The sequence below is a fragment of the Bacillus rossius genome, chromosome 1, assembly GCF_032445375.1.
Source record: "Bacillus rossius redtenbacheri isolate Brsri chromosome 1, Brsri_v3, whole genome shotgun sequence".
Taxonomy (NCBI): Eukaryota; Metazoa; Arthropoda; class Insecta; order Phasmatodea; family Bacillidae; genus Bacillus; species Bacillus rossius.
In genome coordinates, this window is record NC_086330.1 from 229,450,947 (window position 1) to 229,523,035 (window position 72,089).

Consider the following 72,089-nt stretch of genomic DNA (forward strand, 5'->3'; position numbering starts at 1 on the left):
CCAACTGTAAACAAAACAACTCCAATACTAGATACAAAGTACAGTATTGCAACAAATCAGAAGACATGAATATCTTGTGGGTTGTAATGCATCCAAACTAGTGGATTTATTAGAACCATCTGACAAAGCAAAGTTTTACACATCAGTGAGAAGTTTTTTTTACATTATCATGTGATTACATTGTACTGAAGTTTCCCTTAAAAAATGACATTTTAAAGCATGCAGAAGTGGCTAATTTAAAGAACATTGAGAGTTCTTCATTTTCGTCACTAAAATTTTTTGTCAACAAGTTTCCGACATTTCTCCTTGTTAAGGATAGTGAAACCCCTGAAGAAGCATTGGACTTACTTCAAGAACAGTTTTCTGTGTTGCAGGCAGATAATGGCATTCCTTTTGAATCCACGGAGGGTATGGATTATCTGTGGTGTTCAGTTGGAAATATGAAGAGGGTTGATGGTAGTTTAAATTATGATAGAGTTGCACATGTAATGCTTTCAATATTGGTCATACCACACAGCAATGCTGAGTGTGAGAGGGTTTTCAGCAGTGTTAAAAAGAACAGAACAATATTTAGAGCATCGATGTCACACCAAGTGCTGAACAATATATTGTTGGCAAAATCTGATAAGAAGTGTTATGAGCAAGAATTTCAACAACAGTTCCTGAAGAAAGCTAAAGCTGCCACGTACAAAACGCTGCAGAAGGCAGAATAATTAATACCTACTTTTCTTTAAAAACCACCCAGATGAACAAGGTTAGTTTAACTGAAAACAATATTTTTAGTAAATATTTTTCTATTTTGTTTAGTGTTAAACAAAACAATATTTAAAAAATTGTACTATTTTTCATTTTCACAAGTTGGCAGCTATGTGTATTTTTTAGCCAAAAATAATATACAAACAATTTAATTTAAAATAGGTAGGTTTTATAACATAGGTACCCACTTCATATGTAGGAGTGCTAGTTTTAGCAGGTGATGAAATCAGTGCGGGATGTAAGGACGGGAGAGTTGCATCAACCCAGAACCTTCACTCATGTCTTGAAGCTAGCTCTAGGAACCTGTGATTGCATCAACATTTAATATTGTCAATTATTAACATTTCTTAAGGCTACCGAACCAAAGTGAACTTCATAAGATGCATTTAATTGGCAGATACTGAGATGCTTCTTTCTTTGATTAGCTGTGGTATTTTTTATGATAATTGACAAAGGCAGTTTGAGAAAGTTGTGCATTATCTCTCCTTGTTTGTTTATTTGTACACAAGGTGAGAAAAGAATGTTGCAAAACGCTGGAGAGTGACGACCATGGAATTTCACACTTGTGCCCATGTTAAAATGGTGTAAAATACACGGAAGTGTAAAAAGTTGTAGTAAGAAAGTTAATAAAATGAGAGTTCTTTTTTTAAAAAAAAATTTTGAGAAGAGATATTTTTGAGTGTGGGACAATTAATAAAATTGATGTTGGTTTGTATATTTCCTGCTGAAAGTCTTATTTTAAATAAGGCCAGAAAAGTGTGCAAGTCATCTTGTTCTACATAACTGTGTGGTTCATTTAACTTGGACCTTCTTAATAGCATTGCATTCAAGCGAGAATGTACATTATAGCAGAGATGACTGTTCCCCAAATAAGTTAAATGCAAGTTGTACCATTTTTACACCTTGTGACTTTTCAACTTGTGTGTGTTGATAAATGCAGCCTCTGCACTTGCTTGTTAAGTTTTGTAGCCTGATTAGAGAGCAGGTCACTTCGTAAAGTTGCAGGAGAGTCAAAATTACACCATTGGTAGGCTTTAATGTAGCCTACAGCAAAATGATTTACAATTTATATGTTGGTAAGTTTCTTGTGTTGAAAAAAAATCAAACGGTTGCTCATCATGAGCTCCATTCCATGTGTGCATTCGTTTTGTGTTGGAATGTTCAAAACCAAAGAAATAATAAATTATAAGCTTAGGAAATTTTTTTAACTAATCTGTCTGCCAATGAAGTGTAGCTGAGCCAATTTTTGCAAATTCTTGCATAACAATTGATTGAATAAATAACTAGGCTGATGAACTGTTACTACTGTTACATTGTGTATTAGATAGACAATGCTCCTAAACATTTATGAAGTAAAAATAAAACTTTGTAATTTAGCTTTGGAATCTGTATTAACCTTTGTGCTTCTCTGGTCAAATTAATTCATATTTTATAATAAAAACTGAATATAGAAGCTTTTTTTTTTTAAAAATCCTAATTCATTTGTACTCTGAACATGTATGACTGGCATGTCACAGGTGGAAAAAAAAAAAACTACATTACAAACTTCTAAGTTTCCGAGATTTCAAAAAAGTGTGCGTAGTAGGTACCGTAAGTACCTAATCTATTTAGTTAAGATTCGTTGTTGATAATTGTGTTGTTGAACATTGTATGCCATGTCATTTGACTGTCCTCAATAACCATGATAGCTCACCTGTTGTTGACCTCCCTTTCAAGCAGATGACAGTGTCTGAAGATGAAGGAAGAAGTGTGTCTCACTCAACTACCATTTTTCAAGACATTTACACTACATAAGTGTTTACATATTCAAGCAGAAGAATCCGTTTATCCTGTCTGGAGTATTTCCATGACTGAGGGGTTAATAGAAACAGTCTCCTCAAGGAATCTTTACGTATGAAATTCTGAGATGCCTTCCCTGACACTCGCCCCTCTACTCAGAGCTTGCTGCCTTAGGATGGGGGTGACAATATGTTGATATGTTTGTCAGGGTACCATTGGCAGTCTTGCTACAAGGTAGCTTATTTGCACGAGGTGTAGATGCCGAGAACACTTTGTCATCTTAACAAGACCGCCAGAGTTGCACAAGGACAAGTCCAGACAGTTTCTAGTGCGAGACTGAATCTTGCCCCCTTGACACACCGACTGATAGCTCTATAGCTTCAGCAGAGTTGAGGAAAAACAAAACTGCATGCAACGATCTTGCAATCTAATTGCGGTCGAGATGGCCGCACAATACCTCACAAAAAGTTATTTGTAAACAGCCAGAAGGAAAGAATAGTTTAAAGCAATTAACATTTCAAAATAGAATGCCTTTGGAAACATTAAACCAGAAGTGTATGTTTGGTTTATTGAGAGGAAGGCAGAGGTGTGTGATGACTGAGTCATGACTGGCATATCTGTTAGGCAGGAGGGTAGCCAGCATCAAGGTGCCATGGTGCTGCCTCCCTCCCCTTGTGCAGCAAGTGAGACTGTCCTTGAAGGCCACTGGAGCACATCCAGTCAGGAGTGTTGTGATATCAGTGACCACAGCTGCACCCACCCAGTTACCATTCATGGCATTCAGAATTGCAGTACTTCTTAACACCTGTGATGATGGACTCAGGAATTAACCCTCACAAGTAGGCCTGTGCAAATATTCAGATTTTTGGATATGAATACGAATTATAAACTATTCGTATTCAATTCAACATCGAATACTAACACTTCGAAAAAATAAATATTCTTTTGCTTACGAATACTTGACATAGTATACCTCATGAATTTGTCATATAGGTACATGTCTGAAGCACTGCCGTGACAGTGCAGTCCACAAACAAAAGAAGACAGCTGCCTTATCCCAAGCAAGCACAAGCAAACGTCAGATCAGTGTTGGGGATAGCTTCAAGACCTTCAAGAAGACGAAAGACGATAAAGATGTTTTTGTGACATCACTGACCAAAGCATTTATGGATACAAACATTCCACTGGAAAAACTCTGCAACTCATCTTTAAGAAACTTTGTGGAAACGTTTGTTCCAGGTGGGGGACAGTTGCCATGTGTGAAAACCATTTGAGTAAAATACATGCCTAAGATTCAATAATCTGCTGAAAAGCAGTGGAAGAAATCAGTTGCAGGGCAAGACATTGCAATTTTATGAGATGAAAAAACTACTGATAAGAAAGGGCAGTGTGTGTTTGTTGTGCTAATGAAAACTTTACAAGCTACAGACAAGCAAATTCTTCTAGTGGGTGGTGTTAAGGTTTTGGAAAACTCCAATGCAAGCGAGTGTTCACAAGCAATTTTGGAGGTACTATCAAAGTATGAGATTGAGCACACAAGGGTAACTACAATTGTGTGTGACAATGCACGCTACATGACTTAGGGCGCGGTTACACGGGAGTCTGAACTACTTCAGGTGAACATGTTCAGCTGTTGAGTGCGGTTACACACAGTCTGAACATATTTCGTTCGAGGCCATTTCTCATTTAACTTAAACAGGTTGGCAAAGTAGTTCAGATCGACATATCTTCTACATTAGCCTCTGATTGGCTGGTTAGAATATAAACAGTCTTTTGCAGAAATTCTAAATGGAAAGTGTTTCTGGCACAAGTTCGAGTAATATTTTACCGAATGCAACAAAAAAACCAACAGATAATTATACATATTTTTTAATTTATCCTGACCTTAATTTTCTTAAAACTGAGATAGGTACTCTCGCTCAAAAAATAATAAAAAATAAGTTTAAAAATTTTACTGTGCATGTTTGAATTCCCGATTTGTAAAAAAATATTGAGTAATATGTAAACACATTTCATTTCTGCTGATAATGCTGTATAAACAAGTGAGAAAATCCCGCGTTTTCTGGATGCAATTAAAAAATAGAGATCAACAACACAGTCATTCGTTGACAGTAGACAATCGGTTTTAGAGCTAAACACACTTTTCAGCAACTACCGTGTAACCGCACACTTTCGCGTTTGTAAACGTGTTTACTTAAACATGTTCACCTGAAGTAGTTCAGGGTCCCTTGTAACCGCGCCCTTAATTCGTAAATTCTCTCCAAGTAGTACTTTCATCTAAAGGCAAGGATGTCATTCATGTGCAGTGTTGGAGCCATAAACTAAACCTCATGTAAAACATTTGGCCCTAAACTCTCCCACAACTGAACGATTTCATCACAAAAACCAAAAGTGCATTCCAAAACACTAGAAAACATAAATACAAATACTTGTTTTTTCTCAAAGAACGTTATCCTAGTGAAGAAAAATGCCATGTGTTGTTTCCCTCACCAGGCAATTCCATGCATAAGTCTACCATAAATGAAAAAAATAAATATCTGCTTTTGGTAGTAAAAATACTTTAATATGGTGGCAACATTATATTATTTTTAAGTTTTTATAATGGCAGCAATTTTTTGATATTTGTTTTCTGGCAACATTGTCATTTACGAAATGGCGTTGTGAGCTCAGCTGATAGTGGTTTTTGTGGTGGAGTTTTGATTAAATTTTCACTGTAAGTATTTTGAATTATTGTTATATTTTATTATATACTGACTGTTCAAATGATGAGAGTGCATTATTCATGTTAATTTAATTTTTTTTTGAGAGATATTAGGTTTATAAGATCACAGTGTCAAGGTGTAGTGTCGGTCACAGAATAGACATCCTTTTCTCTCTAACTATAGTAAAATTACTTTATTATCATGAAAATAAGTATTTTTTTCTACTTGATGGCATTACTCAAATGATGCCGACAGTAAAAATTTATTATTTTTTTTTTATAATGCCTAAACTCTAAGAAACATTGTTGTAGTGTCAGTCACATTGTAGAGTCGGTCACATAGTAAGTCGAGTCAATCACAGCCTGTGTCATAATTAAATGTAGCTTTTTGTTTGTTTCTTTTTCTCATAGATGGGGAAAACAGCTGCATAAATAAAGCGTAAGCAGAAAGAGAAGCTGAAAGTTAAAGGATTATTTGAAGAATTTAAGAAAAAAGAATCTCAAAACAGGAAACGGCAACGACACTTAATAAAACAAACAGCATCGGTTGACATGCTTAAAGCCTTAGGTGAAAAAAAAATCAGAAGAAATGAGAAGATACAGAAGTAAGATTAAAGAAAAAAAAAACAAATGTTAGAATCCACTGATACATCTGCCAAAGATGAGACTCCTACTAAAGCATTTGCCTCAAAAAGCTCATATGGAAAAGCGGTCGCAAAAGTCAAACGGAATCTGCTGTTGAGTCCTTCGAAGTGTAGAGCAGTTGTGCATACATTAGCAAGACAAATAACTCCTGAAATAATAACACCTAAATGCAACAAATCTAAGAAAACAATCTCTGCTGACATAGTTGCAAAAATCAAAAAATTTTATGTCCGTGACGATATTAGTCGCCAAAATCCTGGCATTAAAGACACAACAATAGTTCGTCTCGAAGATGGAAAAAAAGTTAAAATGCAAAACAGGCATTTGTTCAGCAATGTTCTTAAAACATATGCTCTGTTTTGTGATGAATTTGGAACATGTAATAGATAAAAGTAAATTTGCTGAACTACGACCAAAACATGTTTCGCTAAGTTGCCAAACACCTGAAAATGTTTGCCTTTGCAAGTATCATGAAAATTACATGTTAGCTGTAAACGCACTGTCCAAAAATTGCTATGACATCCCTGGTTACGACAAAAACTGTTTGACAAAAATTGCTCTATGTGAAGCACCAACAACATCCTGTTGGAATGATTAATGTACAAAATGTAAAAATATGATGCAGTCTAAATTAGAAAAAGCAACTTGTTCCATTAATGTTAAAGAAGTTAGCTGGTGTGAATGGAAAGAGGAAAATGGACTACTTAGAAAGGTTTTACTGCAAGGTACAGTGTCGATGCTCTGTGAACATATTTCGAAAATGACTCCACAGTTTAAGGAACACAGTTACATAAAAAGGGAATAAGCACAGTGTTACAATCAAGATCGCATTGCTGCGTTGTCTGCGAACAAGGTCACGGCAAGGTGGGGGACTGTCTACAACTACATACACCAACACAGGATCAAATTCTCGTATGGCCTTGCTTGCTTTTTGACAGTGTTTATTAATTTGAAAAATAAGATTAGTTTTGCTCTCCAGACTATATCCATAAATTGCAAACAACTTTAATTATATTTAAAAGTTTTTTTTATTCACATACTGTACTACATAAATTAATAAGAGATTTACATTTATTACAAAAAATTATATATCACCAAAAATCAACTAATGGCTCGTGGTTTCAAAACATCGAAGGCTACTTATTAAAGTTTATCAAAGAAAAAAAAGTCTCAAACATTTTTACTTTCGAAATAATATTTAAGTGATGAATGGTTTTTCACGAACAGTCACACATTTATAAAAAATCTTCTGGATTGCGACGAAAAAATTAAATATTTTTACTCTTATACATAAAAAAAATAAAACTGCAGTAACTAAACTAAAAACAAATTTTTAACCTACTTCCTGAAGAAAAAGTGCAAGCCAAACTCACTTCCCAATTCTGTAAAGAACAAATGATGCCGGCAAGAAAATATGCCCACAGACAACAAACACAATATACTCCCGTTCCAAGCTTTAATAGAGACTGTTTATGTACGGTATTGATTTTTTAGATGTAAAAGTGGACTACAGGTGGTTCAGACAACATGCTTATTCAATCACGTTGAAGTCCACCTGAGTTCACGTGTGATTGAAGGAGTTTGGGTGTTATGGAAGAACTCAGTGTGTACTGACTGTTGTGCTCAAGGTGTCGGTGAATGTATGACTGGAATTAATTTTTAACGTAAGTATGTTATTTGGTGCAATATTTAAACTGCCAAAGAAGGTTGGAAAGATGTCTGCATTAATGTTTGATGAGAAATACTTTTTTGTCTGAAAAAATATCTCCAGCAACCCCTAAATATACCCTTGCTATTGTTGGATTTTCTATACAAATTATCAAAACAAATTTTTCATTCGTCAGTGTCACTAGCTTGTATCATACGAAAAATGGTATGTTTTGTGTATTTATTTATGGAATACAGCTCAGTGTCAAAACGTTAGTCATACATTGGTGAAAAAAATGAGAATTTTATTTAGAATATAGTATATGCAAGGTAGAATACAGTGGCTAATTACATCTAAAACTGGATAAAGATTTTTTGTGGCTCACAGAAGTTAAGATTATTGAATTCATTTAATTAAGATTATTTTTAAAAACCTGCTAAAATTTAAGAAACTACTTTCTAAAAAGTTAAATAGCGCGTTATAAGATCATGCATACCTTTTCAGAAATATTTGAACGCCAACATTTCAAATGTATGTTTCACTGATAAAATATAATTTAAACACCCAACACGCCTACTGGAAATAATACACTAAAATTCATTATTTATGATTTGTTTTTTATGCTGTTAATAACTACAATACACACAAGCAAATTCCAATAGACATAACACTAAGAAATGTTGCATAATATTTGAAAAGTGTGTGCGACACTAACAGAAATTTAAATAAAAAAGTATAATTTTTAGTCAATAGGTATTTCACTTGTTCAAACAATGTGAACTATGCTTTCATGTCAAGCCACATTAGTTAGCAAAGTCATTTTTAACCACAGACCCTCCGGATCACAGATAGATGAAACAAATGAACAGCATTCATACCATTACATTTAGATCATTTATAAGGTGAAGTGAATGTAATACAAATCACAAGACGGTTACTTAAAACTATACACAGTTATCCAAACATTTTTGCATGAAAAACCTATAGTATTTCATGTTAACTTAAAAATTGTCAATATTCACCTAGTTGCATGCGGGAACAGCAAAAATACATGATATTGATTACTTTAGTTAACTTTTGCAAAATTGAAAAAAACCTAGCATAAGGAAAGTAACCAAATTCACTCTAGGATTTTGCGTTAGAATATACCTCGGTTAGCAATTAATTTATAGTTTGCTTCGCTTGGTAGAATACACCTCCAAGTATTAATGGTAGCAAATTTAAAATGAATTTTGAAGAGGGGATCAAAGTATCTGAACAAGTTGTTGACTTTCCTGATAATCCGTCAACATTTCGTAAGCAGTCTATCCAACTGCTGATCTTCAATGTAGCTGACACTCGGTATCAGGATGTTGAGCTTGGGACAAATTTCTAGCTTACCCAGAATACTTTTATTTTGTTTTAACCTATAAATATTGAACTTTATTTACAATGTCACGAGTTTGAAATTATTTATTTCATACTGCTCCGGCTTGCAGCTACAGCAACAAACGAGAAACTTGACCACAAAAGCGTTTAATTTATACAGGCCATTTAATCGGAAGTAGCGGACCATACAGCAAATATGCAAGAATAATTATAAGTAGAGGAAGTATTGAAAAATTAAAAGTTGAATGCAGAATAATGCATTTATTAAAATTATTTGGATGGTTATTTCCTGCATGTTCTGTTATATTGGCAATATTGATTTAATTTTGGATTTTGAATAAATAAATTTTAGTTAGTAACATTTCCAACTTTTTATTACTTAATCGAGTTGTAGGAAGAAGTCTCTGAAAGTATACATAATCTTTAGTGAACACTACGACTGTTTATACAGCTAATTTTAAAATGTTTAGTAATTATTGTAATAAATGACATTTGTCAATAATTACATATGTTAAAAATAAGTCTGTAACATTATTTTTATAAAAATACATAAAGAATTCTTGTGAAACCATGGCTGGATGATCAAATATTTTATTACAAAATTAAAAATATATAGAAAAAATTTTTTTTTTGTGTTTTTAATAGGTACAAATGCCATGCACGAAATGCTATGGAAACCCATTTGAGTTACGTTCATTTGTGCATGTATCAGCAGTGTTTTTCCTTTAGCATCATGCGCACGGCAGCCTGCGATGAATGCTGTGTGACGGTAGTGAGCAGTATAGTTACAAACTGGTTCCCCCAACAAGCACGTGGTGCTATGGATAGGCATACTGAAAATTTATTTCTGTCACGAGGGTATCGTTTTTGTTGCCGTTATCTTCCTCCCCATGCATGCACACACAACCTGCCCCCCCTCCGCCCTAGGATCCCCCCCCCTCAAGGGGAGCGACAGGCTCCAGGTTGGTTTCGCCGAGCCGCAGCACAAGACGGGTGGAAAACTACTAATATTTCAGATTAGTGGTGTCGATAAATACAGTGCTATCATGTTCCAAAAAATATAGTGTTCACTAACTTTTGATGCTATTAGGGAGGCCCTTGTCATCCGGGCTGCTAACAATGTCTTTAGACTTGCAAAAGATCAGATTGGTCCCTGAGAAAAGGTGCTTCGGTCCACTGCCGCAAAGTTTAACTAAGTAGAGTACACCAGCCTAACAAAGTGTAAATCACTCTTGTGTACACAATAAATATGAAAAACAAGATTTCCAAAAATAATTTAAAATTATAATAAAATTTTTAAAAAATAGTGCCAAAATACCTAATTTCGGGCACAAGGTTGATTAATTATAGTACATAAATCAATATGCATTAAATGATAATGCACAGAACATGTGAAACTCTCTAACTGTATGAGTAAATGTAACCAAGATTACTAATTTTTTATATTTTTTCTTAATTATGTTCTGCCACTTAAACAGGCAAATATTATAAACGGTCTGAAAAGGTTTATTTTATAAATTGCTATAAAATGTTTGAAATGCAAGGAAAATATTAACTTGCTATGGTTTTATCATAGTTATCAGCAAATATATGCATTCAAAGTAGGTAAATGCTTTTTAATGTCCTGCATTTCTTATCTTTATCAAACAGAATTTTTTAGTTTGGCTTTTTATTTACTTAGTGTTGAATCATCTGAGAGATTTATCACTAGCTCACCCTCATGAAATGTTATTTATTTCTATTTATAATTTTTACCTCAAGGCTCATTAAAAAAAACTTACATTTACCTACACCTAAACCTCTCGCACTGAAATTTGGTGTGCAAACCACTATGCTATAAATGATTACACACAACTGTGAATAATTCATCCACAGGATACAAATGTCATGGGGTGCTAGTTGCTCTACTGTTATAACTTCCGAAGATGTGGACAGCGTTTCAGTCTTGTCAGCCATACCAGTTGATGTTTTCTTGCTAGAAATATACTCAGCTTGTATAGTATAGACGAGTTCATTTTCATTTACCATATAAAGTCAAAGTAAGGAAAGGCAGGAATGACGTTACATGATTGATTAGAAAAAAAAATGAAAAAGAAGGCATTCTAACTTGGTACACACTATTGAACCAACAAATCAAGTTTTATAGTTCACTGTGTTAAATTATTTCACAATTGTTAAATATCTTGGCTGTTAAGCTATTATGGTGCCCATTTTCTTTTAATGAGCGTAGCTAAATACAATCTTGCCGTGCTGACTTCCGATAGTTCTGCAACATGTTGTTAACAAATTGTGGTGCAGAACTGGAATTTTTAATGAGTCACATGAATATTTACGAGGCTGGCAATACTGCCTCGCCTATCACGGCGATGCCCAGCCAGATAGTGTGATCCTATTTGTCTTCTCCTTGACGCTTCTTTGCATTCCAAGCTGGTTCCCGCGAGTCCCTCACAAGACTCGACAGTCCCGCGCGCCCAGCTGTATGCTAGAAATGTGTGCAGTGCCTTAATTATAGTTAGTTTACTCAACATTTTCCACCGTGAAAATGGGAGAAAAAGGCAACAACAATTAACTACACTATGTTTTTATAAAAACAGAATGGACATTCGTTTATAGCTCTTGTCCACAAAGCTGTTTAAAAATGGCCAAAAATGGTATTTTCAGTACATTTTTAAAGAGACTCAATGGATATTTTAAAAACTTTATAATATCAAAGCATTCACTAACATTTTAATTCTTTTAATGCTTCAACAGAAATGTCAAAAGTGTAAAATTGTCAGAAAAATCTTCCAAGTCTTAGAGGTCTGAATCAGAAAGTTGAACACCATGTAATTCACGCTCTGAAGTTTTTAATGCCGGTCAAAAGTATGGCAACATTGCTTTCCCTCTGTCATTAAAGGAAACTGGTAAAACCAGTAAAACCTCATGACTTCATGTGTATGAAAATCACACGATTTGTGTGCATGCCTCTCTCTCTATTCGTACACCATCCTCAAGTGTGAATCAATGAATGCTATCTAGATCCATTTGGGTCTACTATTCGTGTGTCTGCTGGTTGAAGCCACTTCAGGACTTGGTATCATCAGTGCTTTTCGAGCCTGCTTCAAAGTCAAGTTCCCTGCCTTCCAGCCCATCCAGGGCAACAACATGGTAAAGTATCTCACAAAACTATCCACCTTTCACGTTTAGATTGTATCATAATGAGATGTAACTCTGAAAAAATATTGCGTACATTGCTATTGATTGATATTGCCAGTCCTCCTCAAACACAACATTCAATATTAAATTACCCCATTCAAACTTTTCCCCAAACATACAAATGAACTAAAAATGTTGCCAGAGGTTGAGATCTGACCAGGGGTATCAATACGGGAGGGATGTCACCACTTAACAGTCTTAGCTTTTGTATCTACGTTAAACTATTTTTCTTTCATAAATTTTGTTGCTTGTTCTAGAATATTACTGAAATTGCACATTTAGGCTACCATATAAAAAAAATGGTCTGAAAACCATTAAGTGCTGTTGTAAATTTTTGCCAGATCAGTGGTGGACACTGGAGGAGTAGATGGAGGGATATATCCCCTCCCCACCTGCTAAATCTTGAAAAGTTTTTCAAAATATTAGTGGACAATGTGACAGAAGCCACGTTGCCTACAGCTACTACTGAAGACCCATAGTTTAGTTTCAATAGTAATGTAAGGGTTTTTTAATGCATATGGTTCAAAATTAATCTTTTTTCGTTTTTTCTGTATTTTTTTCCCAAAAATCCTCTGAAAACATATATCTTATATATAAAATTCTCGTGTCACAGTTTTCGTTGCCATACTCCTCCGAAACGGCTTGACCGATTTTGATGAAATTTTTTGTGCTTATCCGGTATCTATGAGAATCGGCCAACATCTATTTTTCATCCCCCTAAATGTTAGGGGTAGTCCACCCCTAAATTTTTTTTTTTTATTTCCAGTTTTTGGTAGGAAATCACCATGGCAATGGCTATTTCATTGTTAGTGCAGTCCTCATCACCGTTGAAATTTTGCAAGTACTTTAAATATCAAAAATTGCCATACTCCTCCTAAACCACTTAACCGATTTCGATGAAAATTGGCATTTATGTGTAATTTTTTCCAACTTGAGAGATAGGATAGTTTTTATTTCGATTAATGGTCTTAATCTGATAATTTTAGAGTTTTCTAATGTGATGTATGTATGAGTTGGCAGAAAATCACCACGGCAACGGCTGTAGCATTGTTGATGCTTCATTCGTCTCCATGGCAACGACTATTTCATTGTTAGTGTAGTCCTCATCACTCATTAAATACAGACCACCAATTTTTAGATATATACAGGTAAATAACTATACACTGGTAGAACAAAGTCGGTCGGGATTTGAAAGTGATATAAATTATTCAAATTAAGAAGACAATTACTAACTACATCTGATTTCTAAAAAGGTCCAGTGAACTCTTTACCAAGTCAACCGATTTCGATGAAAATTGGCATTTATGTGTAATTGATTCCAACTTGAGAGATAGGGTAGTTTTTATTTCGATTAATAGTCTTAATAATTTATAATTAATAATAAACTGATTATCAATGTTGATTGGTGTTTAAGCCCGGGAAACAGTGGGTACTTCGTTTCCATGACAACGTTGCGTGCTTGAGAGTCGGGAAACCATCGGTGCTATTCGTTTTTTCTTCGGTACATTACAAAGCATTGTATTAAGTTTTTGTCAAAATTAATTAATTTTCATTTTATTTCATTTATTATAACTGTAAATAGGAGATTTGGTCTCATTTTCCCCCCCATAAATACAACCGTGCGAAGCCGGGTCGGGCAGCTAGTAAAAATATATCTTTCCCTGAAATAAAATCATAGCTAACATAAATGGGTCTAACCACAAGCTTTTACTATGTGATCTAGATTCTATGTAGAAATCCATCTCAATTGAACAAGTATTTGGTTGATTTATTCTTAAACAAAAACTTTACAAATTATGTACAGTATGAATGTTGGTACATGCATACATCATAAATAAATCTTATTTTATGAACACAATGACTTACATTAACTAATTAAATTATCTATAAATTTTTCAAAAAAACTAGCTTTAAGACATATAAAAAGCTCTAGAAATATAAATTAAATTGTTTACTCTGAATATGACAATCACGGCAGTCCCAAAAAAAGGCAAAAATCAAGCTATCAACAATTTGGTGATAGGAAATCAATATCAATGTAAAATTGCACATACCTACAAATATTTGCACACACTGCTTCATTGAGAAAATATAAGTTGAAGTGATGGGCAGAGAGAGTAAATGAACATGTGTGGGTCTTCATTTAAGTTTACAGACAATGTGATGAATTACCTCCATATGAAATGAATTATAATGAATGTGTTACATTTTGCAACATAGTCAACACTCATAAGGAACAACATGACAACACAAGTGAAAAAAAAAAAAAAAAACAGCAGAAACCCAATCTAACACAGACACCAACAAGAAAAAGGTTTTTTCACAGATTATTGTGTGCTGATTATCTGACAATTTCATGGCAGTCAGGAGTAAGGGACATGTTAATATGAAGGTAATAGTTGTAGAATTTAGTGTGTGATTGTTACAATTTTGACATTGCATTTGGATTCTGAGAAACGATTTTTTTCATATTGTGTCTAGGAATAGTGGAAAATCTGATATCAGACTTACTAGCTTTGTTTCATTACACCTATTAATAAATAATGCCTTTATTAAATAAAAAGATATGTCCCTTTAGTTTTGTTGTATAGAGGTTTTACTGTACTTGTACAGTAAATACAGATTTGGACAACAGATTCTTAAAAAAAAATTACAAAAGATATGCTGATCTTGATCAAAAACTAGGACAAAAAATTAGGAAACAGGAAAAAAATAAACCAACAACAGCAACACAATGCAAACACAAAGAAAATAAAATTAAAATAAACAATGAAGACAAAACGGAAGGCCACACAAAACCTCATGCTGTTTCTTAGTCCTGGAGGGTTTTAGACACTTGGTCTCATTACTTTTGTTGACTCTACTAGGCAACAACAAGCATCCATTAAAATTCATTCAGCGGAGAAATTTGGCTGTCTGGACATGCCTAACTGTCTAGATTGATGTAAATTGTGAATCAAATAGATGGATACCAACCAATAGCATTAAAATATTAAAAGTAAAACACATTATAAACATGTATGTACTATTAAATACACAGTAATATAACCACTTTAAGTAAAAATATCAAAAGTTGAACAAAACCAAACTATATGTTGGTTATATAAAAATATATATTGCACTCTCTTTTGTAAATAATATGCAGGAAACGTTTCTTTAGTTTTAATGCCAGATTTTCTTATGAAAGTTGATATAATGATGTGTCATGAACAAAAGGGTTTAATACTGTGTGACCTCAGAGATTGTGGTATTCACTGAGCCACCTGGTACCTCCAACTTGTAACAAATTATATAGGTACAGTATTTACCTGAAAATAATGCTAATATGAATATAATGCGACCCCAAACTATTTGATTACAAGTTCAAAAAAAAACTGTAGGAATTGAAAATCACAATTGAAGTACATAACACTTGAAAATTATTTAAATTATTAAATTTATTCAATATTCTCTACTAGACCCTTTCTGATGCCACTTTCATCAGTAGAGTGATTTACAAGGTCTTTTTTGAAACACCATTTAGAAACAAAGTTGTGTTTTACGACTGTAGTTCCAAAGCAGCTGTTCAGAAAGCAAAGCATGTGGAGATACACAGTTTGGGAGAGTGGAAGTCATCCTGCATCTCTCATCTCTCACACCTGTGCTGAGGTTCAGGAAGCTCTGACTAAAGTGACACAAGTGATGCAGTTTACAGGCAGAGCGTGTAGTTTTTCAATTAAGTGGTAGTTCAGGAGGTGGTGAGTAACAGCGGTTTATATACCGTATTTACCCACGTATGGGTTACAGATTTTATGCCAATTTTTGTTTAATAAAATGTACTGCTATCTCTATGCAAATTTTCCATTTTGGGTAAAATAAAATTAACACTGCATTGTTTTGGTTGACTATGTGATTAAATAACTAGACTGTGTTGCTGGTTTTTAGTAAATTTTTAATAAAATAGCTCAGCAGTACGCGTAAGGCAACATGAACTGCGCTGTTAAGTTACGTCTGCCGCCTGTCGGACGGCTACCCAGCGGTGCTGGTAAGGAACTTCCGTCTGCCACTTTCTGCAAGAGGGAGTATCTAAAAATAAACCATCCAGTGAAAAAGAGGGGAGGGGGTGCACGTGCGTGGCCATGCGCAGTATTTATTGTTCTCCCTCCCTCTCTCTTCGTTGCAAATGTCCGTGAACTGGCCCCTTAATCCATCATCAAGTTTCTATCTCGACAGGTTTTTGTGACGCAACTGTGTTCAAACATTGTTTGCGTGAGATTTCCTATCCTTTCTACTGAACATTTCATTCATGACAAAACTGCAGTAAAGGGCATGCCTGTGTAACTGACAAAAATATTGACAAGGAAATAGCCTGTAGTCTTTTCTCTCTTAAAGGGTAAAAAAAAATAGCCTGGGAGGGGGGGGGGGGGAGAGGAAACACTTTTCCTTTGTATTTATTGTTGGATAGTGCTAAGGCATTGGGGAAGGAAAAGGAGGAAGGGCCATAAAGGATGATAAGGGGAAAGATGAAGGACATGTGTATGGTGTTTCTTACTGTGCAATAAGCTGAGACACCCGTAGAGACTTCACTTGTATTCTACTGGAGAGAGAGAGATATATGACACGACCCATATTCAAGGGAACCTTTACAGTAAAAATGTTAGATTTTTTGGCCCAAAAAATCTGTAAGTTAATACAGTAACTATAAGGAACCAAACATTAAGCAGTACCTAGATAGTTTCTTAAATGTTAAAAATTTTTTGTCAATGCTAAATATTGCTAAATTTAAAAAAAAAATACCCAAAAAAAAAACATTACAATTTTTTTTAGTGGTACAGTGAACTTTTTTAAAGTGAAACAATAGTTTTTTGTAAATTTAATGTTAAGTTCTACAAAAACCAAAATTGTAAAAAGCTTTAAGACTTTTTACTTGCAGATAAGGCAAGGGTTGCATTTTTTATGGTATTCATATAACTAAGGAAAATTCATGCTGGAATCATAGTTATTTATTTTGTCAATATAATTTGATATGTAATTTTTATATGAAACCACAATAGTTATGCAAAAATTAGAGCTAGCGTGGTCCATTTTGCAGATCACGCAGATGCAAACCATGCAGATTTTTTGAGTGGATTAGAGCTTTCGGTAATACTATAAAACTGTCGGCTGCCTTAAGTTTGTCTACCTACAAACCCAGTACAAATCAAAAAAGAAAATTATAAAAAAATTTTTAATAACTATTAAATATTAATTTTTGTTATAAAAGAAAATGTTTGGTGTGTCCAAGCTGTTGACTCAACTATGAAATTTCCATCTATTACATCGTTATGATTCTCTCCATAAACCACACAAAACAAGCAATGTTTAAATCCTTGAAACTTTATTGTAAAATTTACCACGTAGACTTCTCACACTTATTAATATCATTAATATTAGTTTAGCTAAAAATAATTCAATATATACAGGAACAGCATGTTCTAAAACATATTGGCAGTAAAAAGTAGTAACTCACGCACACATTACCATAATTGAACATATTAAAATAAATTATAAAAAATGTGGCATAAAAGATTGATTGCAGTAGGTATTTTAACTATTAGAATTACAGTATTGCATGAAACTATAATTTGCAATCCACATACATATGAATGAAATAATAGCAATAAATTAACTCAGCATAGATTGTGCCCTAATTGTCTTTCATATAATTTATTCTCTTATATATGTGTAGCGCAGACTGCGGTGAGAATGCTGGTAGTTATGAAAAACAGGACATTTTCATAGAGGATGATAGACCTAGGTTGTCGGAATCATTATTTTTTTTTCTACAATAAGTCTGGCGAACACTACCTGGGAGCCATAATTGCAGTTGGTGTGGGAGGCATGTTAACAGTGCGTTTGGCATGTTTCATTCAAAACTGCACAACTGGTTGCAGTTTGGCATAATCGAGAAAGAGGAAAAAAAAGCTTAATTACTTATTGCATTGTTAAACTGCATCCTTGAATGACATGATACAAGGTTCTCCCTTCTGCAGCTGAGTTATAATCCAGTCAATTTGTTCTCAAAAGGGTCCCTAGCAGGAAAGTTTTGGGGTAGTTTTGATTTCTTCCATGCTTATGTTTTTTGGGGTGCTGAATCCGAATTTGAGGTTTGCTAACAACATATTGTGATGCAACATTAAAAAAATTAAAAAAAAAAAGGTAAAAATTCTCAATTGTTGGCAGTTTTTTGCTAATGCCTCGAAAACTATCAACTTTTTGTAGATAACATTTCTATTCAAAATGAAAGTATCTAAAATTTCCTAAAATTTTTCTTTTTTATGTTTTTTTCTCCGACCAACCGTGTGGGCTCAAGCTCTAGTTGAACATTGTTGTATATTGGCTCTCTCCGAGAAAACCCCACTTTTTCCACTCCAAAACTCTAAATTATTATTAACGGCTGTCATTAAGTGAATCCCTCCTATTTTAAAGTTAAATACAATGAAGCCGGGTTTAAATTGTTATGCCATCTCCAGTACTAAAAAGCACTTTTATAATAATATTGTATTTAAATTCTGTGCAAATGTAATTCCATCTTGTACATCTTTTTTTTATTTTTATTTATTCTCTCCCAACCCCCACAAAAGATTTTATAACTGCCCCGTCTAGTAAGTGCTCTTATTTTATAACGTTATTTTATTATAATTTATTATATTATTTCTCTCTCGTTGCTTATTTCTTTTACACTTTACATTCGGATCCATTACTCGTCTTTACTGTGAATATACTTCACACAGTTAGTAATGCAGGAAGGGAGATGGAATGTCTCCACTGCAATACACTCCTTTCCATGCTAGTGGCCATAATCTGTATGCCAAATGCAGCCATATTTACCTCCAGGACATGCATGCCTTGAAAACTGCAATGCCATCTGCAGAATACGAGTGTTTCACCACCCAAGGATGTTTCACCATTCGTAGGAGTGAGAAATTGTGGTGTGGCACCTGGAGTGATATGGTGATTGAACAAACTCTAATGAAGTCAATGAAGACAAGTGGTGGTCTCACTCATGGCCGTGAAGTAACTGACGGTGTTGTGACAAGGTGGACACAAGGGATGACAGTACTGCATAATGTGTGCCAAGAGATTGAGCACTTTACGGGAGTGGAACTCACAACGTCAGAACAACATGTTGACAGCAGAGATACTATGCAAAAGCGAGACAATATTGATGCACACAAGTTGCTGAATTGGTTCCACGAGCATCCTCCTTTCCCAGAGACCACTGACCTAATATCACTAAGTACAGGTGTTGTCGCAGATGAGAGAATCAACTGCCACTTATCCAAGGAGGTGGGCATGAATGGTATACAGCGCATTGTTGGTGGTGATTTTCAATCTGTAAAATTCAAACGAAGTGGCTGTAGTCATCAATCCAATCACATTTTTTCAACGAATGACCATCTTGATACATTCAGATGAAGATCTGCGAGAATTTTTGCATTACGAACTTAGCCCCTACCCTCTCTCTCTTTTCGATGAGCATGGGATGAGAAAAGGAACAAAATCGAGTTTGTATAGGGCTTTTGCACCGATTGAACAGGCAGATTTGAATAATACAAAATATGTCATCGATGGAGGGTTTTTGTTACAACGGGTCAAATGGCACCATGGCCAGACATATGCAGAAATTTGCAGCAGTTATGTATCATATGTCAAGTCAAACTACAACTCAAATACCATTGTCATTTTCGATGGCTACCCTAACGAATCGTGTGAAAGCATTAACCACATAGAACGATTAAGAAGAGCACAAAGAAAACAATCTGCTGCAATATCATTTACAGAATCGATGGTGCCCACTGTCTCACAGGAGTGTTTCCTTGCAAATTGCGAAAACAGAAACCGGTTGATTTCAATGTTGATGGAAACATTTCATGATGCAAAAATGTATTCACAGCAAGCTGTAGAGGATGCTGACATCCTAATTATCAAAACAGCTCTTAAGTTGACCCCGTCAAATGAATATATAACAGTGGTGGGGGAAGATATAGACCTTTTGGTGATTTTTATTGGCCTGTGTAGCCCAGACATAAAACATGTCTTCTTTTTGAAACCAGGAAAAGGAAAGGCGTTGAAAGCGCTCTACAATCCTCATCTTGCCACTCACAAAATCCTATCAGACCATATATTGTTCCTGAAAACATCTTTGGATAATGAATGTAGTCAGAAGAATTTATATCTTTATCTGTTATGACTGCCAAACTTTCAAGTGTCTTAGCACAGAGCAACTTAAATGGCCACATATTTATGACGAAAAATTAAACATGGCAAATACTGCAACATCTTGACATCATGCAATCAAATGAACATGCTCGTATAAACTATAAAACATATTCATTCCTAAGAGGTTTTAAACTAATAAACTTAGATAAACCAGTACAAGCATCACATACAGTACGTAGTAGGCAAGACAATGCATTACCTAGTAAACGTGTAATCACGAAACACTAAAACATGCCTGCACACATACTAAGAAATGATACACATGATACCAAAATATAATTACAATCCATGCTAATTATACAAAAGTGCATATCTCTGCTAGATACAAAGATTAGTAATTGTGACTTACAAAACTACCAAATTTACTAATGTCATCTAAATTTCATGAAATTACTATATAATATTTTTAATCAAATATATACTATCTTGTTCCTGTAAATTAATTTGTAGACATGTTTCACACAGAGTATCTATAATTTACTATCCCACTTACTTTGTACTAGTGATGGCCCGGTACTGAAAACACATATTCCGATACAGCTTCCGAAAATTAATATTTTACTGATCCAATACATTAAAACCAATAATTTTAATGGTTTTAAAATATATTCAGATACTAGGTGCAATGAATAGAGAGGAGAAAAATAGCTGTGTGTCTAGTTGGAACAGCTGTTTGTTTACAGAATAAGCAGCTGGCTGTAATTTATTTCTAGCTGTTCCAGTTGCTGAGCCGCAAAAATGTACAACTTATTCTGTGGTGCAAACAATAAATAAAATATAAATCAAATTATATCATGCAAGTAGCCTATAATATTCATAATTTAAGTGTTTTATATTTTTTAATTTAAGAGTAGGAAAATAGCAGATAGTAAAATCTTGCCTTTTTATGTTCTTTTTCTCTTCAATATATGCATGATTGTGTAAAGGCGCCAATGTTGTTTTTTTTTTCTCTTGACAGGAGACAATCTATTTTCTGTTAGTCATTAGAAAAAATATAATTGTCCGATCTGTTGTATTAACATCGCGGGCACTGTTACTATGCTGCGAGTATCTAGCCGAATGTCATAACATCTCAGGATATTGGAGTTCTTATTCCTATGTTGTAAATAAATGTTTTCCACCAGATATATCGAATTTCCTTTTCTTAGTCACATTTTGAATACTGTTTGGGATTGAGTCTGCATGCCGTATTTCTTCTATCTCAAATTTTGAGTAAACAAAAGATAAACTGAAATTAATTTGCTAAAAATGATGATAAAAATATATTTCATAAAACCTTTTATTTACCAACCATCTGGATTCAGGACCCTAAAATACTATCAACTTTTAAACCCACGGTGTGCTGTTTTAAAGACATGTATTTATCCGTATATGTGTGCTGACAGTTTTGATATATTTTTAATGACTGTACATGGGTATCGTCCTATAAAAAGCAAACTTGTTTGCAGATAGCATGGGTATTAGTTATTTTCCTCGGCCAACCGCTTATGTTTGTAATGCCAAAATAAGAGAGATTCTAAGAAGGAGGTGAGGAGGGGGTATGGAACTGCAACAAAAATAATAAAGAAGGGCAGAAGTAGAGATAAACAGCACCGCGATACCAGTGCTGTGTTGCTTATACACCAATAACCTGAGACGCAGTAGACAAACACTACATTTGTAATCTTCCAAGCGGCTTCAAAATTATGTAACCGATTATCAGTTTTGTTTCACCAATAACCGGCATAGGAAAAGTACTGATAATCCCGATAACTGTAAATATGTAGTGTACGGATTATCGTCAAAAAAAATTTTAAAAATCTGAAATAACTTTTATTATATGCTCTTTTACGTCCTCTTTTCATTACAGCCTGCAGAGATAAGAAATTCTAATTACTTTTGGAGATATTGTCGTTCTTATTTTGCAATACAAGACCTATGTAATCATTCGACCGCTGCAATTTAATATTTTGCCGTGTGTGCGTGAATGCCTAAATAACAGATATTTTCCATTAGGTAAGGTTAGTTACATTATAAATACTTCAAAATAAATGGAAATTAAAAATAAAATCAATTAATTTTACTTGTTGTATAGTTTTAAGTATTTATAATGTAACTGACCTGACCTAACAAAACGGGAAAAAGGTAGATTAGGTCAGGTCAGCTACATTATAAATACTTTGAAACTGAACAGACATTAAAAATAATAAAATTAATTTTAATGGTTGTTTAGTTTTAAAGTATTTATAATGTAGCTGACCTAACCTAACAAACCGGAACAAAGGATTAACAGTAGGAACGAACGTAATTTTTTTTACGTGCAACAATATCCAATAAGTGACCGTTGTAATTACACATCGTTTTGAACAATAAATGTTAAATCATCACCTATTGGTTCATTTGAATATTGGCCTATCACGAACTATCGCGTGACAACATTATCCAATAAAAAACAATTGATACTTGTAAACACAAAACAATGGTTAATGTCGTGTGAATGTACAGGTATAGTGATTAAAATTTAAAAATTCGATATCTCCTAAATTAATTGGAATTTCTTATCTCCGCAGGCTGTAATGAAAAGAGGACGTAAAAGAGCATATAATGAAAGTTACTTCAGATTTTTTAAAAAATTTTTGACGATAATCCGTACACTACATATTTACCTCGATAACCATAACTATTATCGTACATCAGGCCATCACTACGTTTGAACATCAGATTCAACTTGTATGAGAAGTAACTGTTTCTATGAAAGCAGTAACAAACTAAGCTTTATACAACTCGCCACTGTCCTCAGTGCAGTAACTCCCACTCGACCTCGGCACGGCAGCTCACCACAAAGTGGTGATGACCGTGCCATGCGTGCTCGCAGCCACGTCCAATGTGGGCGGCTCGCTCGAGGCGAGTGGGAAACTGTCTCATCGGGTGTGCGTTTTGCGATGCCGCACCAGCGGGGAGTGCTGGGAGAACGCCTTGCCACACACCTCGCAAGCAAACGGCTTCTCTCCGGTGTGCAGCCGTCTGTGACAGCGCAGGTTGGACGAGTTGGCAAACTTCTTGCCGCACAACTCGCAGCCGTATGGTTTCTCCAGGGTGTGCACTCGCCGGTGGCTGTTGAGGTAGGTGGACTGGGCGAATGCCTTCCCACACAGCTCGCACGCATACGGCTTCTCGCCCGTGTGAGTTAGTCGGTGCTTCTTGAGTGAGTCGGAGTGCGTGAAGCGCTTGCAGCACTCGTTGCAGCCATACGGTTTCTCACCCAAGTGCATGCGTATGTGGTGGTTCAGGTTGGCCGCTTGCGCGAACCGCTTGCCGCACTGTTCGCAGATGAATGGTTTCTCCCCGGTGTGCTTGCGCTTGTGCATCATGAGATTCGCAGACTGAGAGAACGCCTTGCCACACAGCTCACAGCTGAATGGTTTTTCACCTGTATGCACACGTTCGTGAACCTATAAACAAAGTGAACACTATAATACCCTGCACAGTCAGTAACACTACACATGGATGGCACACCTATGAATCAACTATTTTTTTCTTTGCCATCCTTCAAGTTTACTATCACTGATTCCATTTTACTGTAAATGTTATCTGCACAATTCCTAGTAGAATAATAAGTACATAGTCTCTTTTTCCTCCTATCTATCAAAATGTTTACTTTATTAGCATAATTCTCCAACAAAGACGAAATAACTTAATAGTCAAAACCATAAAAAATTTTAACAGAATAATTCCTATTAGATAAATGAAATGTATCAATAACAGCAATACTAGTGTGATGTTATAAACCATAAGGGAATCCGAAATACATTTGTAAGAAAGTTAATCTTGCCACAATAATAGAAGTCACTTTAATTTTAATCACTGCATTAACACCAAATTCTTAAAAAAAAAAATGCATTTAACTGTTTTAAAATATATGTAAGTACATAATATTGTCATAATACATTAAAAGACCAAGGTGGTTTACTAAATAATGGGAATATTTACCATAGCTCCTGGCAAATAAAACTTGCTCAACCTTGGAAAGTAAATTTGCACCATCCCTTGCTTATCTACATGCACTACAGAAATATTTTGTTGGCATTTTTAATGGAAATGAAATCTGTGAAGAGGTAGTTTAGTCTATGTGTGTACTAATATAGTGTCTGTGTGTGTGTGCATGTGTGTGTATGAGTATGTGCGTATGTGCCCATCTACTAGAGTAATTCTAAAATATGCCCATGGTCAGAGCAAACACAAGTTGATAAAAAGTTTTTTTTTCTTAGTACATCCTACCCTACTCATGTTATTTTACCACTATCTGTTTTGTCATGGTTATCTAGCATTCAACATACAGTGTTACGAGCATGTAGACACAAGACCGCGATGCGCGCCATGTTAAGAGTGGGCTGGCGGCCACGCACAGCAACTGACATCATGCGCCGTCCATTGATGTAAAGCATGCCATGCGTGCCTGGCCAGATTACAAGGGTCCTCGCTACACACCCCCTCCGCTCCCCGCGCAACGTCCCGCTTCTGTTCATTGTCACCTTTAGTGGTATGGGAATTCTGGGCTTACAAAGGCCACCGGGAAGAGTGACATGAATAAGCATCGATGTTCTGGGTGTTTCGGGCGTCGGATCGACCCAGGATGATGCGAAACGTCACAGCCGCTCTCGTCCCTTTGAGGACACCACGGGTATATAAGCGACAACGCCGGAGTCAACGGGAGTTTAGAGGGTTTGGAGGGTTCTGAGAGGTACTTAAATGACATACATAAAATTAATTGTTGTTATATATTCCAGAGAATAAGGAAATTTTTTTTAATCTTGAGATATCGCCTATTATTTTACGAAAAAAGGAATAATTTCATTTATATTCACATCTAATTTAAAGTCAATGCCTTTCAATTTCAATACAGTTTTCATGATTTAATACAATATAAATCTTAAAAATATTTTATTGCCTAGTACAGTATAATGTTGTGATTTCACAGGAACTTGATCATTAGCATTAATAAAACTAACCAGAGTATAATATTTCTAAAAATACCATCAAAATTTAGACGCATGGATGAATTATACATTTACCATATTTACCTGCTGAAGGGTCGCCACTGTTTATAAGCCGTATCTATAATTTTGGTCCAAAAAATCTATCATTTTCACAGTAAGGGTCGCCCTCAAATAGGGATTGAACCATAAATATGTCTCTTGTAGAATACAAGTGAAGTCTTTATGGTCCGTGCTTCAGCTTTTTACTGCTTAAGAAACAAGGCACCGTTCTTCTCTTCGTCTCTCCCCTTTTTATCCTGTATGACCCAAGAAATAATTTTTTTTATACTTGTGTTTCCCTTCCTCGTATACTGTAATTTTTTTTACCAGTCTCATTCCCAAAGATGGAGAAGATGGCATGCTGCTCAATTTTTTGTCAGTTTCTCCTATAAAAAAAGAATGCCCTTTTCACCAGTTTTGTCATGGAATGTTGCAACAGAAAGTGTGGGAAATCTCACGCCAAAAACAATGTTTGAATACAGTTGAGTCACAAAAACCTGTCGAGACAGACGTGATGATTGTGCTTGGTGCCAGTTTATGAACATTTACGACAGAAGGAGGAAGAACCATAAACACTGCTGCGTGCATACACACACACACATGCACACCTTCCCTCTTTCTCAGTCACTGGATGGTTAATTTTTAGATTTTCCCCTGTTGCCAAGCATCAGCCGGCAGCAGACAGCCAAGTCACTTGCCGGTGACAGCTGGGGTAATTGCCCGACAGGCAGCAGACACAGCTTAACGGCGCAGTTCATTATGCTTTACACACACTACTGAGCTATTTTTATTAAACAAATTATACTTATTTGTATATTTTTATCTAAAACCAACAAAGACTGGTTATTTTCACACAAATTCACCCATACAGTGCCACATTAATTTTTTTTTTATCATAATGAAAAGAAAAAAAATTGCATACAGTTCATGTTATCAAACAAAAATTCAGCATAAAATGTGCAATCCATATGCGGATAAATACGATACTCAAGTTTCGAATTCCATTCATTAAATGCTGCAGTACCTTTTCTGTTCTTAGATTGTGCCAAAAATTAAAAGACTATATTTGTTTACATATTTCTCTGTGAATGAAAAATGCCAAAATTAAACATTTGAATGAACCACCGCTAAGAAAGGCCCTATAACAGGTGTCTTATTCAAGAACATTCAGGACCACGGACATGCTGTGTTAGTGATTTTGCTAGATTACTCAACGTCAATATAGTTTTAACGGGAACACCAAACGTACAAATGTGAGATAAAAGTAACCCGCTGAGGAAACGGGAAACGCTATTGAAATGAACCCAACAATAAGAATAAACTCTGAGAGAACTACGAACGCCATCAGCGCAGTAATGCAACCTAGTAACCAAGGTCAACCGCAGTAATCCACTCAGAAAAAACATAATGCAAGCAACTCTATTGGTGTCAGGTTACAAAATTAACTAATAATAGCTGAATTTAAGACCTTCAGTATGTACACATTTTTTGAGCGAGGTAATTAATAAGTAAACACATCTGCTACTGAGCTGAGGGGTCAGAGGCCAGATCACAAAGATTATTCGACAAACATTATTGTATTATACTGAAGCAAAATATCAATTTATTTTTTCAACATTAAAACAGTAAAAAGAAAATAAAATGTGGGAAAGTCTCTAAACGCTATTATTCCCGAAGAGCTACCCAACTAATATCTTATGTACGACCTAAAATTTTCCACAGTAAATATGGAGGGCTGTTACCTTGAGGCTGGACGACTGCGCGAAGGTCTTGCCGCAGTCCTTGCAGCAGAAAGGCTTCTCGCCCGAGTGGAGGCGGCGGTGGTGGATGAGCAGCGAACACTGCGAGAAGCAGGCACCGCACACGTGGCACACATATGGCTTCTCTCCCGTGTGCAGCCGGCGGTGGCACTTCAGGGTGGACGCGCGGATGAACCGACGACCGCAGTCGTCGCAACCGAACGGCCGCTCGCCAGTGTGTATCCGCTTGTGGCACACCAGCTCCGACGCCAGCGAGAAGCTCTTGCTGCACAGGTCGCAGCGGAACGTGTTGCCGTTGATGTGCATGTTCTGGCGGTGGCGGTTCAGGTTGAACACGGCCGCAAACACCTTGCCACAGTACTCGCACGTGAACTCCTTGTGCTCCTTGCAATCCCCCGCGGGCGACTCGCACAATCTCTCCGACTTGAGGTCGTCCATTTCCTCCTCCTCCTCTTCCTCCTTGCCCACATCCGCGAAGCTCTCTGCCTCCGAGACTTCTTGCTTGGCCCTCGTGCCCTTGATGCGCTGCGACTTCCTGGCAGCGATCGGCGGAGCGGGTTCCGACAGCTCCTTCACATCCTCGCACCACAGCGACCTGCACGCAGACCTGTCGCACTTAACACACGGTGGCTATGGCTGCAGGACGGAACAACTGACAGCCGGCCTAAATCCGTAACCGCGCTAGAGGAGGTTACATGAACATCACATCTATGCACAATTAACAGGGTATATAACAATGTTAGCATTTCAACTTTTTATGTTACTACTACAAAAAAAATTAAGAAAATGATAAAACGATTATGTGTTTTTGAACTAACATTGACATTCAAAACCGAATTAAAATTAGAATACTTAATTATTCTCAACTTCAATTAAACACCTTATATGCATATACATAAATTACAACATTCAATTGAGGTGTGTGGTACCGCCTCTTCTTGTGAATTTGTTTATGTCGTACATCTTTTTGTTATAATTATTGTAATTAATTGTATTATTTATTTAAATTATCTATAGCATAATACTTTGCTGAACTATACTTTCTTCAGATAATTTATTGCTAAATTAATTTTCTGACCAGTCATGGTTGTGCATTTATTAAAGTTTTGTTCTCTTAAATTGTAATGTGTCTTGTTGATACAACTGTACTTCCACATATGTAACTACTGTGTGTTTCCTGAATATAGCGATGCACTCCAATCGGAACCTAACTGTCATGTTGCTCGTGGAGTCACAAGACATCGCTTGAAATGATCAGACGTGCAGATGCGGTGCAGACCATGAAACAGCTAGGCATAGCAGCTACGTCATCACTGCCTAATGTGTTTCGTTAACATCTACGAGTCTCTATCGAGTCTGCACGGCTTCAATCCACTACTGGACTTCTACCCATGGCTGACAATATGTGATCAAGTAAGGAATCAATTACAGTAAAATTATGCCAAGAATCGGATGGGATATGCATTTCACTTTGCTATGCAAAATTGGCCTGATTGAATACGTAATTTGTGCGTGAGTGCTTTAAGGATTCAGCCATTATTATAAACTTGTGCTTATCATCATATTATTAACTGTGATGTGTGACTGTCTTAACAGCGATTTTACCCGAGCTGTTTAATGTTAAAAATTGAATTTTGCCCAACACTGTATTTAAACAGTCAGTGTCGCATTACTTCCAGCTCTTCAGCGTGGCAAATTTTATGCACTTTTTTGTGTGTCCGCTCTGTCGCTTGGCAGTGGGAAGACTTGCATTGCAATATTATATAGCCTATATGTCCTTAAGTGAAATCTGGCAGCTAATGCTCATTAAATGACAAAATTCTTGACTTACAAGCTGTGTGTTAGGATGTACAAATAATACTTGGTTCGGTATTTGCCTTTCACATTAACTTGTCAATTCCGCCAGAAATTTTTAGCGCAGTATTTGTGAACATGTTAACGTGCTCTTTTCATACTGTTTGCATCTTGTTAAGGACAGGAATAACAGAACTTGATGTACACATGCTGCATGATGGGATTTAATGAAATTTTGGACACAATATTTCACACCCCTCTGTACATGACTCTTATGTAAATTTTTAGCAACTAACAAATATCAGGAAGAACAGGGCACTCGTAGTAAAGTTCTTTAGTATAATTTCTATTATTAAGCTTTGCCAATCATTATGGTTGGAAAATCAATTATCTTCATTTTGGCAAAAATCTGTAGTGTTCAAAGCCAATGGTTAAGTTTTTAAACTCTACATTTGTTATGTAACTTGTGCTATTTATGATACCAATAATATTGGCTGCAATAACTTTTTGGATGCTTGATAAAAATCAGGCAGGTAACTTACTGTACATATATTTTTAAAATGTTTTTGTGATATTTAAGCATGTATCGTTTGTTCAAGATGCGACTTTTAAGTAATAATTTGGCTCCTAATTCTTGTCAAGAAGATGTACCGGTTCACTCAATAAATGACTAAAATAAACGTGATTGTGAAAAGTACTAAACAGAAAAGAAAGTTTAAGAATTTTCACAATTTGTATATATTTAATAGAGGATCACTTGTCTCTTTATTAACATAGTTTTTTTTTTTTTACAATTGGAGGAGCTAAGGCAGGTTAACTACCTCAGAAAGCAGATGCAGTGACTGTCTTGGCATGACCAGGCATCAAATTATTTCCTGGTATGAGTCATCAGGTAACTTTCTATCCACATAGGTGAATATTCTGAATGATTAAAAGGAAAGTTTTTTTGACTTTTAACACTGTTATTGTGTGAGGTTAACACCCCCGAAAACTTGCATGGATGTGTCCCTTACTGTGTCGCTAGTTGCTGCTTTAGCATTGCCGAAGCTTGTGGTGTAACTAACGCACCATGCTCAGGAAGCCTGTGGTATAGGCAACCTGTCGCACACCCAAGAAAAAAGTGATGAAAAAAGGCTTCTGTATGAACAGCGGATACCGGATAGACATCACTGGAAGACCGCCATTGTCGCAAGCAACCAGAATTTCGTAGAAGAATGTTCTAGGTGTTTCAATTGCTCCTCAAGACAAGTATATAAGGGGCTGATTTCAAGAGCTGAGTGCAGTCGCCCACCAGAAGATAACTGTCCCGATGCCACCTCGACATGCTATATATGTCATTATGCCCGTCATCGCTGGAACTTTGGAAGTTGGTATGACCGTCACAAACAGTTAAGTTTGGTGATAGAATATTTTGCAGAGTACTATAGGTCATAGAAAATATTCATAAGGGATCGCTGCAGGAGGAGTTGTAATTATTCTAAGTCTGTGTCGGACTTTAACTTTTGTGGCCTGACAGAAGACTTTGGACTAAGAATACATGTATCTTATTGATGATGTATCTACACCTGATAGTGGTTGATGTCGTAGAGCTTGTCAGTGGTAGGAGGCATTGGCATCTATAACACTAGATTGGACTTCGATAATTTATAGGAGAAACTATAGTATTACGTAAAGATACGTTTGTTATGTATATGGTGTTATGTTTACGTATCATGAAAGTCTCTATGCTGGAACTGTTTCAGCATACAAGGACATTAATGGAAGTAAGGTGATTTATGTGAATTTTGTTTTAACTGGTTATGATCTTATGAGAGATTTGTGCCTGGAAGAACACGAGTGGATGGAAGTTACACTCTAAGGAAATTTTGTAGGCTTCGCTGATACATGAACATGGGTGTGTGTCATAAAGGTGTTACGAATATAACTGGTGTGTGAAATGCATGTGCTTACATTTACGACTGCATAGAAGCTCGTGCTTTCATCAACCACGGAAAAGACTAGCCAGGTGATTTGCAGACTTGGAATCAACTCGTTGCTGAATTTTCCAGCGGGTAGGCCAGGCGTCGTACGAGTTATAGCTTATGACTACTTCAGCAAGACGCAGCAAGTCGAGAATCGCTACTTGAGGAACTATATAGCAGGCAAGTGGTGGCACATTTTATATACCACATTAATTTGTGTGGTGGCTATGTCGAGACTCTGAGATACACTGCCTTAGTAAGATATTATTAGAGTAACATATTTTTAACTAACGTAATTTGGCATTTTTCCTTAAATTAAGTCATGCATGGTTGAATGTGTGTACATTTTTTGACAGGTTTATATATATATATATATATATATATATATCAGGGGCGAATATTCCATGGAACCAAGGGAACCATTGGTTCCCTACTGCTGACAAATAAATAAAATAAATATATTACTACCTGTCTACTGTCGTAAATAATTCAACTCGAATTTTTTGAACAGCTCGCCCTATCAATGTGTAGGCGCGTTCGCGCGTTGATCTTCTACAGCTATCGCTTTATCTCTCTCACGCCTCTCTTTCTCTCTCTGCCTTCCCCGCTCCAAAATCCCCCCCCCCCCCGGGGGGACTACCATTGCTTTCTGCGCCTTCATTGGAAGCTGACTCCTTATCGGATCTCTCCGCCTTCGCCTTCGGGTGTTTCCGTGAGCACTCGGCTTCGGCTTCCGACCTGGGGAACCAAGCCAGAGGGCTGGTTCCATCGCGTGCCGCGTGGCGTTTTCTCTAGAGAAATTGTGTGCTTCGCGTTTTGTAAAATAACTCGCCTGACAGCCTGAAAGCAGATTTACTGCAGTAAGAATACGTACCTTATAATACTCCATTACGTCCTAAGTTTTTGGTGAAGAGTATCGTCAAAATCAAAAGTGGCCACATAGCTACAGCATTGCGGTAGGCTTGGCCAAAGGAACCAACAGTCTATTCTGCGGGCCCTGGCCATGGAGGGGATTTTAAGGGGAGTGCGGAGGGACGAAGCTGTCTCAGGAGGGGAGGGAGCGGCAGGAAACAGACGCGCTTGTGACTGAGTGGTAGAAAATTTTAGAGGTGTAAAAGTAACGAAAAAAAGCGTAACCGTATGTATTCGTTACTATAGTTTTTAGTACTCGTTACTATCGTATTGTTACGTTACTCGTTACTTCTGATACCGCATAACATGCTGTGTTATGTTGCAGCAACGAATCGAGTTGTATTGCGTACGCATACAGTATGACGTCTCGTAAATAATAATAAATAGAATATATACAATTAACAATATTTGATAATTAACAGTTTTTGTTAACCAAGAAACAAATAAATCTCAGTATAGCGGCTTTATTATATTATCTCTTTTAAGATAAGAACAAAAAAACGTGAAAATACGTGATACTAAAAAACAAAAATAAACATATTTCTCATTTGTAAAAAATACTTTCTTACATTGTTTCTGTTCCAATCTCAAACTTTGTCTACACACACAATACCTTTAATAAACAGTAAAAAAACTTGAACGACGAATTTCCAAATTATACTTTACTTAATAAACAAACATCGTTTTTTGTAACGTAAATTCATCGAATATGCATGCGCATTAGGCCTGTGCGAATATTCGAATTTTCAAATATCAAAACAAATAGTTTATTATTCGTATTCGATTCGATTTCGAATACTAACACTTCGAAAAAACGAATATTCAGTCATTTACGAAAAAGGCTGAGCGGGATCACTACATCTGGCCACGTAAAGCCCGTTTGAACACAGTAATTCGGAGCGATAACTAACGTATTTTATGTAGAAGAATGTCGTCAGGTCGTTTAAAATAGATTTGAACTGTCAGCATACTGATAAAGATAAATACGTGTCTGTAAAATCCATACAACCGGGACGTTATAGGTGACAATTTTCAGATTAGAGGGTGAAACATGGTTTGTCGGCACTGTAATTTCGTTCCAAACGTGACGGCGAAGAGAAAGAAAATTGTACAGACCATGGGCGCAAATCTGTATGATTTCCAGGGGGGCCCCGTGAATTCTGTGGTTTAAGAATTTTGCGCTAGAGGTCAACCGAAACAAGTATTCTCTGGATGATAAGCTCGTATGTTATACACTTAATTTTTACGTAAGTGATATTAACAATAAAGCAGAGCAACATGTTTTAGTAATTATTAATTAATGACATGTTTCAATAATTTGCTAACCTTAATACATAAAATATCCATGAAAAAATCTATAAAAATAATATACGTGAATATAGTGCAAATAGATAACACCCCACCCATACATGACCATTTTCCAAAAGTGTTTATTCTAATTTCAGATCTTGAAGCAAAATCTTTAGCTAATTCATGTAAACTAAGTTCATCCAAACGACACAACAAATAATAAAAACATAGTAAAATAAATATTTAAGGGGGCTCCCATGCAACCAACGTACGTAATTTTTTTGTTCGTTTTTGCTCGATATTGAAAACGGCAACAGGTAGACACTTGAAATATTTACAGAATATTAAGTTGTATATTTACTTTACAAATAAATGATTAAATTAAAATAAAACAAATATTTAAGTGGGGCTCCCAATCCCATTCAACAGACATGATTTTTTTTTTGCCGTTTTTATAGATAATGGTACAGAACCCTTCGTGCGCGAGTTCGACTCGCACTTTGTCGGGTTTTTTATGCCACATCACATAATTACTGCGATTCAAATGCTGTTCGTAAAATTCATTGTTCACAGTTTTTGATGCGCCCTAAAAACCCAAAGCGCCAAATCTAATAAACGGATCAACATCAAATGAACGATCGAATCATATTAAAACCCTTAAAGACTATTTTATTTAGTAAAGGCATCAACCAGGTAAAAAAGAAAAAAAAACTTAATGACACAAATGAAAAATCTCGGAGATAGAACTATGAAATTTATCCTACAGCTAACTGAACCAAATACATTTATCAGCTTATATTTAGTATAATCAGTATTTGGCAGTGAATTATTTAGTTAAAATATGCCGCTTGATTAGTTATTAAAATTACGCGTTTGCTTCCTTGTTAACTTAAATACGGATATGTAACGTTTAAATACTTCCTTCTCACTCTTACTTCTGTTTACTCGTGCAAAGTTGCAGTTATCAAATAACAAATGTTATAAAGTGATTATCGGCCATGAATTGTGAAAATTATCGTTTGATAATAAAAGGGGAGTGATTTTAAATTCCATATTGACGAGGAAAAAAATTATATCCTGTATATTCATTCACATATAACGTACAGAGCAGCTAGCCTTACAGAATGGAGATGAGCTAAAAAATTCCAGAAAATGGTATATAAGTTTCAGTTCGTAAATAAACTAAATTCTGCTATAATTATTGTCAAAGTATTAAGTTGTTTATTTACTGAAAAAAATAACGTTACATAATCACTTAAATAAAATATATTACCTAAATAATAGTCACTACTTATAAAACAATCAAGCGTACCAGGTGAGAATCAGATTCTGTTTTCCGTTTCTTCCGCGTCACGAACTTATCCATGTTGATGTTTGCCAAGAAAGCAGAAGACTGGCGCACATGAGAGCAAAACCACTTGAAAAACAGACTACCTGAAACCTTTAATACTGTCGTTTCAGAGGACATGGTAGTGTGGGTAACAATGGGGAGGAAATGCTAACAGAACCCTACCCTAGCTTCGTCCTTTGGAATGAACGGTTTCTAGGAATTAAGGGTTTCAAAGTTCTCACTGGAAAACTCCATACCATGGCTTTCGCAGAAGGGGTAAGGGAAAATAACTACGGAACTCGAAGGTAGGAATGTAAAGCATGTCAAAGTGTCTGTAGTCGTTGTAAATAATAATAATATTTTATATATATATATATATATATATATATATATATATATATATATATATATATATATATATATATATATGTGTGTGTGTGTGTGTTGTGTACACCATTAACTTTAAAATCACGAAGTGGGCACCCCCAAGGAGGGGCCCATTAATTCCAGGGGGGGCCCGGGCCCCCCTGGCCCCCCCGGGATCTACGCCCATGGTACAGACCATGTGGAAAACATCTGGCCGCATACTCACAGAAAAGACTCCAAAAGCCTAACATGCTACATCAATGTTTTTCAATAGGATAATACACAGCAAACGACCGGATGCAGGCGGCAAACAAACACCCCCCCACCCCCACCCCCCCACTTTATACCCTTCCCACCCTTGCGTAGTGACAGCTCAGGCAATTATCCTGTCCCGCGCGTCAAAAAAAAAAACTCTTGCCAAGAACTTACTTAAAAGCTTGCGATCACAGTTACATGGTGTACCAAGATTGTGAAGTAAATGTGTTTTCTATGGGTTGGCCATCATGGAATTCTCAGATAATACATATTTTAACGTTGGTAGTCTACACAAACCAAACTTGGTCCTAAAAAAATTCATAAATATAATGTGTATCAGAATATTTAAAATTGAATTGTAATTAAAATAATAATTGTATAATGTATTAATTTTTGTCATTCATTATTTCATTGTTATTACTAAATATGCGACCGTAACTTGTGATGAAAGTCGGCATTACTGTTGTATTACTAACAGATTTCTCTGTAAAGTTATTTAAAAAAAACAAGATTCATATTTAGTCTAGATCCCAAAAATGCTTTATTTGATTTTTTAGCATATTCTGAGAATACATATGTGATTTATGCCTTATTTAATGCCAATGTAGCGACAATGCATCCATGTTCATGAATATAAAGTAAGTTTCCCAAATCAGTACATGCTTCATTTTTGTTTTTATATAATAACGAATTAAAAGTACAATACAGTAGAACATCGTTAATCTGTGATGCGCTAATTCGGGAATTGGATAATCCGGGACGATTTAAAAGAGAAGAAAAAAAAAAGAAGTAAAAATTGTCAGCGCTTGAAATTAACGTCAAGCGGCGGCCGGCAAACACTGCAAGCCATCGCGTGGGCCGCCAAACTCTGCAAAGCTGTTTGTACCGACCCTTTGTGTCGCCCCCCTTTCAGCTGTCACATTTGTCACTCTTTAAACTTGAGGGGGGGATCCTGACTTCTGCTTCCCATCTCCCTTTGTTTGTTTCCACCCGCCAACACACGGCAGGCACCTGGCGAGTGACATGTCTGGCTGGCATTCGGCTGTACGAAGAGGGCGAGGGGGGAGGGTGCAAGGTCAGCACGATCTTATCTTTCTCTCTTCATCTGTTGTAAATGACCATGAACTAATGGCTAGGCAGTGCTGTATTTTTTTAAGCCGAGACACTAATTCGAAGACGGCCGGCCCTTACCGCGAACGGCCTTAACTCAGCTGCACGCCGGTGTCTGAGAAGCTTGACAAGACCTTCTGGGCTTTTAATCGCTAGTCCGTGAAATTCGGTAATCCGTGATTATCTCGGTCCTGACCATCACGTATTAACGAGGTTCTACTGTACCTCAATAGGATGTGTTCCAAGGAAAACGTAAACAGGCCAAGTAAATTGCCCATCCCTAGATATAACATGTTTTATGGGATTTCAATTCTCATTCCAATTATTCGAACTCAATATTTGTATTCGAGAATAATTTGGTATTCGTATTCGAATTCGATTCGAACTAAAAAACTGATATTCGCACAGGCTTAGTGCGCATGCGTAAAACATAGGAAAAATGCGAGTAACGAAATGCATCCGTGTGTAAAGTTTCGTTACTCGTTACTAGATGGCGCACCCGTTACTCAGTACCGAATACATGCGGTTTGCTACAGCTCTAGAAAATTTACTTGTTTCATCTTTTGGTGCTAAAAGTTTCGAACAAAAACGAGATTTAATTTTGCAAGGTAGACCCACGCCAGACATATTGTGTATGGTAACAAATGCTAAATCAAGCGGTGTGCAGTGCAAAAGACACTTCAAATCTAATAAGCAAAATAGCCTAACAAAATGACCATACATGCTCATGCTTGAAAGTGAGAGTTAAGGTTATTAAATTCTGTGTGACTTTAACATGTATTGCATTGACTACCAAAATCATAATTTCATGAATTTTGATATAGGTATGCTGGTGATGTGTTTCCGAGCGTATCTTTCACTGTTTCACTGATTAAAAAAAAATCTTGCTTCGTGTAATGACGATTGCTATAGTTTTAGTCATACCAGCTTTTTAATTTTATTATAATATAGGAAATGTTGACTTAACATTATGAAGAGAAACTCTTAGGCCTAGCTTTTATCGACACTTAAAATTGTTTTGCTGCGGAAGCCGCCTTATGAGTTGAGGCAACAAAAGAAAAATAGATGAAAAAACATACTAATAGACCCATTGGTCGGTGGTGAATGGGAGGGGGGAGGGCTGTTTAAAAGTACAATTCATCGCTTTTACTTAAGTATTTTCCAAACTATGGGTTTTAGCAAAAAAAAAAACCATTTTGATACAAAATTAAAGAGCATAAAATTTCCCACAACAGATATACGTTAAAACGCTTAAATAGCACCAATTTGCACCTTAAAATCAAATTTTTCCGGGGGAGAAGACCCCCCACCTTAATAGGGGGTGACAGTGAACATACTTGGTTCCCCCACTTTGAAATTCACCCTTCGCCACTGATACACACACACACACACACACACACGTGTGTGTGTGTGTGTATATATATATATCAGTGGCGAAGGGTGAATTTCAAAGTGGGGGAACCAAGTATGTTCCAATTATTCTTAAACATTCAGTTCCAAGCAGATTGCATTTAAAACATTCAAATTATTATATTAATTATGTTTGAACAAACAAGAATTGTATTGTTTATAATTTATTGACTATACACAACTTGAATTATTTATTGCAGTCACTAATTATATATATATATCACACACACATATATATGTATATGTGTGTGTGTGATATATATATTAGTGACTGCAATAAATATTTCAAGTTGTATATAGTCAATAAATTATAAACAATACAATTCTTGTTTGTTCAAACATAATTAATATAATTATTTGAATGTTTTAAATGCAATCTGCTTGGAACTGAATGTTTAAGAATAATTGGAAAATTATGGTTTTGAATTCTGTATATGCCCTATTCACTGTGTAAATTAATGTTTTATTGGTAATGCATTAATGAAAACATTCTATGTGTTACAGTACCTTTGGGATCATGCGAGCATAACAAGTGTGGGGCATCATTGAGTCAGTGTAAAGCAAGAGCCTTACTATTTGATTTATGTTTGTTATTGAGAGTTTAATGCTGCATGCATCTTTTCTTTGCTTATGAGTTATCAACAAACTCACCCAGTTGTCGGGATAAGCAACAACACGATAATAAATAATCAGTAGCAACAATTTTTCCGCATTATAGAAAACAGTTCAACAGGATAAGATCCCTTAATTTCACTGACGGTAAGGTAAAGTAAAGCTGATCTATTTACAGTGGTCTGAGCGACTGTAAGGGCTGACGCAGGCAAGCACTGACCCCTCAGAGACATTGTCCGCCTTGTCGCCGAGCTCCTGTCCCTCCCCTGGCTTGTCCTTCACGTCGACCTTGAGCGGGGAGAACTGCCAGTCGTCGAACATGGCGGGTGTGATGGTGTCCGCGAGGTTCTGCTCCTCCTGCAACCAGCACCTCGCCGCTCACAGCTGACACAGGGACTCCAAGTACTGTTGCAATACCACTGCGCTCCAGTTCATTTACACATCATGGTCATCCCCACAAACCGTAAAAGGGTGGCCACTTCCTGGCATTATCAAATTAAATGTTTCTTCAATGTCTTTCAAAGTTACCTCACTAAACATTCAGAACAATTTTTCGTCAAAAATTACACTCAAATTATACAACTGTAAATTTATAGTAAATTTAAGATAAAAGTATTTCTCCTGAACATAATCTGGTAGCATTTTACATGGTGACAAACCTTTAAACATCAAGTTAAAAATAGTTATAAAAAAAGCCAAGCATAATTACCGGTTATAATGTTTAGAGTTAAGCATAAAACTTGAATTACCTACTCTTTCTATTGACACAATAAAGCCAGTACCAGAGGCATACAGGTCAGATTCATTACTCTGTGGTCACTGCTTAGAATTCAATACTGAAAACAAATGTTTTTAAAATTAATTGTTTTAAGCCTTCCAACATACTGGAGACATTAATGTTCTCCAAATTTAAAGTAACAAATATCTTGCTGTAGAAGCACTGACCACCATTTTACATAGGCATCTACTAAAAGTGTGGTTCTATAAGTGGATATGGCGGCTTTCAAAATTCACGGACCTCTCTCAGGTTTCCTGGTTGTACAAACTTCACAGTGCATTCCAGGTTCCGGGGATTACATATCAGGTGGCCATTCTGTCTCAGGGATGTGGCTCCCAAATTATGACCACAGAAGAGATAGTCCAGAAGGTCATGTTCTTGGGAGTCAAGAACATTACAATTGGACATTACAAAATCAACCAGAGTAATTTTCTTCTGGTCAATTAGTTGGAAAGGAATTTCCATGGCTTGTAGAGGTAACTAAAAAGTTAAAATAACCAATACGACAAAACATGACATGGTCGCACTCTCTGGCAACTTACAGGTGGCAGATAAAGGCTAGCGGCTGCAGCAGCCGAAAAGCTACGAGATCATTCTTTAGCTCCTTCCGCTGGGTATCCAAGCATCCCAGTCGACCAGTTGAGGCAGTCTTTTGGTCCAGCAAAACCAGTGATCAAGTGACTTCAAGGTGATGAGCGACTGTTCGGCTGGAAGGGAGGCTTTGCAGGGAAAGAGCAAGATCAGAGGGAAAGCAGTTACGACATGACGTGCGAGTAGTGGTGTAAGGCTGTTTGGGAACAGTGAGTGAACACTTTGTGCTCCATCTGCAGCGTGTTCTAAGAAGGCACAGGCTAACCTAAAACATCCAAATAGAGTGAACGAGGGCCTGAGCTGACGGGCCGGAGGGGGCGGGTACCTGCTGCTTGACGAGGTACTCTTGCAGCACGGCATCACAGCTCTCCACCTGCTTCTTGAACTCATAGGACACGCTGGCCTGGTGGTAGCACTGCGGGCAGATGCTGGGGGGCAGACCGTCGCCCGCGAACATCTGCAGCACAACCCAGAGCCGCATCACCAACTGTTCCAAGTTCCAAATGCAAGGTCCCTTAAAACAGTTGGTAAAAAAAGCAAATTAAATTATATCTACTATAATTATAGGATAAATAAAAATGTTTGGAACAAGAAAATTTAAGTTTAACATTGTAACAATAGTAACTTTTAACCAAAGTGTATATAAATGGTTGCATCTTGGAATGAATATGAATGAATGAATGTGTCATGCACCCAGTGGTTTGGCACTGTGTCATTGATGCCCTGAGACCGGTAACGGACGCCTATGTTATCAGCTGCCAGGCATGGTAGCGATGCCCGTGGAGGACTGAGCTCGCCCAGCAGCCAGTGGTCTCCGAGCTTGCCTTATGGCTACACGCACGCCGGAACCACCTGATGCCCCGGTAAGGAACGAGGCACTGTGAACCTGTCACGCCCAGAGACGTCCGTGCTCTCTGCGCCCCTGTACGTGGCACCCAAGACATTTTTTTAAATCCGGGTTACATCCAATGAATTAGGCCCTAAAAACATCAGGGTCCTTAGAGGCGACGAGGGATGATGTGAGAAAGGACCACGGATGGTATGAATGGGTGGAGGGAAAAGAGAGAACGCTGAGAAAACATACTGGTTCACGACATCTGACGTTGTTTGCCACATGCAAAACCATTAGGCGTGACTTTGCTCGAAATCAAATTGGTGTGAGGCGAGTGATCTGACCACTCCACTGTGTTTTCCTTTGGGGTCTTAGAGCATTAGGTATTCTAGCCTAATGCAGTTGCACACATGTTCATTAGAAATAGCTGCAGTGCGTGCAGGAATGTGCTGGGCAGAGCTGGCAACACATGCAGTCGCCAAGCCCGGCCAGTCATTTTAAATCTCTCTATACGTTGAAATAAACCTTTCAGTAATCAATATCAATTAAGAAATTTACTACAATTTACAGGTAGGTATATTTAAAAAAAAATTGATTGGAATCTGTCAAATTCGTGCTATTTATAACACTTTTGAAACTTAAAAAAATATATATTTTCAAAAACTTAAAACAAAAAAAAATATAATTACTGGCATAAAATATTAAGTTGGCAGACAAGCAAGAATGATTCCATTTTTAAAATTATAATGTTGGATTTAACTAATGTTTACCAACTGAAATAGAATACAACACATCTTATTGTATTTCAATCAGGACCATAAAATGCATAGTAAATTTTTCTTGTAGCTAATATCATACTTTTTCATGCAATCATTGTAAAACACACATCACAAAGTTCATGCCAGTATGGAGTTAATATGCAGTAGAAATAAACAAATAAGATGCAAATCTCAAGTAGAGCTCATCAAATGTTTATTCAAATATGAATCAACTTTAAATAGTTTCATAACTGTACATGCTTTCGCTTCCCAAATCAGAAGTACAGTTGGTGGAAAGCAAATGATTATTTCTTATAAATTTGGCTTTTTTTTTGTAACTTGTTTTATTAAAAGATCAAATGGTAACAGTTTTGTATCACGTTTCCAAGTCTATCCCTTGATGCTAATGACATGATCCTGAATACATTGCTTCTGTGGTACATGTTGCTTGCTGTTTTAATTTGGTACATCGAAAGATCCTTAATATAACAAAAAATTGTCATGTAAGAATGAATTAAGATTATATCATCAGATGAAATAAAAATCAAAAAAATAATTATTTTACTTCCTCACATTGTCTGTATTGTAATATTTTTGTTATGTCCAGGATCTTTCATCTTACTAAATAAAAACAGTAAGCATCATGTACCACAGGATCAATCATAATGGATCATGCCATAAGGATCACAGAATAAACTTGGATATGTGATAAGGAACAATTACCAATAAAACTCATTATGCAAAATCCAGTGCCTCCTGGAAAATGCCCAAGCTAGAAGTTGTTGTCCTATCTTACTCTCTGGTTAACTCAGAGAGGCAACCCTAACTATGCTGATATTAAACAGAATTTGTTGTGTTATAAATGTGACTTCAGTAATGAAGCGAATGTGAAGATAGTTGGCCTACTGTCACTTCAGCTGCAATCGAGCATCCTAAGATGAACAGGTACTAAGTACTCAAAAACAGATTGCTCACATCACTAACTTTTTTTTTTTTTTTGCTAAACTGCACAAGAGTTAACTAAAAATATGTTATTACATTTGCATGTTCAATACATACTTAATATTTTGAATAAGAAACATTTCTCAGCCACTGTCCTTAAAAAATTCATATGTATTACAATAATAAAAGACTTTGCTAAAGTTATTTTCTATTAAACATTATAAAGTAAACATTTCGTTCTTCATGCACGTTTCCAGCATTAACGTTTAGCATAACAAAGACATTGGGTATGTCATTTGTTGTTTCCATAATCTCTCAATAATCAATATAAGTCAAATGGGGCAGTATATATTTTCCGAAAATAAATAATTATTAAAATACAATTTAACACATTTGCTTAAGTTCGATATGCCTACGACCAGTTATAGCACTGCTAAAGAACATTGTTCTAACAATCCAAGCATAGGCATATATAAAAATTCACAGTTGGATCGAGATGTCTAGTTTAATTGGATAAGTTTATAATTAGAAATATATGTCAATACCACAAAGTTTAAACAATACGAGTAATAGCTTTAACTTCCAAAAGCCGAGGTAGGGATTCATCTAACGCGTTTGTAACTCATGAATGATCGAGTATACAAACACACCTTTTTGACAGACGCAAAACTCATAATTCTTGAACAGATACTTTCAGTTTGCCCATGACAATTTTCATCGACAAAAAGAGGAAGCAATTCGTCCTTTTGACCCATACAAAGACGACAAATGCCGTCAAAATTAAGGGCCATTTCAATAAGTGTTTTTGAATTTGTTTGTGATGGTAAAATCTTGTTTAACAGATCACTGACACAGTAACAAAACTTTTCATTTTGCATCACTCATTATTTTCATTTCGATATATACACATACACTCCTTTAAGAGAATTTTGACAATGCTTTGCTTCACACTGCGTTGATTATTCCATTGAAAATATCATTCTGCGCTACGAAACAGCTGAAGTAGTTAGAGAAAACCACTAAGAGATAGCAGAGTAAAAGAAAATCTATTAAAGCTGTAAAATATCATATTATAGTCTCTATTAGTCTGCAAAAATTAGAAAACGTTGACGAATATTAGAGCAATAATAAAATATAATAAAAACATCGGGTTCAGCTTTGGGAAGTAAAAACAACTGGTCTAACAAATTTGTTGAAACGAAAATCCAAATACTGCAGAGAAAAGTTTTGTGTCCTAGCTTTCAGCTTTCCTTTTCTGCTAAACCCGCCGACATTACTAGGGCGCTATTCTTGACGCTGTCGAAATAATTCCGCTAGCAGAATTGCTTAATACCGACAGAAATTTGCTAAATCATATTCTTGAACAGTCGCTTGCGGAATTATGTATTTTTTATTGGAAATGAATCACAAACTGTCGGAATTATTCCACCATCTACTTAGTTGGCGGAATCTCAATTCCAATAGAGATTTGAGAGATTGAGAGTTCTTTGGAACTTAGATTTGTTCAAAATGAAAGCTCTGTTGTGGTTCTGTAATACTTTAAAATCGCGTGGATGTTTGGTTTCGTTAGGTTATCTACATTTAATTTTTTTTAATAGTGCTGACGTCTACTACACGCCCAAGCTAACTGTGGTCCCGAGGAGGTGAGTGACGGGAGCGCTAGTGTCGCAGTGAGGGAGGGGTGGGGGAATGAGGAGGGGTTGGCAGTGGGGGAATACCATTAGCTGTGGAAGCAAGAAGTATACACATGCGTTCATAAGTGTACGCAACATGTAAGCATGATTACCTGGATGAAACGATGGCCATGAAGCGCAGTCGTGCAGTAAGAAATGTTGTGATAAGGTGAAGGTACAGTTGTATGAAACAGCGAAACACAGTGTCTACGAAGATGTCACAGTGTGTACCAAAGTGTGTCACAGCATCACATCGTACTGTTTGAGTTATAATAATTATTTCACTCAGCACCATATTTAACATACATGTCGGTATACATTTGCCTATAATCAATACTGTGATTAATTAATGAAAAAAATGCAAGAAACATTTCAACACAGTTTCGTGCATAGTGCACGTAACAAACGCTCACTCAGCCATTTAGTTCTTCAATTCCTGATATATTACCATTGGAATATGAGATGCTGTTGTCCGAAAAGTTCCATTCTCTGTCTGAGCTGGACTCGCCAAAGTTAACAACAATTTTCTCAATTTCATGCTCCATTAGACAGTCACCTGTCCAATACTCTGCTTCTGTATGTTTTACATGTAAAATAGCATTTTGCCATTCTTCTTTGGTGACACTATTGATTGCTTCTGTTGTGATGTTTTCAATGGTACGTGATGATTGAGCGACATTTTTTTCAGCAACACGTGATTTCACAATGTTCCATACATACTCAATAGCATTAAGCCACAGTGGTATGGTAGTAATCTTATTACTTCATGCCCATGTTCTTCTAACATCTCATATATGCGAAACCTGGGAGGTGGACGTCGACCACGAACGAGCTGGAGGAGTTCACATTTTTTCATATCATTGTCATGCGGAATGTTTTGTTCTGTAACCATTGGATGATATCTTGTTTTCTTGTACCGGCTGTTGGTGGCTTATTTAACTGAACGGAATGCTAATGGGCATTATCCATTACAACCAACAAATTATAAGGCAGATTTGGAATAAGCTTGTCTTCCACCCATCTGGAAAAGATTGCGAAGTTCATCTCGTCGTCATAATCGCCACTTTTACCTTTGGACTCGAAAATGAGATATGCACCTGGAATGAAACCTAGATCGCAACCTGCATGTACGATTATCCAACGTTTACCAGAGCTGTCATTCTTCAAAACACTGGGTGTTTCGTTGTCTTGCCAACACTTGCTTACTGTGTACGTCGGGTGAATCCAAGTTTCGTCAATGTACACAACTGTTTTTTTACTTTCACCAGCCTGCTCATTTGCTTTCATTCGACGTAAATATTTGCCCCTACAAGCAACAATGTCATTGCGTTCCATTAATATTTTCCTTTTATTCTTGCATTTTTTGAACCGGAAACCCAATTTATGCAGGATTTTTCTCAAAGTTTATTTTCGTCCAGGGAAATTTATTTCTTCTTGTAACACTGTAAGAAGCTTATTAAGTGTTGGAACCTCTTCTTTCACCGTATAAAACTGTGGTACAGTGCGCCGTATTACCCCAAGGTCAAACTCATCAACCAATATCCTGTTACTATTTGCTTTTCTTTTCTTTCCTGGTGTGTACAAAATTCCCCCACTGATAGCGGCTTCTTTAAAACTTTTTACCTGCCATTGTTCCACTTATGGATCATGATTTTGAGAATTTTTTTTTCTACAACAAAATTAAAATATTTCATGACATAATTATTTCCTAGTTAAACAAAGTCCATTTTCAATTTACAGATTTTATTTACTGACATATGATGCATTTCATAAAGGTAAGCAATTTCTCAAAATGGCAAAATCAGATGCAGTGCTCACTCTTTATTGTTTTTATTTTTATTTTGCTATAATAAAAATAAATTATATATTTAGAAAGCTTAGGGTGCCTTAGGAAGTGTAAAAGAAATGATTCCACGTACGAGTATTCAATTATAACTTTTACTTATCTCACTGGTGTTCCAGACGTTTAGATGTTCCAGAAGTGGAACATTGGTGGGTTCTGGTTATTGCGGACCACTTTACTTATATGCGTCACCGCACGCCTACTGCGCAAGCTTCTACTTGCGCCTCGCAGCCACAAACCGTACACGTCATCACATAACTTTCATGCGAGTCACTACCTGCAGTGGAACTCAGTCTGCTCTTACTTAGTTTTCTTTCAACTGTCTAAGAGTTGTGTTATAAAATCATTTGCTGTCATTGCAGTATTTTTAGATTACCTCTGTGCGTGTGAGGGCTTTTATGGCGAGTGAAACAGTGTTTCGTACAGTGAATGACGCACTTGACTACTTGAATTCTTTGAATGATTCTGACATCACTGACAATTCCGATGAAGAATACGACTTGTGTCAGTTATCTTCAGAAGAAAATGAACGATTGAAGGATAATAAAGACATTGATGACAACAATTTGGGAGATGTGGAGCCGACTGATGTTTGTGGACAGGTAATTTTATTTATAAAATCATGTGCATCTGTGTCCAATGAAACGCAGCAAGAATCATTTCCTTCAACTAGTAAAGAGTTGCCTGCTCCTAAAAGAAATTGTAAAAGAAAAGCTAATCCAAAACCTGGAGTGAAAGGTAAACATATCCCGGAAAAACCAAACTGACACAAAACTAAAAGCTTCAGTTATGTACTTCCTTCTGAAAATCAAGCGAAACTAGGTGATAAATTTCCTAAATTGATATCCCTTGAGCCTATTGACCTGTTTTTTGAGTTCATGAACAAATAACAATAGTTGCAATTGATCAAACTCATCTCCTGAGGCAATATAACTATGACATGGGTGGATTTGATGTTATGGATATATTGTTGGGATCTTATCGGCCAAAATTGCATTCAAAAAAAGTGGTGGTGGAACTTGTGCCCCAACGTGCTCAACATGTCTGTTGTTGCTGCCTGGATTGTTCACAAAGAGCTTCACTCCAAACAATCGTGTTTACATCTGGACCATCTTTCTTTCGGCGACAGGTACGTTTAGTTTTTTCTATTTGTTTTTCTATTTTTTTTACTTAACATTTACCTAATCAAAAACATTTGTTGTTCAGATTACAATGGCCCTCCTGCGAATTTCTCCTTGAAAGGAGGGGCCTAGAGTTGGGCCAAAGCCTCGTATACCTCCTTCTCAACGAAAATCAGATGGGCATTACTTGATTTCGGCATCATACGGAAGATGTGCTCATTGTATCTCCAATACGAAGTACCAATGCAATGACTGCAAGAAGAGGATCCATATTGAGTATTTTCCATATTTCCATGGACTGAAAGTGTAATAATAGACATTATTGATATGGCTTCACGTGTAAAAGAGATGTTGTTGCACTGTTGACACATAAAACTCAAAAGCAGCATTGATCTTGGGTGTTACCCCGTATTTCCATAAAAAAAAGTTTCCAAGTTGATTTTTTATTTTTTTAAAATTTTGGGAAATAGCTATTTTATATTGTTATGGATATACATTGTAATGGGTTTATATAGTAATACATATATTTTAAAAACCAATTGACGATTTTTTGTATAACTACTTTCTGCCAATGTTCCACTTCTGGAACATAGCAAAATAAATAGAAAATTTTTTTTATTGTTATCTATCAATTTTTATTTCTAAATGAAACATTAAGTAAACATAATTCACAGGAAAATATATAATTTTTGGGGGGGATCTTGGGGTGGCGGGTAAAAGGTTAATTTCTTTTCTAATTTTGTATATTGTTCCTTTCGATTTCCCTGTCGCTGTGGCCGCACGCTTTGTTGCATTACATAATGGATGGGTAAGTTTGCCTGATGCCTTCTCCTGAACACAAAATGCAATCACATTGCTAATCACTTCCCTGCACTGGCTATGTATAGTTTTGTGTTTTGTTGTACTGCCCGATGCCATTTGTCAATACATGTTATATTACAGTCACGCACGCTTCGAAACCTTGCTCCGCTTTCAAAGGATCCGTGAAATACTTGAACAGCGATATTCTCGTATCCGCGCACTGTGTCGTGACTTATGGTAACAACTATACTTGCCATCCCACCCGCGACATGACGCGCTTCGACCCTTGAGGCGGACTATGGAGAGGGAGGGGACAGTGTGGCGGATGGGATGACGGCGGAGGGAGGGGTGCGTCTGACCTTGGGTAGTTCACATTTTTCCCGGGACCACAGTTGGCTTGGGCGTGTAGTAGTTATATTAGCTACATTTAAAACCAGTAATGACTTATTCACCAGTTATATAATGTGATGTATATTCGGATAAAAACACGGAATATGAAACTGTAGGTAAGCCTGTCACCGAGTCGTAGGTTATTCCTTTCCAATTTTACTTTTTCATAAATTAAATTAAAAAAAATTCATATAAACTCATATGTGATCGGTTTAAAATTTTCAAATTAACTGGATTTAAAAATGGTAAACTGGGTGCCATTCCAACTTTTAAAATTCTTGTGTTAGGGAGAAATATCTTGTTATTAAACTACAATTTAAAGACTAAAAATATTACATTTTTTTATGTGGTTGGTTATAACAGTTGACGTCGTCCGACCGAAAGCCACCCGAAAGCCCGACCTGCAACCGCCAGTATCCGACCCCGCTAGCGGAATGCACCCCTAGTCATGGCCCACCCGAGTCAGGCGAGCACCGGAGCAACAGGTAGAACCAAGGACCATGCCCTAATTAATCAGCCACCTCGACCCCCAGTTCAATAGAAAACAGACACAATTTAATAGTAACGCCACTGTTTATTAAATACCTCGCCCAAAGAAAGTGCGAAGTAGGAGTGCGCGGGTCACTCACGTTTGGAATTACGTGAATACATTTGTGAGTGTCTCCCTTGCGGCATTCAGCCTAAATTGATTAGAGTATTGTGTAATGTAATTACGACCTCCCCATTTTTTGTGTATCACTTGCCACCAGAGCAGTCAACAAGTGATGAACAGTCTCTGGTGTGACTCGTATTATTTAAACATAATTAATGTAAACATGTTAAATCTAATTCTTAGAGAGTATCTGCAAATTAGGTTAATCTTTTTTTATTTAATGTATGAATTTAGAGCCACTTTCAATCTCTTGTTAATTAAATAATTTCCGAATAACGGAACTTTAGAAACTTTGGCGCGAGAGAATGCTGAGGCCTCCCCTCGCGCCAAGGCCAGACGCCAGTACCGAGCGACTCGCGGACCGGGGCGGATGTGCGTCCCATGGGGAGTCTTCATCCTTTGTCTCCACTGAAATTCACTACTGGTAAGTATAGTCATAATTCAAATCCTTTTCGTTGTGTAAAATCCCCGTGGGTACCCGGTCCTTTTTACGGTGTAGGGCCTAACCCAACCGCTTAAATATAAACTCCCCACACAAAGCATTACGCGGAGCAGTTCAGCATACAGCACGGGCCGATCCCCCGCAACCAATGACTTTTGGATAATCGCTGAGTGCACAGGCACTGGCAACAACGACGTATAAGACTTTTAATTAATTTAATAGCGAGCCGCAGTCCACACAGGTGGACCTGGGTATCGCTGCTTTGCAACTTTCGGGATTGGTCGCCTCCAATCGACCACCCCCTCAACTTCGACTGGCGTGAGGATTTAAGATTAGTGACGGCGCGTCACAGCGCCCAGTGTCAATTTAGTGTAATTTTCGTAGGGTTATTCAATGTGCATCGTGTAACTGTAAACTGGAAGTGTAACTGTTTGATCCAATTAAATGTCCACTCCGCACACTCCGCGCACGACGTGTATTCGACAGTGCAAAACCGAATCCGTGTATGTTATTGTGTGAACTTCCCTAATCCAGCCAGGAATCAGTGTGATATGCTGTGCAGGGCCAGTAGCTTGTCAATAGCCAGGGATCCCTCCAACCACGACCACCGCCGACGGTCCTAGCGGGCCACGCAGGGGCATTCGCACCCAACAACCCAACTCTTGGTTAGACACAGAGCTAGCCTGGCGCCCTCCCGGATACACTTACATTAAAAAACTAACCTCTCCCGCTAGGAACCACGCTGGACCTCGAACACGAGAACCCGGACGACGGCACAGTTTCATAGATATTAACGAAACTTATATTTACAGTTGTTTGTACTTAGCATTTTACTTAATGTACATGACAAATATGGAAATTTTTGCTGTGTAAAAATCATATTTGTTGTGTTTAGTGATAAGTGCCATTATATAGTTTCTGTATAACATTGTAATCAGTCAAAATGTTTACAGATTTTTATTTTTTATTTTTATTATTGTTCTAAACTAATTGGCATCATTTGTGATGACGTCGTCCCAACCATGGCCTCTAAGCCCGTGCTCCGCACTGCTAGTGCCCGATCCCATTTTCGGAGCGCACCCCCAGCCCTGCGGGAATGAGTCAGGCGAGCGCCTCAGGCGTGACCCTAATAGACTCCAATAAACTTAAGGGCACGGAACCCCGGGGGCTCGAACCCATAAAACAATTAAGGGAAGAGACATTATGACAAAATTACTAATTCCCAGACATTAAACAAGTGTGTCGTAGCCACTCTGTGCGAGCACCGCACGCACGGAGCAGACAACGAACCTCACTAACATTCACCACGGCCACTGGCTTTAATTTAAGTGCCCGTGACAATTATCAAGTCGGATTAGGAGAAATCCCACTAATACAGTTCACAGGGAGACAATATGTTAATTAATTTACAGTCGCCATCTTGATGCCACAATTCAAATAATTAAATACTCTAAAATAATTGTTAAGCCTTAAGTACTCAATTACCAGGTGCTACCTTTTAATTCGGCACCTGGAACGTGTTTTTAGCTTATAATAGAGCAATTTAAGTTAATGTAAGTTTTTGGCCCCGGCTCACAAAGGAGGTGAAAGTTTCCCTTCCTTGCGAGGCGGCCATGTTCGGCAGTCTCCAACCACTCCGCGCCGGGTCAAGACGTGTGTCCGTGAGCAGCCCTCCACTATGTTTAACCGATCGTTCAATCTATAGTCACTTTAATATCTAAACCTTTTCTTTTTCTTCATAGCTGCTCACGTCGACTCGGCGTGTATTTTGCGGACCCGGGATTATCCCGACCATTTTCGTTAGTGGTTCCGCACCATGTCGCGGACAATGCCACTAACGGCACTGGCCGACTCCAGTCAACACACTTTCGCTAGACCGCCGCGCATACGCCTGCTGGCTGCAACCACAAGTAAGTGTAAGGTGTAATTTAAGGTCACGCTCACTGAGCCACTCTAAGACAGTTAACTTTCGGTACTGGCCATCTCCAGAACACTCGTAACCGCGCCCCACGAGGCTGCCGCGGCAAATTCATTGTGTTATATTTGTGTCATGTTTGTTCTGTAATCAGCGTGTGTTAATGGAACCGTACAATGGCTCAGACGCAGCATAGCACATTCGCATAGTGTTTGTAGCGGTTCTGCCGCCGCTTAGAGTACGCATAGGATGTAGCGAGTACCCATGCGTACCACCGGAGAAGTCCGTTAATTAAACACAAATCAACATAACTGGTGTCGCTTACGATTATTACGCACCACCCCGTCCTCCACACGGCTGAGCGGCCCCAGGGTAGTTCAGGTTAGATTTCAAGCCGCGTACCTGGTGGGGAACGCGGGGGCAGAGTACCCACGACCCATCACCAACGGCCTAGTGTTTCACTAGCCTGGTGCCCCTGGACAACAGCAGCACCGCGACGCCCGTAGTGCCCGTCAGGTACTTCCCGGGCCTTCTACAGTGGCCGGGTGATGGCAGTGATAATCAAATTAAATGTAATGATTTTTGTATGTTAGGAGGACAACCATTTGACAGTCATACAACACAACACTATGGGTGGTATTCATATTTATGTCTTGAGCAATTCCTTCGTCAAGAATTTCTTATATGCATTCTTATTTAAATACTTGGTTGCCATAGTTGAGATTGTCTCAAGAGATCGCAAACAAGACAGTCTTGATAAAGACCATCTTATGATAGTCCCATATTTCTTATTTCCGAGAGGGCATTCTCTTGTATCATAGTCGTTGCTTGAGAACACCATCGCGTAAGTATGTTTCATAGTCGCTGAGACCTTGCTTAAGAACACGAATAACACCATCTTTGCCAAGACCACTGCAGACACGTCTCAAGCAATTGCTTGTTCAGATCGCAGTGTATAAAATGGCTGATTCTCGTGAACCTCGTATTTTTAAACTTATATAAATCCTATATGAAGTGCTGAAGCAATTTGATACGTGTTTTAAATGAGTTTAGTGTTTGTTTGTGACCAGTGGTTACATTTTCAAGTGCTAAACAGACCCATTTGTTTACATATCGATTACAAATGGATGTGGAAGACGATGAGTTTAATGATGGTTGATGAAGTTCATATCACCATCAAAAAAAATGAAATCTACATTCGTGACACTCAGAATCCATTAAATAATATTTAAAAAAACTGGCATTCACACTAATAATGCATAATCTCCCTCTCACATTCCTTAGACTTAGGTAGTATAATGGTTACAATTATAGATTACGGATCAACATGACAACTTGACATGGTATCTATAGTTCAAATCTTTGTCATATAGGTATCATACTTTTTTTTAGTTGCAGGTTATTGAATGCAAATATAGCTTTCAGAAAAATTGTATTAATAATATTTTTGTGTATATAATTGTTATATATTTAAATATATAGGTAAGTCCATTGGTTTGGTTATTTAATTAATACTCGGTAGGCTTTGGGACCTATGTTTTACTTCTAATAAGATTCAATTGAATCGTTGAGATGAAGAAGGTAAAGATTCCATTCAGAGTAACATTTGGGAAACGCGAAAAAACTGTATATATTTTAAATGAATAGTCTTAAACAAAAACATACCATTACAAAGTTAATCCAAATTACCAAAGGAACAGTGATAATATATAGTCATTTAAAAGAGAAGGAAATATGTTGGAGTCTTCCCTTTTTTGAACTCATTGGAATAAATTTATTGAAAAAAAATATTATTACAGAATCATGATAAAGTTTCCTCAAGTTTTATGACAGGAGGTCTATAGTGAACATAACGAATATGTTACTCTTCCTTAGATTACACAAACTTCGTTATTACAGAATTATGATAAAGTTTCAAGTTTCATAACAGGAGGTCTAAAGTGTGACGTCGTCCGACTGAAGGCCACCCTAAAGCCCGACCTGCAACCGCCAGTATCCAACCCCGCTAACGGAACGCACCCCTAGCCATGGCCCACCCGAGTCAGGCGAGCACCGGAACACAAGTTAGAAATAAAGACCATGCCCTAATCAACCAGACACCATGATTCCTGTACATTAGAAATTCAACGTAATTTAATGATAACATCACTTTTAATTAAAACCCCGTGCAAAGGAAGTGCGACGTAGAAGTGCCCGGGTCACTCACGTGTGGATTTTTGTTAATACACTTGTAAGTGTTCCCCTTGCGGCCTTCAATAAATAAAGTAGTGTGTGACTTAATTATAACCGTGCAAATTTTGTGTATCATTCGCCACTGGAGCAGTCAACAAGTGACGAACAGTCTCCAGTGTGACTCACATTATTCAAACTTAATAAAGTAAAATTGTTAAATACAATTTCCAAAATGTATCTAAGTATTAGGTTAATTTTTATTATTTAATGTGTGAATTTAGAGCCACTTTCAATCTCTTATTAATATAATAATTTCCGAATAACGAAACATTAGAAACTTTGGCGCGAGAGGATGCTGAGCCCTCCCTTCGCGCCAGGGCCAGACGCCAGTACCGAGCGACTCGCGGACCGGGACGGACATGCGTCCCACGGGGAGCCTTCAACCATTTACTTCATCGATTTCATTCCTGGTAATTATAGTCACTCTCTAAAACCTTTTTGTAATTAACTCCCCGTGTGCGCCCGGTCCTTTTATGGTGTAGGGCCTATCCCAGCCGCTTAAACATAAACTTCTCCCACAACGCATTACACGGGGCAGTGCAGCATACGGCGCGGGCCGACTCCCGCAATCACAGACGTTTGGTTAATCGCCGAAGTGCAGAGGCACCGGCCACAGCAACTTAAAGACTTTTAACGAATTTCATAGTACACCGCGGTCCACACAGGTGGGCCCGAGCATCGCCGTTCGCAATTTACGGGATTGGCCGACTCCAATCTAACTCCCCCCCCCCCCCCCCCTCAACCACGACTGGCGTGAGGACTTAATATTAGTGATGGCGCTTCAGAGCGCCCAGTGTCAAACTAGTGTAATTTTTATAGGGAAAAATAGTGTAACTGTAACTGCAAGTGTAACTGCCAATTTGAATTAAACGTCCACTCCGCACACTCCGTGCACGACGTGTATACGACAGTGCAAACCAGACTCGTGTATGTTATTTTGTTAACTTCCCCAATCCAGTTAGAGATCAGCGTGCTATGCTGTGTAGGGCCAGTAGTGTATCAGTAACCAGGGATCCCTAACACCACGACCACCACCGCCGTTTCTAGTAGGCCACACAGGGGCATTCGCACCCACCGACCCACCTCGTGGTTAGCAACAGAGTTAGCCTGGCGCCCTCCCGGATACGTATTCCGTAAAAAAACAGCCTTCCCGCCATAGGCGTGCGCAGGACTTCAGTATTGGTGGTGCCAGATTACACAACAGCCCTATCATTCACGGACCCGAGCCTAAAGCGGGGGGTCCGGGGGTCCTCCCCCGGAAAATTTTTGATTTGAAAGCGCAAAATGGTGCTATTTAAGGTGTTTCCGAACAAAAACATTAAATACACAGATGTAAAAATTTTAACATTTTTTTATGACAAATAATGGCTTTGAACATTTTAATCACCAGGAAAACTACTAAACTATTTACAGTTTTAAGCTTTGTTGAGCCATAAAGTAAATTGCACAAATTGTTTGCACGGAATTCATGCTGGTGGCTTTGAAAAACCGTACTTACATTTTTTCTGAAGGAACGCCAAATAAATGTTAGAAAAAACATTCTCAAATGTTAATTTTTAAAATCAACAAATATAGGGAGTTTTTGTAACATACATCAAATATGTAAAATATTAAAATAATAAAAATACACAAATAAGAGTGGGCAAAAGTTTTAACTTTTGGAATAAAACAAAAATGTTTTGTCGGCGACTGCATATAAGTCATCGAGTAATCCTTTTCAGGATCCGGCTTTTTAAATTTAATCACCCAATTATACATCATACAGACAGATATATACAGCAATTAACGAACCATAACAACTGTCAACTAGTGAAAATAAAATGATAATAAATTAATGAGTGATCCACGTAACAAAACAGGCTGTACTCGTGTACTCATTAGAACAGTAAACTGATGAGTAAACAGTAAGAGTAAACACTACACAGTAGTGCTACCTGCAGTGGCGTAGCCAGGATTTGTGTATGGGGGGTGTTAAGAAGCATGCCCCCCCCCCCACATATTAAAGCGGTGGGCCCGGGGGTCCTCCCCCGGGAAAATTTGGATTTTAAGGTGTAAAATGGTGCTATTTTAGCAGTTTTCGGTACTTAAATTTAAATATTGTAATGGTAAAATTTTATTAATTTTAATATGAAATTTGTTTGAGTGATTGAAGTGGTCGGTGCGCGTCATTTGAACTTCGCGCCGCGCGGCGGGCTTCGGCGCTCCTTCCCTTCCTACTTTCCCCCCCCCCCCTCTCTGCGTCCAGTGCTGTGTCTGACCTCCCCTCTTGAGGTGTCCGCGCATGCGCGTGGCGCCCTCTTTCTTACTTAAAACTAGATGTATTGCCTTGAAGGTTCTTCTTGTTCGTTAGCACTTAGTCGGTGCTGGTCATCCATTGCTGAATTAAGCATGTAGTCAGATAATTGCTTTAGAGAGAGAGTGTGACAGCGGGGAGAATGCACGTAAGTGTTTGTAAGGTGGTGACCCTTACAGTTATGTAATTGGTAATTGGTAATTGCTATTCTCTAAATTCTTATTTCGGCCGTCACCAACTAAATTCTATTTGGCATTTATTTTTATCTTGCTCGTTTTTGTATTAATTGCTCTCTTTATCACGTGTAGTTTGTTTGACGTTTCTCCCCGTCATGTCGTCACTCTTCGTTTGGACTTGTTTTTTACGTAATGTATTTAATGTATTCATTTGTGAGTTTTCTTTTGATATCATGCTTTATCATGCTTTAAACTAAGCTATAATCCGCCTAGTGTAGGTCAGGCCGCGGTCGCCTGCATGTTCATTCAACGTTTTTTGTATTCTCTAATGAGGCATTTGTCTGTGTAAGCGACATTCATTGTCCCTGTGTGTAAGCGTTAAATTAATTGTAAAATTTCTATCTATCAAGTATCTTTCAAGTTGCTATCATGTATTCTATCAAGTATTTAATCCTAAAGAAAATATAGATATGCGTTCACGTATTTTGCCGTGGCATGTGTACTAGCACTATCAGTATTAAGCAAGTATTAATTATATGTGAAAGAATGATGTATTTGTATGATGAACCACGTGAGGCCTTTGCCCATGATTAAACGAACTAAGTTAATGTAACTATTTGCTACTTTAACCTTTGCATCTATCCTTGGCTATAATTAATTTGAATACCCTCTTGAACACTGTTTACTCAGCTTAACTTATTTTATTATTTTTAAGGATTGTGTTACTCGCAGTTGAAGGTTCACGTGAATGTACTTCACCTGTTGACACTTTCCTATGAAGCTCATGGAAGCCTTCATGATGAATAAGAAATTAATTAAAGATTTGGTGCTAAGGGGGGGGGGGAGGAGGTTTGAACCCCTAAACACCCCCCCCCCCCCCCCCCAAGGCTTTGCCTGTGGCTACCATGCGGACGGCGGCTATTCCGTGCGCCTACCGAGTGGAGTGAACAGTGGACACCGAGCGCGCATTCTATGTAATTCGAGGAGAACTAGGAGAAGTATTTACATTTCAGAAGTTTCGTAGCCGCGGCCCGCGTGTACAACACAAGTAATTGCACCTGGCTTGTTTCCGTGTGTATAGTTGGTTCGATTGATAATTGATATACTGATAGTGTTATGAGCACATATCTGTAACTTGACACGATTGGAAAACATTTTTTTTTGGAAATAATACAGTTTTGTGTAAGTATGTATTATTTCTGCTTGCAAAAAATAAAATAACGTTAACCCTAATGGTGGTGCCAAGGCACCTGTGGCACCTACCGTGCGCACGCCTATGCTTCCCGCTACGAACTACGGCGGATCTCGAACACAAGAACCCGGGCGATGGCAAGTGAACATACCTATTCTGTTACCGGTCCTTAAATTACACAAACTTTGCTCAAATTATTTTACATATAACATTGTGACGTTGTACCGACCATGGCCGTTAAGCCCGTGCTCCACACCGCCAGTACCGTATCCCGATTTCGGAGCGCGCCCCTTGCCCAGCTGGATTGAGTCAGGCGAGCGCCTCGGGCGTGACCCCAATAGACATAATGAAATTTAAAGGTACGGAACCCCGAAGGCTGGAACCCATAATTCAATTAAGGGAAAAGCCATTAGTACGAAATTACTAATTTCCCAACATGTAATAAGTGCGTCGTAGCCACTCCGGGCGAGTACACCATGCACGGAGCAGACAACAAACCTCATTAACAGTCACCGCAGCCACTGGCCTTAATTAAAATGCCCGTGACTATGATCAAGTCAGAATAGGAAAAACCCTCTAAAACAATTCGCAGTGGGACAATATGATAGTAAATTTACAGTCGCCAACTTGATGTCACAATTTAAATAATAAAATACATTAAAACCATTGTTAAGCCTTAAGCACCCAATTACCAGGTGCTACATTTTAATTGGGCACCTGGAACATGTTTTAACTGGTAATAGAGTAAATTCAATTAATATAAGTTTTTTGATGCCGATTCACAAAGAAGAGAAAGTTTTCTCTTCCTTGCGAGGCAGCCATGTTCGGCAGTCTCAAACCACTCCGCGCTGGGAACCAATGTGTGTCCGTGGGCAGCATTCAAGTTTGTTTCATTGTTTATTTTTATTCTGCACCACACCTTCAAATTTTAATCATTTTATTAATTCATCGCTGCCCACCCTGCACCCGTTAACTTTCGGCGCTGGCCGTCTCCAGCGAGCATCGACCCACGTACCGCGAGACTGCCGCGGTAACCATTGTCACGTAGTGTTGTGTTTTTTTTCCTTGTTAACTGTGTGACCGCTAGACGTCGCCAAGTGTTGGTGAGTGTTTTGTAGTGGGACTAAATTAAATGTATTCTCACCAACTCGTATACGATCATTTTCCGTAATCTCCCGTCCTCCACACAGCCGAGCGGCTTTCACAGTAAAGGGAGAACCCATTCAGGTTAGATTCAAGCCGTGTACCTGGCGGGGCACGCGGGGGCAGAGTACCCACGACCCAACATCAACGGCCTAGCAGCCCGCTAGCCTGGCGCCCCTCCGGACAACAAGAGCATCGCGATGCCCGTAGCGCCCGTCAGGTACCCCCCGGACCTTTCACAGAGGTCGGGTGACGGCAATAGCAAGTATAACTCTCAAGAATACTGGTGATATATTAGTCACTTTCCCCGTCCGTGTTTATATTAGATGTAGGCCACAATAACACCTGTTGGTAGAAGTTTTGCAGTCAGCAGGAACATAATGGACGATTTTTGCAAGATCTTCTAGCTTTTTCTTTTTGATAGGGACCTTACTGTCGTACGCACTGATAGAAGGGAAGGTAACCTCACCACCCTTGTACAGTTTAAAGTAGTCACTGAGAAGACCATCAATGAAGTCATGACAAGTGACATAACCCTTCAGTTTTTCAGTAAACGTTAAATGTTTGTATTTGCTTATTTGGAAGGTTTGTCTGCTTAGCAAATCTTTCGTAGTTTTCTTGAACAATACTTCCGACCATGCCTTGAAGTTAAGTATTTCCTGAGTTTGTACAGGCTTTAACTCAAAAGCAGGTAGTGTCAGCTTGGCTTTAAATATCAGTTTGTTATTTTGAATAAGTGAATAAATCCGGTCAAGACGGCGAACAACTTTTTTTATTACTGTAAAATCACAGTCGCAAGGAAGGAAACTGTGACCACGAGTAGGAAAATACATGTGCACACTTTGAAACCATCACATAGGGGCGAGGGGTGAGTTTTCCACAGGGGGAAGCTACTAATAGTGTAGGAACATCCGTCCCATTTAAAAAGTGCGCAGTCAGGGTGTCCTCTTCCGAGAAAAATTCAATTATAAGGGCAAATTGGTGCTATATGTAGTTTTAGTGCCTAAAAATATAATATAATGCCGTCACCCAGGTACTCGGTTCGAGATCCGGCGGGGTTCCTAGTGGGAAGGCTGTTTTATTATGTGAAACGTGTCCGGGAGGGCACCAGTCTAACTCGGTGGTTAACCACGAGATGAGTCGTTGGGTACGAATGCCCTGCGTGGCCCACTAGGAACGGCGGCGGTGGTCGTGATGTTAGGGACCCCTAATTACTGCTGCACTACTGGCCCTACACAGCATAGCACGCTGATCCCTAACTGGGTTGGGGAGGTTCCACAAATAACTTACACGAGTCAGTTATGCACTGGCGTATACACATCGCGCACAGAGTGTGCGGAGTGGACGTTTAATTAACGTTGGCAATTACACTTGCGGTTACAGTTACACTATTTCCCTATACAAAGTACACTATGATTACACTGGGCGCTCTGATGCGTCTTCCCTAAATTTAAGTCCTCATGCCAGTCGAGGTTGAGGGGGAGAGTTTGATTGGAGTCGGCCAATCACGTAATTTGCGAATGGCCCACCTGTGTGGACTGCGGCTCGCTATGAAATTAATTAAAGTCTTCAATTATATGTGGCCAGTGCCTGTGCACTTCGGCAGTTAACTGAAAGTCTGTTATTGCAGGAGTCGGCCCGTGCCGTATATTGCACTGCCCCGCGTAATGCGTTGTGCGGGGAGTGTAATGTTTACGCAGCTGGGATAGGCCCTACACCGTAAAAGGACCGGGTGCACATGGGGAGTTGATTAAAAAAAGGTTTTGGTGCGTGACTATATTTACCAGAATGAATTCAGTGTCGACTATGGTTGATGGCTCCCCGTGGGATGTACGTCCGTCCCTTCCATGAGTCGCTTGGTACTGGCGTCTGGCCCTGGCGCGAAGGGAGGGGTAAGCATCCTCTCGCGCCAAGGTTTCTAAAGTTCCGTTATTCGTAAAATATTATATTAATAACCAAATGTAAGTGGCTCTAAATTCACACATTAAAAATTAACAATTAGCATAATACATATATATATATGTTTTGTAAATTATATTTAGCAAGTTTATATGAAATAAGTTTGAATAATCTAAGTCACACTGGAGACTGTTCGTCACTTGATGACTGCTCCAGTGGCGAATGATACACGGAATTTTTGGGTGGTCTTAATTAAGTTACACACTATGTTATTGAAATTAGGCTGAAGGCCGCAAGGTTAGCACTCACAACTGTATTACTAAAAAACCACACGAGAGTGACCCGAGCACTCCTACGTCGCACTTCCCTTGCACGGGGTTGTTAATTAAAAGTGAAGTGATCATAAATGTGTGCTGAATTTACGATGTACGGGACTTGGGTTGTCTGGTCGATTAAGTCTTGGGCGTTGATTCTGCCTTTGCTCCGCGGCGCTCGCCTGACTCGGGTGGGCCATGGCCTGGGGCACGTTCCGTTAGTGGGGTCGGATACTGGCGGTTGCAGGTCGGGCTTTAGGGTGGCCTTTGGTCGAACAACGTCAAATGCCCCCCCCCCCCCCTAGAGAAGCCCGGACCTTGCCCTGCTAGTGACCCCGCCATGTGGCGGCACCCCTAGCTTTGGCAGCAGCTCCATCCATGTGTTGCTCGCGGTGGCTGCAGCTGGTAGACTCTGTGCTCCGGTCCCAGGTCGTCCCACGTCGAACACCCGGGTGCTGGCCGGGTGGCGTGGTCCTTCGGTGCCTTCTCCTGGTCATAGTCGGCCAGGTAACCTGGCGGGCGGCAGGTCCTCTGGGGTCGGCCGCTGGGTTCGTCTCCCGGGCTAGGGGGCCCGCTGTGGAACTCAGGTACCTGAGGCCGCATGTCCTATGGTGCTGGGCACTGGGCAAGCTGTGGTTGGTATGGCCTCCTCTCTCATTCCGGTATGCCGGTGGGGGGGGGGGGGGTTGGGATGGAGGTTTTCCCTGCCTCGTCGTCCGGCTCTGTCACCACAGGGGTGGTGTCGGCGTCGTCGTCTCCTGTCGATGCGCCTTGGGTGTGGGAGAGCTCAGTGATGGAGAGCAGCCAGTGGTTGTCTCCCTGTTACTCTGGTGGTGTCATGGGTTCCTCGGTGTCTGGAATGGAGGGCCACTCGATGAGGGAGCCCTGGGGCTCTCCCTGCGGTCCCTCTTCCAGGTCGTTTGGTGTCCCCCCAGGAGGAGTGTTTTCCTCTGGCTGATCGGGTACGTCGTCCGTGGGTGTGTCGACGGTGCTCCCTGGGGTTGTGGCCAGGATGTACATCTAGAGGTGTCGAGGGAGGAGCCGTTGTCAGTGAGGTCTTGACCTCACCTCATCTTCGGAGTCCGTCTCTGTGGGGTGTGACCCGGGTATCTCGTGGAGCGTGGCTCCTGTCCTGGTGGACGTGGTGTTGATGAACACCAGCGTGTGGGGTCGTCGTGTTTCCGGCTGTTGTGTGGGTGTCGGTTCCGATGGGTCGACCTTCCTGTGTGTCGTGTCGTCGTCTGGGGGTTATCTTCCTCCGCAATTCGCTCCTTAGGCAATGTGGTGAGCCGGATGTTGTCCCGGTGGACCTTTTTCAGAGCGCCGTCCTTTGGTGCGAACTAGATAGGTTGTCCTCCCCAGTCGCTGTCGTACTGTGTACGGGCCACTCCAGCGTGGGGCTAGACCCGCACAATAGTTGCGGGGTGCGGCTGAGAGTGGGTGCATTCGTGCGAATACTTGATCGCCGACTTGCACGGCAGGTGGTTGGTGGTTGGTGATTGGCGTTATTTTGGTGGTGTAATCTTCCTGTCGACGTTGTGCCCCGTCGTGGAGGGCGATCCATCGTTGGTCACACCCTTCTGTGGTTTCGTCAGGGTGTGGGGCGCCATGTGTGGCCCATTCGCCTGGCAATGGCAGGTTGTGTCCCTGGATCAATTCGGCGGGCGTGAGTCCTGTGGCGGCGTTACGGCGGCGTCGTACGCAGAAGAGCGTGTCCGCTACGTGTGCATCCCACTTTGAGTGGTCCGCCCAAAACCGGATGCGGAGCTGCGCCTTCAGCTCCTGGTTATGCCGTTCTGTCGGGTTCGCCCTTGGGTGGTAGGTGGGCATGGTATGGTGCTTAATCTGTTGGTCGTGGCACCACCCTTTCCAGTGGCGTCCCAGGAACTGGCTCGCGTTGACCGTCAGCACTGATTGGGGGTAGCCCCAGCGTGACAGGAACTCTCGGGTTAGTATCGCGATAATCGTGGGTATTCTCACATTGCCGCATGGATACGCTTCCGTCCACCGAGTGAATAATTCTGTCACAACGAGGAGGAAGCATTTTCCATGTGGTGAGCGGGGGTAGGGCCCCATCATGTCCAGGGCTTTTGTCTGGAAGGCAGTGGTGGGCTCCCAGGGTCGCTGTTACTCCTCGCCGTCATGTCGTCGTGCCTTCCTCGCCTGGCAGACCTCGCACGCCTGGACATACTAACGTACATCGTGCGTGATACCGGGCCAGTGGTAGTGTCGGCCAATCTCCCGTCATGTTTGGTCGGTCGCCGGGTGTCCGGCGAGGTCGTGGTCGTGGAAGAACCTGAGCGTCGCCTCGCGAGCCTCCCGTGGGACGTAGGTCTGCCAGTCTCCGTGTTCTCCCGGTGTTCGTGCCATAACCACGCCCTTTTGCATGCACCACGCTTTGTCCCCAGCGATCGCCTGTTGGCAGCGTCTGTCGGCGTCCAGTGACATCCCTTGGGCCCGGCTCACTCGGTGCTGTACGTCGGCCACGTTGTTGGGCGGGCCCTCGTCCCCGTCCAGGTCTGCCGTGATGCGCGTACACGCCGAGTCATGTCGTGCCCCGTCGTCTGCTGTGCCCGGTGGTAGTATGCCCTCACAGTCTTCGGTGTCCGTCAACTCTGCCTGCTTGTCAGGTTCCCGTGATAGCAAGTCAGGCAGCTGGTTTTCGGTGCCAGGGATATGTTCTACATCGAAGTCGAAAGACTGGAGGAACAGGGCCCACCGGATTAGTTTGCCCTTTCTCCCCTGCATCGTGTGCAGCCATGTGAGGCATCGATTGTCAGTACTCAGCGTAAAGCTCTTCTCCTCCAGGTGGGGCCGGTACCTCTTCATGGCCCAGACTACGGCTAGACACTCTTGCTCATTACTATGGTACCGGAGTTCAGCCGGCCCGAGCTTCGCGCTAGCATAGTCGACGACCTCCCTGTCGCCGTTCTGGCCCACGTGAAAGAGTACCGAGCCCACGCCACGTGCGCTGGTGTCCATTTGTAAGTAGAGGCGGCGCCCGGGGTATACTCGCGTGAGTATGTGGCAGCAGGTAAAGGCAGCTTTTATCCCGTCAAAGGCACATTGCGTGTGTTCGCTCCATCGGTACCGCGACTGAGGGGATAGTAGATCGGTTAGAGGGACTATTATCTGTGAAAATTCGGGTATGTAGCTCCTAAGCCAGTTCACGAGTCCAATGAACCGTTGCAATTGCTTGCATGTTCGTAGGGGTTCCGCCTCCGTGATCTTCCGCAAGTATCCAGGCTGAAGCTGGTTTCCTGCTGTGCTCACGAGGTGTCCCAAAAATTCCACTTCTTGGGTCCCAATGTGGCACTTCTGGGGTGCGACCGTTAGGTGGTGTGTGGCCAGGCGTTCTAATACTAGCGCAATGTGTCTTATGTTGTCTTCCCACATCTCGGAGAATACTATCACGTCATCCAGGTAAGCGATTGCGAATTGACCTAGGTTACCTTCTAACACCCGGGTCATCATCCCTTGAAAGGTGGCTGGGGCGCATTTTAACCCAAAAGGCATGGCGCGAAACTGGAATTTCCGTCCGTCAGGAATCGTAAATGCCATATTCTTCCTGTCCTCAGCTCGTATGGGTACTTGCCAGTAGCCGACCTTCAGGTCGAGCGTGTTGAAGACCCTAGCTCGACCGAATCTGGCCACGGCGTCCTCGATGCTGATTTGAGGTGGAGGGGCGCTGATCGTGATTGCATTTAACGGACGGAAGTCGACGCAAAAACACAATGAGCTGTCCTTCTTGGGGGCCAGAACCACGCATGCATTATAATGGCTGCTTGAAGGCTCAATGATCCCGTCCTTGAGCATGTCTGACACCTGTTCGCGGTTGGCTCGCTGTTTACGGAATCCGTAGAGTCTCGGGGACTCGTGCACGGGGTTGTCGTGTGTTGTCGGGATATGATGTTCTGTGACAGTGGTGCGCCTGCGGGGGTCTGTGACACTGAAGACGTCTCGCCTTTCTGCTAGTACGCGGTTTACAGCTGCCTGGTAATTGAGAGGGACATTGTGACACAACTACTCCAAGGTTAAGCTCTCCACCTGTGTTTCGGGGATGGCCCCGATAGCATACACCATGAGGCGTTCGCGGTTACCGATATGGACTCGCGTGGGTCTCATTTCTATCACAGCCGCCTGCTCTGCTAACCATGGCTGGCCTAGTACGATCTACTCGTGCAAGTTCTCAACGACAAGGGCAGTCACTGTGGTGGTGAAGTCCCGAAGGCTTACCTTGAGCTCTGCTTGTCCCACTGTCACTCCTGGTTGGGTGCTGGTTGCTAGTCTCAGCTCGGCCTGGTGTGGCTGCAGCATGCTGGGCGGCACCAGGTGGGGTGCCACGAAGACGTGGCTCGCGCCTGTGTCCACCAGGGCCGCCGCAGGGCGTCCTTTGACCTCTACCGGGAGGCGAAGTAGGCCGTCTCGAGTGCGGGTCAGCTGGTTCAGCTGGGGTGGCGTCTCCTCCGCGTGTTGCGCGATTTGGGTCATGGTGTTCGGAGGCATGGTGTTTAGCGCCATGCCCCCGGGGTTGTGTTTACCATGGGGGTGGGGGGTGTGTTTGTTTGCTGGCGAGTGGGGCAGTCATTGTGCCAATGACGTGTGCCGGTGGGGCAGCCTAGTTGGCACTGTAGTAGTTGAGGGTTACCTCGCTGTGGTGTCCTGTTGTACCATCCTGGTGTTGCTGCTTTGCGGTGATGTGGTGCGCCTTCGATGGCGCGGCGCCGCGCGGGTGGTGGGTACCCGCCTCTATCGGAGTTATGCCTGACGGGCTATCTTGGCTCTAGTGCGAAGCTGGTGTTTCTGCGTCCCGTGTTTGGTGTATTGCGGCACCATAGTCCTTGGAGGTTACGTTCAGTTTCCGTGACCTGTTGTATGTAGGCCTCTATGGACTCGGGTCGACAACACCGCATGAAGGGTTGCAGTTCATTTCGCATCAGGGCCGTCACTGTGGTGAGAGCAGCGATTGGTTCGGCGGTGGGTTCTACTCGCTTGAACAACTGGATCTTCTGAGCTACGAAATGTTCGGCAGGTTCGCCGTCGCGTTGGTGTTCGCTGAAGAATCGGGAGGTGTACTGGACTAGCACTTCGTCGGTGTCGAACCGGTTTCTGAGTGACATCGCGAATTCTTTTTCAGGGCATGCCGAACCGTCCCCAGAGGCCCCACCACTGGCGGGCCGTCCCCTTCAGCTGCTCGCTGACGCGTACCGACCACTCGTCTGCCGGTTTCCTGGACCGCGCTAGCCTCGCTTCGCAGTGTGTTAGGAACTCCTTCGGGTCCTCGTGCCCGAATCCGCTGAATTCTGGTAGCACTATCTTCCCTGAGTAGCAGGGGTTGGGGCTGTACGTGCCGGTGTGTGGTACGGCGAGTGACGATGGTTTGCATGCGTAAATAGCTTTCGGGTGGGTGTGTGTACCCATCTGGCACGTAGTTGGTAGCGTGTCTACCAATGTATCGCTGGTCGTTGTTTCCGCCAGTCGCTCGGTACTGGCGTCTGGCCCTGGCGCGATGGGAGGGGTCAGCATCCTCTCGCGCCAAGGTTTCTAAAGTTCTGTTATTCGTAAAATATTATATTAGTAACAAAATGTAAGTGGCTCTAAATTCACACATTTAAAATTAACAATTAACCTAATACATATGTATGTTTGGTAAATTATATTTAGCAAGTTTATATGAAATAAGTTTGAATAATCTGAGTCACACTGGAGACTGTTCGTAGCTTGATGACTGCTCCAGTGGCGAATGGGGTGTGGAGGGGTGCGGGTGGTGACGTCGGTGGTCCGCGTCACGTGCTGGGCCGGAATGTTTGATGGGAGGGGGGGTTGTTGGAGCCCCTTTGTTTCCTCGCCTCGTCGCCCCGGCCTGTCTGACCCTAATCCCTTTTCCTGCGCAAAATGGCCCTCCTGTGTACGCGTTGTGGCCGGAGAAAAAAATAGACAGATAGATGGCTAAAAAAAATGTTTTTCGGGAAAGTTTTCTGTGACGAACGTGAAGGAAATCTTGAATTTTCTGTCATTCGCCACGCAGTTATGAGCCATTAGGAAATGCAATACTCCACCGTAACATATTTCCGTATATGTGCGTAAATTTTCTTCTTCGTCCTGAAAACTGTATTCAATACAGCTGTAGTCTGGTTTCGCACTCAGGTACTCGGTTTCCGGGTTAAACGACGTCATCGTGTCCGAACGTCAACTGATTGATACAGCATGGTTTCCGAGCTATTTATACTAAAATTACAATTCGGGTGTGCCAATATTTAAAAAAAATTTATTCGCACTGCTGCGAGTGTCATTTCTGCATTAGCCGCGAGTTTGTGCAGGCACAGACACGTTCAAACTTGTCGTTTGGATGCTTGGCTTCGTACATTGAACAGAGTTTGCGCAGGGAAGGACAGCCATATTCATCCTGCAAATCTACGATTTTTGCTGCTCCGTCGTCACACAGTTCTCGTAGCCATTTCTTCTGTTTAGGTCCGGCAACGTATATTATACCACGCGGATTTTGCAGTAGTAAATCCTCGATAGTGTTTTTGACTTGATGGTACAGATTTTTACCTTCGTCCCACTCTAGTCCGTGATAATATTTACATAGCCATTCGTTCGACCGTTTACTTTATTTGTCTAGCTGCAGGTTCGAGTCCGGCCGTCGTGAGTGACGCCAATTTCCTTGAGCACGAATCCATTTTGGCTCTGGAACCCCTGCATGTTATAGTACATCCTGAAACCAACTGATGATGTAATGGTACATGCAGTCGTATTTATATCTAGTTCAATATTTTCACGAAACCTGAAAATGCATCGTAATTAATTACTCTGTCATGTAGGATTAGACAGTACGCCGTTGTGAGTGGCGGTACGTCATCTTTCGTGGAAATTTCCAATCGACAATCAATCATAGAACTGCGAATCGATTCGTCTTGTTTGCTCACGTCAAATACGATTAGCGGAGCCAATGATTTGTATGTGTCTGGACTCAGGATCGGGTGTGATTCTCGTCCGTGGTACGAAGATTGGAACTGCGTGTACATGTGATACGGCAAGAAAATACCACCATTTTCAAAATCAATGTTTATGTCCACGTACGGGTAACTTTCGCTGTTTAAAAATAATTTTACATTTTCCATAAAACAGTGGTCAAACACCGATCTGTCGGTCTTGAGGTTCATTTGTCTGTCTGTCTGCAAAGCTTATATTTTATATCTAGGTTTTTCTGTACTGCTCGACGTCTTGACGACCCAGTGATTGCGTCTATTCTGGGTCAGAATCGAGATTCCAGATCCTGAACGCAATTTCGACCGTCTTGTCCTTTTTGACGTAACTTAAAAGTCTGACTCTTTCTTTCGTACTGACGGTTATGTGCGGAACAAACCACTCGGTGCTCGTGACGGTGACTGCGACCGGCTGGGGGTCGTTTCCGGGTGCTCCCACGACAGCATTCAGGTGCAATGTCACTAGAATTAACACGAGTTCTTGGCGGGCTTGAATTAATATTTTCTTTTAATCCTCCGCGAAGCCGAGAAGCATCGAAAGCGGTATGCTAACTTCGAATTTTCCAGATTCGTAGATGGGAATTTTGAAATCGGGTTCCATTCCAAAACCTGCGATTTTGGTCGCGCTCAGGTCGTTCGGTGTTAGAGACAGGTAATTTTTCATCGTGGCGGTAATGCCCAAGTCCCACGATTCATCGATCGCAATATTATTCAATTCGAAAATAACTTGTTCGAATAAATGCAATATTCCGTTTCGTCCGAAATACGCAGTTGTGGGATGTGTTCCGTCCGCCTTTGTCAGCGTGCCTCTTACACGAATAAACGACTGGCAGGGTAGAGTATAAACGTCTTGTTTCTGTACCGGGATGCGTATTTCCCTACCGGGCATATACGGCCCTTGGAGGTAGGGTGCGTAGCAGTGATATTCAAATTTATTTACATCGTCGCTAAATTAAGCTTTTTCTGACACGCTTAAGTAATCTTCCATGCTTGTGAACTTTGTAGCCTAAACTGCGGAGATACTTAACGTTAAGAGGTGTTAACGCGCCGCGACCTCGCAACAGACTGGTCCTGGGTTCGTGTCGCTTATTTGATTTATAGGTCTTGAAAATCAGTCCCATCGCTTCAAATGTAAGCGTAGTGTAATTTCTTCGTTTCTAAAATTTACTAGTTTATCGTATTGATCGATAATGACTTCGTGTACTGTTTTGGCGAGCACAGGGGCATAAATGATACTTTGTGGTACTTCGACCAGTTTATATCCGGGCGGAACCGTTGGCGAAAACTCGTGTAGCATGTTGTTAAGTCTTCCGTTGAGGTACGTTCCACTTACCAAATTACAGTTTATGCGTATTACATTTGTCGACATGATATTTACAGGTCACGTGGAGATGTGCAAGGTTTTGGCTGCGTATATTTTCGGTTCGAATCCGAGCATGGTACCTATGGTCCCAGGTTTCGTAAAGTCGACATTTTCACTGCAGTAAAGTTCGCACTGTAGCGTGTTTGGATTATCTCGCAATTCGAAAATTGTGTTTGGAGTCAACGCTTGCTTAATGTAATTTGTAATATCGCTCAACTCGTATGCGCCGGTAGGTATGGCAACTTCCCGAGCTGATGTTCCATCAGTTTTCAAGAAGCACATTTTGCAGTTTTCTTCGTCAATGTTCGGTATGGCATTATACGTTTGAAATCTACGAGCCCGATGCTCCATTCTCCGTTCAAGTCCAGCGGCGGGTAGAATGTGGCTCGTAGCTGCGAGCTACGACCTGTCAATATGAGTGTTACGGACATGACTGATTGATTTTCGCTGCTGTACGCTTATTTTATATAAGAATAAATATACTTATATTTCGTACCTAATATTAGGTTAGAAATCTCAAGCACAAGTGTCTGCAATTTGTTTGTTTAGGTCTCTGTTCCGTTTCGTAATTGTAAAACATCGTAGTGGTCCGGCCGAGGTACTGTCGCAGTTCGGGCGGAGGTCTCAAATTACCGAAACTGTCGTAGTAAGTAGCTTTTTTTCCCGTCTTTACATAGGCCACCCAGTGCGTGCCGCGACCCGCCAACGTGTCTAAATTAATTATGGCGCATTCGTGCGTTTTTGGCTTGCTGGGCAAAGTCTCGCATAAACACGCCGCGGAAATTTGGTATTTTAAGTTTGCGTGCGTACTTTATTAAATCTACGTTGGTGAGCGGTCGTTTCGGCAGGGAACTTAGGATTTTCTCTTTACACGTTTCTTTTTCATGCCTCGGCCTGCCTTGTGCGGCCGTAAGTACAGTCCTGCGCCGTTTTTTTCCCGATGGCAATGGCTTCCATGTTGGCGTTGTGCCATTGTGCATCCTTTAAATGATTTTTCTGGTTCTTGCTAGTGTTGACTGCTCTGGCAATATTTGCTGCGGCTGCAGCGATTCCGCCGAGTGTTCCCAGGGCGGGTAGCAGCTGCGGTAAAAATCCGCCCTTCTTCTTGTTCTTTCGTGTCTTGCGCTTCTTGGTCTTGCGAATTCTGGGTTTACGAGCGCCCATTCCTAATTTCGTCTTTGCCTTCATGATTTTAGATACGCTCCACGCTGCAATTTTATCTCCTAGTCCCGCGTCCGGCGATTTGCTTATTTCCTCGGCTTCCTGTGCCAGTATCTGATCTGCTCTGTGCCTAGATTCCAGATCCTTGCTTAATGAATATGCGATATCGTGCTGCTTGCACTTTTCGTCCAGAGAATTAATTCCCACGTCACTGCGAGCTAACCTTTTCGCTAGTTTCGTGCCGGGGCCGCAGAATCTGTAGCCGGGAATGTGTAGCTCGAATGGTAGATTGTTTATCAGCGAGTTTACGAGTCCTGCGCCGATGTGTTGTTTGTTCCTGCCTCTTCGAGACATTACATGCAACTGACCTAAAATCAATAGATACGATTGCTCTTATAAAATTTTCGTCAGTACGATGGAGGTAGTCAAGCAAGATGTTTGTTTGCCCGTGTGCATTACGCAGGACGATGAAACTATCGGTCGTGAATCATGACATGGTATATTATTACCGTCTACCGTACGTTGCATCATAGCAGGACCGTCAAACTGCGGCAAGACGTGTGTTTTACTGAGTTTACTGGAGGAGCCAAACGGTCTTAGGTTCGAGAACGTTTACTTGTATTCCAAGTCGTTGCAACAGCCAAAGTACCAGCGCTTGGCCGCTGTTCTACGCTCGGTGGATGGTCTGGAGTATTTTCCGTTTAGCGATAATACCGATGTGGTGTCTACCGACGAAGCAAAGCCTAATTCCGTGTTTGTGTTCGATGATGTGGCTTGTGAGAAGCAAGGCATAATACAAGAGTACTTTTCCATGGGTAGACACGCCAAGGTAGACTGCGTATACCTGTGTCAGACGTACGGTAGAATACCCAAACATTTGCTGCGAGATAATGCGAATGTCATAGTTTTGTTTCGCATGGACGAACTTAATTTATGCCACGCTTACGACGATCACGTAAACACCGACATGTCGTTTCAGGAATTCAAAGACATGTGTTCCTTGTGTTGGAAAGACGAACACGGATTTCTAGCCATCGTAAAGGACTGGCCTCTATATAAGGGCAGGTACAGACAGGGTTTCGACCAGTTTATCATCAAACATGAATCATAGCATTTCCAAATTTGGATGTAGCAGTCGAGCTCCGCGTACCGAACTATGCACCGTGAAACATGATGCTGAAATACGTAAATACATTTCGCTACTTGGCCAAGAAATAAAACGAGCAAAAGACGAAATAATAGTGTACCTTGTAGCCATAGACCAGCGCGTGGAAGCTTCGGATTCTAGAATTCGCGACATGATCGAAGTTTCAAATGCACAAAGGCGTGATGACCTAAAGTCGCTTCTGTCAAAATTTAATTCACGTCTGGTGTCTAAAGGTGCTTCGAAATAAGAAAAAAATTTATGGATGTCAACATCGATTTGGCTAAGCAACTGCACGATGTCATCGAGGCCATACGAACAAAGTACTTGCTCGCCAAGCAACACAGATTAAGCGACGAGGTTCGAAGAGAGGAAAAATTAAAGCCCTTGAGTGCACGTCTGGATAGTTTCATAGCCAGGCGAGGGGACGTCGAAAACGAGAAACCGACTAAAATCGAAGTAAAAGAAGAGCCGTCAACTACGTCCACGGGCAAACGAAAGCGAAGTCCACAATTAACAGACGATTCCAACGTAACTTGTAGCGAAGACGAAGTTCGTGTCGGTCGAACTCTTAGGAAGAAACCTCGAAATAAAAAAAGTTTCGAAGTCGGTCCTCTCGCTAGCGACTACCTGGCCTCCTATGTGCCTCGAAACAGCGACGCGACGTATGGCGTGCATAAACGAGGTAGTAAATGGGACCTTGGTTCGAATGAAGTACATTTCGTGTCCGGCGATAATATTGAATGTGGAAAAGAGGTGATAAAACTTACTCGTGGATTATGCGAACTTTTGTTTCGTAAAAAACCACGGCGATATTCAGAGATGGATTTGCGAAAATATAGAAGATTGCTAGATGCTTCCAACGCCATTTACGCGAAAAATGACCCGAATACGGGTCGTTTCAAAGATTATGAACATGAGAAATATCCTTTGATAGCTAGTCTTTTCTTAGACATCGAAGGGGCCGGACTTTATAAACTCGACACTGGTAGAAAATTGGACTATGTATATTATGACGACCCCAATGAAATAGTTGATCGTCTTAGACTGCTGCAGGCATCTCAGAGCGTGGGAAATTATTCGCACACCAACGAAATCGCTTCCATACTTGAAGAATTACGGGAAGCGGGATATATTGAATAGTGATCATGTCAAAGTTTGCCATTTCGGGCGAGTTGCATAAACCCGCAAGATGTAATTATCCGCGTCGAAAAATAAAAATCAAAGGATTGGACGACAATTGGCAGTCTGACCTGGTCGAGCTGATTGAGTATTCGCGTGTGAACAAGGGCTACAG

At 39.9% G+C, this 72,089-nt stretch overlaps 2 protein-coding genes across 11 annotated transcripts in view; one reads left to right on the top strand and one right to left on the bottom strand.

Annotated features, from left to right (window-relative positions):
• LOC134527342 (F-actin-uncapping protein LRRC16A) overlaps positions 1 to 2,209 on the top strand; it is a 324,842-nt gene extending 322,633 nt beyond the window's left edge. For all 9 annotated transcript variants that reach the window (XM_063359938.1, XM_063359939.1, XM_063359940.1 and 6 more), the window contains one exon: positions 1 to 2,209. This exon is cut by the window's left edge and continues 19,146 nt beyond it. The gene's annotated coding sequence lies outside the window, so the exon portion shown is untranslated.
• Positions 2,210 to 10,339: 8,130 nt separating this feature from the next.
• Positions 10,340 to 43,029, bottom strand: LOC134527343 (zinc finger protein OZF-like). Of its 2 annotated transcripts, none has more exons than XM_063359943.1 (5): positions 42,700 to 43,029; positions 39,843 to 39,974; positions 38,369 to 38,505; positions 27,091 to 27,703; positions 10,340 to 23,764 (listed from the first exon to the last, which is right to left on the bottom strand). In XM_063359943.1, exons 1-5 carry the CDS (start codon positions 42,925 to 42,927, stop codon positions 23,234 to 23,236), a joined length of 1,641 nt encoding a protein of 546 aa, XP_063216013.1. In that variant the 5' UTR covers positions 42,928 to 43,029; the 3' UTR covers positions 10,340 to 23,233. The 2 variants fall into 2 exon arrangements, with proteins under 2 accessions (XP_063216013.1, XP_063216014.1); XM_063359944.1 differs by lacking the exon at positions 42,700 to 43,029 and adding an exon at positions 42,167 to 42,691.
• Positions 43,030 to 72,089: the final 29,060 nt, after the last annotated feature.

Excerpts from the sequence above, each read along its gene's own strand:
- LOC134527343 (XM_063359943.1), bottom strand. The coding sequence starts at position 42,927 with ATGCAAAATGAAAAGTTTTGTTACTGTGTCAGTGATCTGTTAAACAAG. Across the intron at positions 38,506-39,842 it reads AGTACCTCGTCAAGCAGCAG|GAGGAGCAGAACCTCGCGGA; the intron begins GTACCCGCCCCC and ends TGCTGGTTGCAG. Across the intron at positions 27,704-38,368 it reads GCGGACAATGTCTCTGAGGG|GTCGCTGTGGTGCGAGGATG; the intron begins GTCAGTGCTTGC and ends GTCTGCGTGCAG.